Source organism: Leptopilina boulardi, unplaced genomic scaffold (genome assembly GCF_019393585.1).
Source record: "Leptopilina boulardi isolate dan_hultmark-lab unplaced genomic scaffold, ZJU_Lbou_2.1 LbouV2_219, whole genome shotgun sequence".
In the NCBI taxonomy this organism is placed as follows: domain Eukaryota; kingdom Metazoa; phylum Arthropoda; class Insecta; order Hymenoptera; family Figitidae; genus Leptopilina; species Leptopilina boulardi.
This window is the reverse complement of record NW_026137773.1, coordinates 151137-223225: the sequence shown is the minus strand read 5'-3', so window position 1 is coordinate 223225 and position 72089 is coordinate 151137. Positions and strand designations below refer to the sequence as shown.

Below are 72089 nucleotides of genomic sequence, written 5' to 3'. Positions count from 1 at the left end.
TAATAATTTTCACATTTACCAAAAAAAAACGGGCACTCATTCAGGTCCCTGTTCGGGCTCCATTTTATGTAATATAACGAATTTGAAAATAAATAAATAAATTAGGCAAATTAAAAATTGAAAGTAGAATTATTTACCATAACGAACGAGATGATATAAGATAATAAAATAGAGATTATTCGAATCAACAATATCAATTACAAACAAAAAAAATCACAATAAGAAATATAATTTTAACAAATCAATTATAGACATCTTATTAAAATATTGATGAGAATTTAAAATGATGCATCATTTATATAACATTAGTGATTATTCAGATTACTTTATACATATATATAAATTCATTCACGTCAACCACATTCACACACATACAAATATCATCAAAGAATTCATACATACATAGATTAGTAAACTGGTATTTAAAAGGAAATATAACAATGTTCAATAAATAATAAAAAAAATAAGAATACTCATTCCTCGTTCTATTAAAGATGAATTCGTAAGACGTGGCGCTGATCGGGTATGGAGAGATGAACTTAAATTCCGGAATATCTAGAATTTCCTTATTAGTTCCAAAATCCTTAAGACCATTCGATATTTTAGTCGTAGTTTTATGGGTGTTATAAGTAGCAACAGCTCTGAATCATCCCCTTGTACTCTGCCAACGCTTAGAATCCACAATCCCGCCCATTATCAATTAAACGCCACACTTTAATTTCAATACAAAAAAAAATACTTTTAATAAAATTTAATCAATACATATATAATTTAACAACCATTGATAAAACAAAAATAGATAAAATTACACAAAAGAACTACCTTTGAGTCATCGACGTCGGACATCAAAATACACGTAATTTTGGTCACCGAAATTGATCCACCGAAAGTGATACAAACGCGCCGCAATAGAAAATTACGGTATTAGTTTTAATTTCTCATATTTGTGTAAATAATCGATTTTTATAAAGTTAAATTTTTTTAAATATATAAATAACATAAGCTTTTAGTTTAATCAGTCTTAAATTTAGTTTATACAATAGAAATGTCGAATTTTCTATTTCGAAGGTGTTTAGACTCGAATCGCGCCGCAATTAGTGCATTTACCCTAGTTTATTTAAAAATATATTTTTTTATAATTTGTTAATTAATAAACTCTACAAAAAATATTTTTCAAGCAAAATTTTTTTAAAATTTCCATTCTAAAAAATTATTTCTTGAAAAATCGTTTATCATAAACGTTGCGTACTTCAACATCGTCATTATATACAAATTATATACAATACAGAATACAAATATATAAATTTATATAGAATATACACTAAGACAAAATTATTTTTTTACATTACTTTGTGTAAATATCACTTCAATCACACGGAGATATACGCTTTAGAAAATCGAAACTAACTTTGTCGAAGTCGACAAAAGATTGGTGGGAAAACGGTTTTTGGCTTGATGATACTATAGTATCACCAATATAGTATATAGTACATAGTATAGTTTTTACTATAGTAAATTTTGTGTAAAAAATTTGGAAATTCCAAAACTATATTTTGTGTATATACACAAATAGGTATATACACAAATATATATATATATATATATATATATGTCGTAGGCAATTAGAAGAATTCGCCATTTAGCTAAAAGCCTAGGCGTTTAGCTAAATCGCACAAGTTAGACATATGGACTTGGAAAATGATTAAATTCGTCTATTTGCCTGAATAGATTTGACATTTAGCTAAGTGACTAGTCATTTGGCTATTTGCCTGAAGCTGTGTCGGCAAATAGAAGAAAATGGTTAACACATAGAAATTATAAACAGGAGCTGGAAACAAAATAAATTTAATTTCTGAAACAAACGTCAGATATGTACAACCAAACGATGCATTTGTTTCAAATCGGGTACTCTATGTAATTCTCGTTGCCATCAGAGCCAACGAGGTGCCGTAAAATTCTCTAATTCCTATCTGGCAAAACGTAATTTTATCAGAAAACAGCTTGACAAAATCATCAGTTTGTAATATTTTCTTTTTAAAAAAGTATCAGTTGAAGGAATTTTTACTTTCTTAAATTTCTAATAATTAAAAAATTAGAAATCTACATTTCTTAGTGGACAGAATTTTTACTTCTTCAGATTTATATTGATCCGAATGTTTATTTTTCACAACTTACAGTGCACCGAATGTTTATTGTAGTTAACCTACAACTATTAAAAGTTTATTTATATGCAATGACTTTTGAAAAGAATTGATATTAATTTTAAATGGCAAAATGACAGAAAAATTATTGCTCTGAACTCGTATTTGACATATTTTTTATTTTCCTAATTCATGTTTGATCATAATATTATAATTAATTAATTTATAAAGGTTCGACTATTATTTTAAATATTATTACTAAATGACAGAATATTTTTTACATAAAAATAACATTTGCCAGAATTTTTACTGAAACTTTTAAGGAATTGAAAGAAAATATTTTTCGCTCTTAATTGACGTTTGCCATAAAATGTTTTCTACAGGAATAAAAATGTACCCTAAAATTCATTTGTCAAAAATTACACTTGCCAGAATATTTATTGCCCTTAAATTGCAAATGACAGAATTGTTCTCTAACAAAATCAAAACTTGACCTACACATTTTTAATTGTTGTTGTTTCCTAACTCTGGTCTACGTCATCAACCTGGTTTGATTGTTTTTACAAAGATGGCGCGCAGAGTATTAGTTTTTAATAGAATTGAATAGAAATAAAAAAATTGATAAATCATCAGCAGTATTAAAGTTAATTTTTATTTACTAATAAATAAATATAATATTATTATTATATTGAAAATATAATTCAATAATAAATTGAATTATTTAGTGTTAAAGGTAGATAAATAAATTATAAATAAATAAACAATTTTATAAATTAATTGGTAAATGATATTTGTATTTATAATGAGTTGCATTATACTTACTGGAAAACGTCCAGAGCGGTGATCATTATAAAATTTATCCAAAATGACCTTGATTAGATTATTTGTTATATTATATTTTTAATATTGAAAATTGTTTAAATTTAAATATTATTTTTAAAAATTTCAATTAAAAATTTTTAAAAATCATTAGAGTAATAACCAAAATTCATTAAAAATTTATTATAATTGTATTTTTATTATAAAATTTTCATTTTTTTTAAAAGTAACAATCGCAAACATGTTAACACTTTAGTAAAAATAAAAGTTTGTTAATTTTAAACAATACAAATAACGTTGCAGATGCCTCTATATTCAATTTTCCTTTTATTGCTGATCGTAATTATAAATCTGCAAGTAAGTTTCGAATGGTCGTCTCAAGATTCTCACCGCTTGTTCAAGAAAGACAATTTTGTCCATATTTGGATTGTCCGTTATCATTTGCCAAAGCTCCTCAAAAAGTTCGTCCTTAATTTCATCTCGAAATTTCCGTCCTCTTCGGATCACGTGTCCATTTTCCAAAGATTGTAGATCCAACAGCAGATTTTCTTGTACTCGAACAAGTTTTTCTAAAATTTTATAAATTTTTATACAATTATACCTAAATAAATGTATTGAATATAAATAAAGAAATATATAATAATATAATAAATATATAAAAATAAATAAAATAAGTAAAATAATAATACTATTTTTTGAAAGAGAAAGTAAATTAAATATTGATACCAAGTATAAAATCTAAAAATTATAACATTTAGAAATTTTGCTTCTAATTTTTATTTTCTAATAAACAAAGTTTCATAAAAATCAAAAGACTGAACGCCGATTTTGAACGGTCTCATAAATAAAAATTAACTATAATAATCTTGGTATTCATTCATTCATTCATTCATTCCGTCCGGACCCCTGCTGGGTTTTCGGTGACAGAGAAAAGAACAAGTTATGGAGAGAAAAAGGTATATCTTTATTTTGCAAATGAGGGTTAGCTTGACCTGCAATCTGTTAAGAAGGATTAATTAATAACTCTGAGGACCCAGGTAATTATTTCTTTCTCCCTTTATCACGTGAAAAAGCTATAAAGAAAGTGTAAAACTGAATAGGTAATGCATACCTTTCTTTCTTACACCAAGAAATATAACATAAGTACTTCTTTGTTTAACATTGCGTTTCTCTATCTAGACGATTGAAAATGGCATAAGAACATCATCGTCTAAAATCTTAATCTTCTTCCATTTTTGTTTTAAAAATAAAAAAAAAATTCATTTATATGTATATATGTATGTAGGGGAGAGTGACAAACAGTGGAACACTTTTTTTCAAAGAGATATTAATATGTCAATTTTATATATTTTTGGACACTTTTTGGTACTACCATAAAATTTCAAGTTTTTGGAACTTGATACATTTTTCTTGTTTTTAAGGTTTGTGTTAAACAGTGGGACACCTATTATTAATAATTAAATAATGAATAATTGTTTCAATAATAATATTCTGCTTCATACTTTGTAAATACATATATATGTTTTGCATTAAATAACGTTAACAAATGTTTCAAAACACTCATAATTTAATAATAGTTTAAATTTTTATAATTTTTTATTACATTTCATTATGTACTCCGAGTTAATCTTCATTAACAAAGGTTCTATTGGCCAAGGGTTGGTACATCTTTATTTTTGTATATAATAAATGTGAAAAAAGAAATTATTACCTGGGTCCTCAGAGTTAATCCTCATTAATAAAGGTTCTATTGTCCAATGGTTGGTTCTTTTGTGGTATTTGTTCCGGGGTTTTAATACAGGTATAAATACGTATATATGTCATTTATAATGAACTACTGATTACTCATATAAGAGTGTCCTTTTTGCACTTACAAGTAACACTACCCAAATCTTTGCGCATTTTTTAGAGGAGCTAAAAATATTTGATACGTACATTTTTATATCGGCAATGAAGATGTTTTAAGGGTGGAAAACAGGGGTTGAAAAGTCATATTTTGAGTGGCAAAATATACATATCATGATCATTAAAGAAAGTTTAATTAAAATCATTATTTCATTATTTAAAAAATGTTTGACACTTCTTTCTTGATTTCCTAAAAGATACTGCTCGGTAGAAATTACCGTTATAAACCTTTTTGAATGGGGTGAGTGAAACCTTTAACCCTTTAAGAACCAAATATACAAAATTTTTGCATAATTTCACAACCAATTTTTCAAAGTGATTTGAATCGCTTGAAACTTGTTACTCGGGGGTTTTCGGGGTCGCTGATTACGAATTCGATGTCAGTTTTTCAAAATTCAAAATGGCGGATCCAATATGGCGGAAGACATTTTGAAAATCAACTGCAATTTGATTGAAACTTGTTACTCGGGGGTTTTCGGGGTCGCTGATTACGAATTCGATTAAAAATTGGAAAATTGAAAATGTCGGATTTAATATGGTGGGCGAAAAATTGGGAAAGGGGTGATTAAAATTTCGTAACGAAACTCATGTAGAATAGATAAAAAATAAATTATCTGTGAATTTTAAAGTTCCTAATTAGGATTCTAAAACCAATTTTCAAAAAAAACTGACATCGAATTCGTAATCAGCAACCCCGAAAACCCCCGAGTAACAAGTTTCAATCAAATTGCAGTTGATTTTCAAAATGTCTTCCGCCATATTAGATCCGCCATTTTGAATTTTGAGAAACTGACATCGAATTCGTAATCAGCGACCCCGAAAACCCCCGAGTAACAAGTTTCAAGCGATTCAAATCACTTTGAAAAATTGGTTGTGAAATCATGCAAAAATTTTGTATATTTGGTTATTAAAGGGTTAAAGGTTTTACTCACCCCATTCAAAAAGGTTTATAACGGTAATTTCTACCGAGCAGTATCTTTTAGGAAATCAAGAAAGAAGTGTCAAACATTTTTTAAATAATGAAATAATGATTTTAATTAAACTTTCTTTAATGATCATGATATGTATATTTTGCCACTCAAAATATGACTTTTCAACCCCTGTTTTCAACCCTTACAACATCTTCATTGCCGATATAAAAATGTACGTATCAAATATTTTTAGCTCCTCTAAAAAATGCGCAAAGACTCAAGTCAATCGGCGATTGGCACTTGGGTAGTGTTACTTGTTAGTGGCTGATCAGTAGTTACTGATTCATAGTTACTCATAGTTCTCTCATTCTTTTGGATATTTGGTAGTTTTATTGGATAAAAGGCAAAATTAATTATATTGGATTAAAGTAAAAATTGGTTATATTGAATTAAAGGAAAAATTAGTTATATTTAGTAAAAGGTAAAATTAGTTGTATTGAATTAAAGAAAAAATTGGTTATATTTAATAAAAGGCAAAATTGGTTATATTAGAGAAAGTGAGCAAAACGGTTAAAGATATTTAGATTTTCATGCATCAAAAATAAAATTAAACGAAGTATAATATGGCCAACATAAAAGAGTATGTTATTTTAAGTGATAAAGATTTAAAAATTATTGAAAATAGAAATAAATTGTTAAATTACATGCATATGTACAAATTTGAAGATTTATTAAGAAAAGATTCCAATTCTTTTTTTAATATGCAAAGTGCTTTGTATGTACAAATTCTTGATTTTATTGTCCTAATTAGAGACGGTGATAAACATATTTAAATACTTTTTAGCGGTAATAACAATTATGGTCACTGAATTTATGTCTATTACTATAGAGTAAGGCTTTATATTTTTGATAGCCTTAATAAGGGGTGTTTAAATGTGCAGCAAATAAAATATTTAATTAGATTGTTCCCTTTTAAACCAACAGTAGTTTTTGAAGCTGTTGATCAACAACCTTTTGGTAGTGTTGAGTGTGGAGTACATGCAATAGCATTTGCAACATCTATATTATTTAACGTAAGGCCAAACCGTGTAAATTATGAAACTGATAATAACAAAATGAGAAACCATTTTAAGTCAATGTTTGAAAATAATTGCTTAAATTATTTTCCGATAGTAAGAACGTCTCACAATAGGAATTCGATAATAGAGAATAATTAGAACCGTCTTTTCATAAATTGAACTCAGGAACATAAAAATTATATTTTAAACTATTGTTCTGTTTTTAATACTTTTCCCAGTAATAATATTAACAGAGTTCTATTAACACAAGAGTTAAAAATTAAACATTCTTTAAATGACACTAGTGAAAAGAAAATAATTCGTACAACTTATAATACTGTGAACAAAATTTTACCACATGAATATTTAACAATGAAAACTTTTCTGAGTAAAGAAAATGATAAAAAGATAAATCGCGCAATTAAAGAGAAGGGAAGAAAAAGGAAGGCAAGGCGCGAAGTTACATATGAGCAGTAAATAATAAGACAGGAGAATGAGAGATTGAGAAAACGTAATCGTAATAAAACAGAAATAAAAAAGAAAGAGCGCAAAAAAAATTTGACATGCAAAAAAAGAAATTATCTATAAAAACTGAAGATGGAAAGAAAATACGCAAGGATAAAAATTTGGCATGTAGGAAAAGAAAAATATCAATGGAAACTCAAGATGAAAAGAAAGTGCGTCAAGAAAATAATTTGTCATGTAAGAAGAAAAAATTTTCTACGGCAACGGAAGATGAAAAGAATGTGTGAAGAAAAGAATTTGACATGTAAAAACGATAATCGGAATAAAAAAAGTGCAGGAGTTGCAATAATGTCTTTTGAAGATTTAGATGAAAGTAAAGTACCACAGAATTATTTAGGTTTAATAAATGTAGAATGTAAGTTTTGTAACGCGTTACATTTTTTGTGTGAAAGACCGTAACATAGATACATCACGGAGGAATGTCCCCGTGAAAAGGACATTATGATATGTTAATTATCTGAGCCAATAATGACAGCGCGATTCTGATAAAAGATATTAAAACACTTTAATGAAATGAAAAGAAACTTGTTTATTATTAGAAACATTAAAAATAGTACAAAAGCAAAAAAATACTCTCCGTGCGCACTCGTCACGAGACAAAACAGTTTTATAGATACAACAATCGTAGTACAGAAACTACTTAGCGACGACAGCGCCATTGGCTGTTCAGTAAACTGATTCAAACAAATGACAAAATACTAAATTGCATCTTTTTCAACATGATATCGCCTGAATGTCACAAGAATATTCCCGGTTGATATCAGCTTGACATTCAAGGAATATTCCGTGCTACTTGGGTGGTAGATCCAATATAAAGAAATTTTTTTTTACATTTCTAATATTAAATTTTTTTGAAAAAAAATGAATAAAAAATATGGTTAATGCATACTAGCAACGTAGTCGGCCGCTTGCGGACGACAAAGTTGCTAGTATAAATTTATATTTTTTAAATATTTTTCTTAAAACGTATAAACTGGGTCAGAATTTCTCAAATGGATCAAAAAACAATTTTAAAGACAAAAAACTTTTTGGTTAACCTTATTAACAATTTAATTTTTTAACAGTTTAAAATGAAAATTTTTTATTTATAAGTGTTTTTTAAAAATTAATTTTTGATTTAAAAATCTCTTATTATTAATTCTTTTCTAAATTATTTATTTATAGAATGTCAATAAACAATTTTGTTCTTTTTGTCTTATCAACAATTTAAAAATTGTTAAATATTTAACCTATATTATTATATATAATTATTATATTATATTAGTATATATAAATTATTATTTAAGTAAATTAACTATAAATATTTATTTATTTAATTCTTGAGTAATTAAAAATTAATATTATTTATTGAAAACGATACGCTCGATTAAAACGTTCAACTTTATAGTTTTTATACTTTATGTACGTAATTATCATTTATAACAAATAATATAGTTATTATTACTATTCAAATATTTTATAAATAAATAAGTATTGCTAATTGACCTATTTCCCATTGAAGGATACTTTTTCTTTTAAGTGTTTTATACTCAAAAATGTCTCTAGAATATTAAAAAAAAATTAATTTTTGATGAGACATGAACACATTTTTTTATTATTATTTTATAAATAAACAATTTTAACAAGATATTAAAAATAGGAAAATTTAAAAATAAATATATTTTTTGTAAATTCCATTCCAAGATTTTAGAAACTTATATTTCAATTACGATATAATAAAAAAAATTTATCGTTCTAATTATTATATTTTTATTTTAGTTGATATGCATTTGAAAAATTCTGTCAGAAGTTGTACTTTATTTAAAAATGATTTTTTTACCATTCAAATAATTAACTATAATAATCTTGGTATTCATTCATTCATTCATTCATTCATTCATTCCGTCCGGATCCCTGCTGGGTTTTCGGTAACAGAGAAAAGAACAAGTTATGGAGAGAGAAAGATATATCTTTATTTTGCAAATGAGGGTTCGCTTGACCTGCAATCTGTTAAAGAGGATTAATTAATAACTCTGAGGACCCAGGTAATTATTTCTTTCTCCCTTTATCACGTGAAAAAGCTATAAAGAAAGTCTAAAACTGAATAGGTAACGCATAACTTTCTTTCTTACACCAAGGAATATAACATAAGTACTTCTTTGTTTAACATTGCGTTTCTCTATCTAGACAATTCAAAATGGCATAAGATCACTTTTTTTCAATTTTATATATTTTTGTCCACTTTTTGGTATTACCATAATGTTTGAACTCTTTTCCACATAATGCATATATTCTATTTAAATTATATTGTGATTAAATAGAAAAATTTCAAGTTTTTAGAACTTGATACTTTTTTCTTGTTTTGAAGGTTTGTGTTAAACAGTGGAACACTTATTATTAAATAATGAATAATTGTTTCAATAATAATATTCTGCTTTATACTTTGTAAATATATATGTTTTGCATTAAATAACGTTAACAAATGTTGCAAAACACTCATAATTTAATAATATTTTACATTTTTATAATACGATGTAAAGTTTCTTATGAAAAATTGCTATTATTTTTTTTTACGTTTACAGTACTGCTGATCATACGTCATAATTTGGTCATAACCTAAAAACAATTTGGAAGAAAATTTGAATAGTCGTTCTCTTATCAAGTGTTATTTTTCAAATGTTGCCGAACAATAATTGTAATAATTATAAATTTTGAATTTTTTAATGTTTTTTAGCATAAAAAAATCACATTTTTAGTCGCTGTGTAAGTATAAATGCGCATGCGTATAGCTGACACAACTTATAATTAGTGTTGCCAAAATCCACGTTTCATAAACTTAAATTTTTGCCTGTCCCAGTGTTTAATGTCGCATTGTTTAAATTGAGCAATCGCAAGAAATTATTTAAATAAAAATTGTTTGTAAAATTTTAAAATATTTTAAATTATTGGATATTATACTTAAAAACATGAGTAAACGAAGTAACAATTTTACTTTTTTTTAAACTGTCCTATCTATATAAAAATCAGCATTGTATTTCATGAAAAAATTTACTCCGTATCGTCATAAACAGTTGTTTTCAATTTTCTTTGTAAATAATGAATCAATGTGGCTAAAATATTTGGAGATAGTGTGTTGTCATAAACATGGTTTACATTTAAATTTTGGTCGAGTTTCTTTAAGTAGGTTTTCAGAAAATTAAAGTGTCCTACTGTTTAAACTGTCCCACTGTTTATCACTCTCCCCTACCTGTATTAGAGCCCCAGAAAATTTTAATAAAAAAATTTAAAAATTATTATCTGGCCCTTCAGAATTAATCTTCATTAACAAAGGCTCTATTGTCCAAGGATTGGTATTGTTTGTGGTAATTGTTCTGAGGGTCTAATACTGGTATATACATATTTTTTTTATTTTGAAAACAGAAAAAAAGAAGAGTAAGATTTTTAGGCGAAGATATTCTTATGTTATTTTGAATCCTCTAGATAAAGAAATGCAATATTAAATGAAAAAGTTAATGTGTTATATTCCTTGATGTGAGAAAGATAAATATACATTACCTCTTCAGTTTTTGACTTTTATCTTTATATTTCCATGTGATAATATTAGGGATAAAGAAATTATTACCTGGGTCCTCAGAGTTAATCTTCATTAACAAAGGTTCTATTGGCCAAGGGTTGGTACATCTTTATTTTTCTATATAATAAATGGGATAAAATAAATTATTACCTGTGTCCTCAGAGTTAATCCTCATTAACAAAGGTTCTATTGTCCAAGGGTTGGTTTTTTTGTGGCATTTGTTCCGGGGTTTTAATACAGGTATAAATATGTACATATGTTATTTGTAATGAACTACTGATTACTCATAAAAGAGTGTCCTTTTGCACTTATTGGCTGAAAAGTAGTTACTGATTCATAGTTACTCATAGTTCTCTCATTCTATTGGATATTTGGTAGTTGTATTGGATAAAAGGCAAAATTGGTTATATTTGATTAAAAGAAAAATTGGTTATATTGGATAAAAGGTAAAATTGGTTATATTTAATAAAAGGTAAAATTGGTTGTATTGAATTAAAGGAAAAATTGGTTATATTTGAAAAAAAGGCAAAATTGTTTATTTTAGAGAGAGTAAGCGAAAGGGTTAAAGATATTTAGATTTTCATAAATCAAAAATAAAATTAAACGAAGTATACTATGGCCAACATAAAAGAGTATGTTATTTTAAGTGATAAAGATTTAAAAATTATTGACAATAGAAATAAATTGTTAAATTACATGCATATGTTCAAATTTGAAGATTTATTAAGAAAAGATTCCAATTCTTTTTTCAATATGCAAAGTACTTTGTATGTACAAATGCTTGATTTTATTGTTCCAATTAGAGAAGGTGATAAAAATTTTAAAATACTTTTTAGCGGTAATAACAATTATTGTCACTGAATTTGTGTCTATTACGATAGAGTAAGGCTTTATATTTTTGATAGCCTTAATAAGGGGTGTTTAAATGTGCATCAAATAAAATGTTTAATTAGATTGTTCCCTTTTAAACCAACAGTAGTTTTTGAAGCTGTTAATCAACAACCTTTTGTAGTGTTAAGTGTGAAGTATATGCAATAGCATTTGAAACATCTATATTATATCACGTAACGCCAAACCGTGTAAATTATGAAACTGATAATAACAAAATTTGAAACCATTTTAAGTCAATGTTTGAAAATAATCGCTTAAATCATTTTCCGGCAGTAAGAACGTCTCACAATAGGAATTCGATAATAGAGAATGATTAGAACCGTCTTTTCATAAATTGAACTTAGGAACATAAAAATTATATTTTAAACTCTTTTTCTGTTTTTAATACTTTGCACAGTAATAATATTAACAGAGTTCTATTAACACAAGATTTAAAAATTAAGCATTCTCTAAATGACACTAGTGAAAAGAAAATAATTCGTACAACTGATAATAATGTGAACAAAATTTAACCACATGAATATTTAAAAATGAAGAATTTTCTGAGTAAAGAAAATGATAAAAAGATAATTCGAGCAATTAAAGAGAAGGGAAATAAAAAGAAGGCAAGGGGCGAAGTTATATATGAGCAGAAAATAATAAGTCAGGAGAATGAGAGATTGAGAAAACGTAATCGTAATAAAACAGAAATAAAAAAGAAAGAGCGCAAAAAAAATTTGACATGCAAAAAAAAGAAATTATCTATAAAAACTAAAGATGGAAAGAAAATACGCAAGGATAAAAATTTGGCATGTAGGAAAAGAAAAATATCAGTGGAAACTTAAGATGAAAAGAAAGTGCGTCATGAAAATAATTTGTCATGTAAGAAGAAAAAATTTTCTACGGCAACGGAATATGAAAAGAATGTTTGAAGCGAGGGGCTGTTCACTGAAAATCCAATTGAACAATATTTGAGAATTCATTAAAGATTTTTAAGGATTGCTAGTCATTTTTGTAATTCCTATTTTGAAATTAAGGGAAATAGTGCTTTAATTTTATTTAAAGTAATTACTTGCAAGAGTAAGATTGCAAGAAAAATAGATTAATTGTATAATTCGCCGCCGAATTCACTCGTATGTCTCCGTAACCATTCGTGACTCGCAACAATTCTTACTGCATGATTTAGAATTTTACTGGAATCGACGAGATTCGTTTGGATTCGCATAGTATTCGACAAATTCGAACGTCCTTTTCAATAATCGTCGGTAATCTCCAATTAAAATACAATATATTCAGAATCAAGAGATTTACATTTTCTTATGTTAATTGATGAATATTCGGAAGATACCTAGTATATTCTCTACATTACAAATCGGGTATTCGAGAGTGAACAGCCCCTCGGTTTGAAGAAAAGAATTTGACATGTAAAAACGATAATCGGAATAAAAATAGTGCAGGAGTTGGAATAATGTCTTTTGAAGATTTCGATGAAAGTAAAGTTCCACAGAATTATTTAGGTTTAATAAATGTAGAATGTAAGTTTTGTAATGCGTTACATTTTTTGTGTGAAAGACCGTCACATAGATAAATCACCGAGGAATGTTCCCGTAATGTCACAAAAATATTCCCGGTTGATATCAGCTTGACATTCAAGCAATATTTCGTGTTACTTGGGTAGTAGATCCTATATAAAGAAATTTTTTTTTATATTTCTAATATTAAATTTTTTTGAGAAAAAAAATGAATAAAAAATATGGTTAATACACACTAGCAACGTAGTCGGCCGCTTGCGGACGACAAAGTTGCTAATTAACTATAATAATCTTGGTATTCATTCATTCATTCCGTCCGGACCCCTGCTGGGTTTTCGGTGACAGAGAAAAGAACAAGTTATGGAGAGAGAAAGATATATCTTTATTTTGCAAATGAGGGTTCGCTTGACCTGCAATCTTTTAAAGAGGATTAATTAATAACTCTGAGGACCCAGGTAATAATTTCTTTCTCCCTTTATCACGTGAAAAAACTATAAAGAAATTCTAAAACTGAATAGGTAACGCATACCTTTCTTTCTTACACCAAGGAATATAACATAAGTACTTCTTCGTTTAACATTGCGTTTCTCTATCTAGACGATTGAAAATGGCATAAGAACATCTTCGTCTAAAATCTTAATCTTCTTCCTTTTTGTTTTAAGAATAAAAATAAATATTCATATATCTGTATATATGTATATAGGGGAGAGTGACAAACAGTGGGACACTTTTTTTCAAAGACATATTAATATGTTAATTTTATATATTTTTGGACACTGTTTAAATTAAGCAATCGCAAGAAATTATTTAAATAAAAATTGATTGTAACTTTTTAAAATATTTTAAATTATTGGATATTATACTTAAAAACATCAGTAAACGAAGTAACAATTACACTTTTTTTAAAACTGTCCTATTTATATAAAAATCAGCATTGTATTTCAAGAAAAAATTTACTCCGTAACGTCAAAAACTGTTTTTTTTAATTTTCTTTGTAAATAATGAATCAATGTGGCTAAAATTTTTGGAGATAGTGTGTTGTCACAAACATGCTTTACATTTAAATTTTGGTCGAGTTTCTTTAAGTAGTTTTTCAGAAAATTAAAGTGTCCTACTGTTTAAACTGTGCCACTGTTTATCACTCTTCCCTACCTGTATTAGAGCCCCAGAAAATTTTAATAAAAAAATTTAAAAATTATTACCTGGCCCCTCAGAATTAATCTTCATTAACAAAGGCTCTATTGTCCAAGGATTGGTAATGTTTGTGGTAATTGTTCTGAGGGTCTAATACTGGTATATATACGGGACGTTCCACGTCAAACGGAACAGACCTCTAGCCAAAAATTGGCTTGATAAAAAAAATTGTTTAAGGGCTGAAAAAACTTGTACACTCTTGTACTTTCGAAAGCAGTTGGGCGATTTTAGAAATTCAATATGGCGGCGCCTGTAGATGTGATATAAGTCATCAATGTCACGATTCGACAAATACAAACATGAATGAAATTTCCAAAATTAATTAAATTGAATCAAAAAATACACTTTTAAGCATTTTTGGGGTCGCTGAACACGAATCTGAAGTCAGATTTTAAAAATTCAAAATGGCGGATCCAAAATGGTGGTCGATTTTTAAAAATTTAATATTTTTCCTCGAAACTTGCTACTTGGGGGTTTTCGGGGTCGTAGAATACGAATCTGAAGTCAGATTTTAAAAATTCAAAATGGCGGATCCAAAATGGTGGTCGATTTTTGTTAAAATTCAATTTTTTTTTCTCAAAACTTGCTACTTGGGGGTTTTTTGGGTCGTAGAATACGAATCTGAAGTCAGATTTAAAAAATTCAAAATGGCGGATCCCAAATGGTGGTCCATTTTTGTTAAAACTCCGTTTTTTTCAAAACTGGTTACTACCACCATTTTGGATCCTCCATTTTAAATTTTTTAAATCTGACTTCAGATTCGTATTCTACGACCCAAAAAACCCCCGAGTAACCAGTTTTGAGAAAAAAATTGAGTTTTAACAAAAATGGACCACCATTTGGGATCCGCCATTTTGAATTTTTAAAATCTGACTTCAGATTCGTATTCTACGACCCCGAAAACCCCCAAGTAGCAAATTTCGAGGAAAAATATTAAATTTTTAAAAATCGACCACCATTTTGGATCCGCCATTTTGAATTTTTAAAATCTGACTTCAGATTCGTATTCAGCGACCCCAAAAATGCTTGAAAGTGTATTTTTTGATTCAATTTAATTAATTTTGGAAATTTTATTCATGTTTGTATTTGTCTAATCGTGACATTGATGACTTATATCACATCTACAGGCGCCGCCATATTGAATTTCTGAAATCGCCCATCTGCTTTCGAAAGTATAAGAGTGTACAAGTTTTTTCAGCCCTTAAACGATTTTTTTTATCAAGCCAATTTTTGGCTAGAGCTCTGTTTCGTTTGACGTGGAACGTCCCATACATATTTTTTTTTATTTTGAAAACAGAAAAAAAGAAGAGTAAGATTTTTAGGCGAAGACATTCTTATGTTATTTTGAATCCTCTAGATAGTGAAATGCAATATTAAATGAAAATGTTTATATGTTATATTCCTTGATGTGAGAAAGAAAGATATACATTACCTCTTCAGTTTTTGCCTTTTATCTTTATATTTCCATGTGATAATACACGGAAAAAATTTCGAGACGTCAGACGTGCCGATGTCATTGTAAACCTACAGTACATTTCATTATGTACTCAGAGTTAATCTTCATTAACAAAGGTTCTATTGGCCAAGGGTTGGTACATCTTTATTTTTCTATATAATAAATGTGAAAAAAGACATTATTAGCTGGGTCCTCTAGAGTTAATCCTCATTAACAAAGGTTCTATTGTCCAATGGCTGGTTTTTTTATGGTATTTTTTCCGGGGTTTTAATACAGTTATGAATACGTATATATGTTATTTATAATGAACTACTGATTACTCATATAAGAGTGTCCTTTTTGCACTTATTGGCTGATCAGTAGTTACTGATTCATAGTTACACATAGTTCTCTCATTCATTTGGATATATGGTAGTTTTATTGGATAAAAGGCAAAATTGGTTATATTGGATTAAAGTAAAAATTGGTTATATAGAATTAAAGGAAAAATTGGTTATATTTAGTAAAAGGTAAAATTAGTTGTATTGAATTAAAGGAAAAATTGGTTATATTTAATAAAAGGTCAAATTGGTTGTATTGAATTAAAGACAAAATTGGTTATATTTAATAAAAGGCAAAATTGGTTATATTACAGGGAGTGAGCAAAAGGGTTAAAGATATTTAGATTTTCATGAATAAAAAATAAAATTAAACGAAGTATACTATGGCCAACATAAAAGAGTATATTATTTTAAGTGATAAAGATTTAAAAATTATTGAAAATAGAAATAAATTGTTAAATTACATGCATATGTACAAATTTGAAGATTTATTAAGAAAAGATTCTTTTGTATGTACAAATGCTTGATTTTATTGTCCCAATTAGAGACGGTGATAATCATATTCAAATACTTTATAGTTTTTGAAGCTGTTGATCAACAACCTTTTGGTAGTGCTGAGTGTGGAGTATATGCAATAGCATTTGCAACATCTATATTATTTAACGTAATGCCAAACCGTGTAAATTATGAAACTGATAATAACAAAATGAGAAACAATTTTAAGTCAATGTTTGAAAATAATCGCTTAAATCATTTTCCGACAGTAAGAACGTCTCACAATAGGAATTCGATAATAGAGAATGATTAGAACCATCTTTTCATAAATTGAACACAGGAACATAAAAATTATATTTTTAGTAATTATATTCCCAGTAATAATATTAACAGAGTTCTATTAACACAAGATTTAAAAATTAAACATTCTCTAAATGACACTGGTGAAAAGAAAATAATTCGTACAACTGATAATAAGGTGAACAAAATTTCACCACATGAATATTTAAAAATGAAAAATTTTCTGAGTAAAGAAAATGATAAAAAGATAAATCGAGCAATTAAAGAGAAGGGAAGAAAAAGGAAGGCAAGGCGCGAAGTTTCATATGAGCAGAAAATAATAAGACAGGAGAATGAGAGATTGAGAAAACGTAATCGTAATAAATCAGAAATAAAATAGAAAGAGCGCAAAAAAAATTTGACATGCAAAAAAAGTAATTATCTATAAAAATTGAAGATGGAAAGAAAATACACAAGGATAAAAATTTGGCATGTAGGAAAAGAAAAATATCAATGGAAACTCAAGATGAAAAGAAAGTGCATCAAGAAAATAATTTGTCATGTAAGAAGAAGAAAGATGAAAGGAATGTGTGAAGAAAAGAATTTGACATGTAAAAACGATAATTGGAATAAAAAAAGTGCAGGAGTTGCAATAATGTCTTTTGAAGATTTAGATGAAAGTAAAGTTCCACAGAATTATTTAGGTTTAATAAATGTAAAATGTAAGTTTTGTAACGCGTTACATTTTTTGTGTGAAAGACCGTCCCATAGATACATCACGGAGGAATGTCCCCGTGAAGAGGACATTATGATATCGCCTAAATGTCACAAAAATATTCCCGGTTGATATCAGCTTGACATTCAAGCAATATACCGTGCTACTTGGGTGGTAGATCCAATATAAAGAATTTTTTTTTACATTTCTAATATTAAATTTTTTTGAAAAAAAATGAATAAAAAATATGGTTAATGCACACTAGCAACGTAGTCGGCCGCTTGCGGACGACAAAGTTGCTAGTTATACTGTAAAATCGGAAAAGTCAATCCTAATAAGTTTATTGACTTTTATTTGTGACCAAAAAATTGAAAATTCATTACAATTTATGACCACAAAATCAAAAGTAAAAAACTGTTGTATGTTCGTTACTTCTTGCACTCTAGCATCAAGTTTTTATACTACCCATTTATTTATATCTTGTTATGTATACATAATTTTAATTTTGTGATCATAAATTATAATGAATTTTTAATTTCTTGCGGTTGCAAATGAAAGTCTAGGAATTGTTATTTAATGCTCACTTGACTTTAGATTGTACGATAATTGTTTAAATTAAGAAAAAATAAGTTACTTTTAAAAAATTACAACTGATGATCTCTTTTTTTAAAATCTTTTACGTTCAAATACCCTTAAAAATTTTATTTTAACCCCATTTTTTCAAAATTAAATTTATTTAGTTTTGTGCAATTTTTTAAAATTATTAATATATAAATGAGACATTCCACGCCAAATTGACATATAATGAAAATTGACATTTTCAAATTGGCTCAAATTTTTTTAACTTTTTATACTCCATGAAAAAGGGGTCCATGATTTTTTTCAAATTTTTTTATGCAGCCATTTAAGAGATATGAATTTTTCAAAATTTACAATTTTTAAGAAAAACATTTTTTTGATTGCTCATAACTTCTGCACAAATGGATCAATTTTAATGTTACCTATATGAAAAATTTCATTTTTTTGATGAACTTTTCAAAAATTTGACGCAAAAAATTATCGAAAAATTATTTACCACGTTTTTTGTAATTTATTTGTTAAAATCTTATTTTGAAAATTGTTTGTATCCTTCAATTTTCTTGAAATAATTTTTAAACAAAACTATTTCTTTTTACGCAAATTTTAAGCCTAATCCCGACGTGGGTAAATGATTTTTACTATTTTTTCAGGATTTTTTTAAATTATCAAAATTGAGTATTTTCTCATGCAAACCTCAGATTATTTTGTTATTACACATTCTTATATATTTTTATGCGCTAATTATAAAAATCATAGTCACAATGACCGAACACTTGATTTTTATAGTGAAAACCATGAAAAATACCATAATTTAATGGTTTTTTGTTTCCATCTCATAAAATATGCAAAATTTTAAAAAACGGTTCAGACAAAAGTTGTAGATCTCGTAAAAATACATTTTTCACGTATTACACTATTTTTGTTAAAACTTATTCTTTGTCTCAAAAAATGCCAAAAATGTTTAAACCACCATTAAAAAAACTGATTTCTACATTATTATTAGTTTTTGGCAAAAAACCATAATACATAAAAAAATGTATTTTTATGAGATCTACAACTTTTGTTTAAAGCATTTTTTAAAATTTTGTATATTTTATGAGATAAAAAAAATTATTTACCCTCGACGGGATTAGGCTTAAAATTTGCGTAAAAAGAAATAATTTTGTTTAAAAATTATTTCAAGAAAATCGAAGGATACAAACAATTTTGAAAATAAGATTTTAACAAATAAATTACAAAAAAGTGGTAGGGTCAACCGGGGTAAATCCGAACGCTTTTAGTAAGTTTCAACAATAACATAAGTTTTTTCTTTAAAAAAAAAAAATACTTCCGGTATTCTGGTGCATGAAGTTGTTACTTTACTTCCATAGAACAATTTTATGGGGTAGCAAAATTTTTTGATAAATTACAATCGCAGGAAACTTAGCGTTCGTATTTACCTCGATACTTTGCAACTTTCCTAAAATACCGGGGTAAATACGAACGCCACTGTATTTCAGAAAAATCTTAGGGAAAATAAATTTAAAGTATTGCAATTGTTAAACTTATATAAAAACTCAAAAAAAATACGATAATAAACCTATTATGAAATAATGCATCATATATAAATACAAAAATCAAACAGGTTAAAAATTAAAATGCATTACACAATTAAAACCTTCAATAACTTTATCAAATCATAACGGATTTTTGCAAAACTTGGTACAAAAAGTATTTTGGAGTGATTGAATGTAAATACAAAAATAAAAGTCAAATTTTTTAAATTCAAAATGGCGGACTTTCCTAAAACTTATTTTTAAAAATGATCAAATTTGCTAACCCTGAAACCCCCCGAGTAACAATTTTCGAGTGAATCCAATGAATTTTTTAATTCTCGTCCGCCATTTTGAATTTTGAAAAACTGACTTGAAATTGGTAATTAGCGACCCCAAAAACCGTAGAATACCAAATTTTATTAAGATCCTGAAAAACTTTTTTCAACAAACCATTTGGCAAAAAAATTGAAACACTCCTTCGAGAGAACAGAGATTAAGTTTTTGCTTATTAATTACTAACGAGGATACGTATAGAAAGAAAAACTTTTTTCTATGTACTTTTATAATGTTAAAATAATAGTGTAATGAAATAAAAACAATTTTGTGTGGCTCTGATGTAAAAAAAATGATTGAAAATACCGTTCGGATTTACCCCGGTTTTCCAATTTTCCTGGGTAAATACGAACGGTCTGATATTATTAATAAAATTTTACAGAAGGCAAAAATGAAAAATAGTTTCTGTTCTAGTATTCATAACAAACAATTATAAATAATAAAATAAATTTTTAGCTTCTTTTTCTTCAAATACGAGACAAAATACTGAAAGAGTGTCATCTTTGATTTTCAATCTTTTTTGCAATACTCGTTATCTTTGTTTATGCTGTTGCTAATTAACAAACGAAAAATGGGATAATACTTAGAATCTCTTGAAGAGGATCTGAGGTAAAATTTCTCATATCGAACTTATTTTAAAAAATTTTAATTAAGCTGAAATAATTAGCGTTCGGATTTACCCCCCGTTCGGATTTACCCCGGCTGACCCTAAATAATTTTTCGATAATTTTTTGCATCAAATTTTTAAAAAATTCATCAAAAAACTGAAAATTTCTATCTAAGTAACATTAAAATTGATCCATTTTTATAGAAGTTATGAGCCATCAAAAAAATGTTTCTCTAAAAAATTGTAAATTTTGAAAAAATATTTCTCTTAATGGGCTGGATAAAAAAATTTGAAAAAAATCATGGACCTCTTTTTCATGGAGTATAAAAAGGTAAAAAAATTTGAGCCAATTTAAAAATGTCAATTTTGATGATATATGAATTTGGCGTGGAATGTCTCAAATACAAAAAAAAATTAAAATTATATATAAATTACATAATTTTTGCCTCATATTCAACAGTTATTAATAATTTTTCAATATTTTAAAAGTATTACTAGTGAACATCCAAATGTTGGGGTGAGCACCAAATTTGTTGATCAATGTGTGATGGTATGCTTCTAAGCAGTTATTAGTTCTTCTGATTAAACCAAAAACACTGAAAACATTTGGAGTAACTATTCTAAACCATTCGCGTTCAAAATATTGCAAGAATCTGTTCATTGTTTGTTGAATCGCTTGAGGCATGTTAGCTTTAATTTGATCAAAGGCATCTCGGGTTTGATTAGCTGGTAACAAGGGTAAAGCCAAAAGTAATAAAAATACGTGCCTAGCTTCTGCATTGTTCTTCAAATAAACTTTTAAGCCTATATGACATGCATATTTAACATTTGTCTGAAAATAATTTATTCCAATTGTCACTAAATCTGAATTAGTGATAATTATACCACTGATACACCAATCAGTGTATATATGCACAGAAAACCCAGTGAAATTTCGCTAATTCATCAACGTATATACGCTGATTGGAATTAGTGGTATATTTATAGCTGAGAATCAGTAAGATTACACTGATTCAGATTTAAAGAGTTTACTAACAATAATTCATCTGAAGTTGTTGTGATAGTTTAGGTTAATTATACTATATTTATTTAAGTGCAAGTATAATAAAATTTTTGTTATTATATAATTTTATGCCTTTGTGTGGTTTATACAATTTAAATTTAATATTTTGTCCTCTTTAAGTACACAAAAAGTAAACACATGTTTAATTGAAAATTATTTTTATAAATTAAAAAATTCTAAAGGTGACATTTTTTTATGATAAATACCTTGCAGAAATGAAAATGGCATCCATGTATATCAGCACCAGGAAACTCCTCTCGAATAGCCTTTTTCAACGCTTTTTCGTAGTCGATCATACACTCATTGATTACCAATTCTGGTAATAATCTTTTAATCTCTCGAAATACCGCGGCATAAGCCCTCGTACTTTTGCGCTCCATAAGTGACCAAACAAAAGGCATAGTCTGATGAATAAAAATAAAATTAATGAAGTATGTTTCTTAAATACAGTGAGATAGTGTGTTATTATAGTGTCAATATAACGAAGCTCCAGAAAAAGTTATACAAGAGGAAAAATTAAGGTTAGTATGCCTTTTATGTAAATAATTTTAAAAATTATAATTAAATATGTTTTTAAAAATAATATTAAGCAGATGGTGTATTTATTTATTTACTGCATTAATAAAGAAGTATGCAACAGTAAATAACATTTCAATTAAAACGTTTTATAATTGCATTAATAAATTTTAAAAACATTTGAAATAACAATTTTTTAAAAATCTTGCAATTTAATTATGATGATAGAATTCAATCTATGGTCTTTTAAAATAAAGTACTGTATTTTTAAACAAAGTAAATTTCTCTCTTACTTGTCCGTATCTAACAGTCATTACAGTAAAAAATTGCCAAAGTCTCAAAGATCCTGGGACTATTTTAAATGTTGCATCCAGATAGAAAGTAGTATTATTTCCTATTATTTTCCGGGCATATTCAATATCCATATACACTGCTGATGATGTCAAGTCGGGATGCAGAACATAAGAGACGTTGACGTTGCCATCGGTTGATGCTTTCAAATTGTCAAGTTAGTTTTTTAGGATGGGTATTTTAACATAATAAAGTGTGAAATTACAAAAGTAAACAATAAATTCTTTGAACAAATTAATGACTTTATTAGAACGATCTAAAGCGAACAGCTCGATGCTGAGAACTGAGGATTTTTTCGGCGCATGACAAATGAGAGCGCATTTCTTTAATTACGCCACCTATATTATAAAATCTTAATTTAATTACCGCGTATTTTTAAAAACAATATTAATTCGTTAATGTGACATCCTCCCACCATTGAGATGGTTTGAATAAACAAAGTATTATTTATTACATCTCAATCAATATAACTATTTAAATCGAATACAATGCAATGAAAATTTTCTTCAATTATAAGTGAGTCTATCGGGTTTCCTTATTTTTCTTCCACTCCTCGTAGTTACAACCTTAGGAACGGAGTTCGTTGTTTTTTCAATTTCACAAATTGTTTCATCAATTTTGTCATTTTTCTGAGTTTGTATAATTTCTTTATATTTGTCGATTACAATTTCGTCGTTAGATATTTCCGAATCGTTAAATTTTAATTCTAAAGGATGAATCCTTTGAATTGGTCTTGTCAATTCACCGTTAGAAGTGGCCAAGCGAACAACTCGAATTTCGCCATCTTTACCCGTAATTACTTTCTTAACTTTAGCTAAAGGCCAATCTATTCGTTTTTTATCGTCTACTTCAATCAATACAATATCATTCTCAGTCACACTTCTTGTATTCTTTATTTTACAATTTTTAATCACAAGTGAGCCTAAATACTCATTTCGAAATCTGCTACGAAGTGCTTCTTTAACCTTTTGACGATACATGTACTTTCTGTCTAATTGACAATTTTCTATTTGATCTAAATCTACGACGCCAATTTCCTTGATTTCTTGTAGAAACATGGATGGAGAAAGCGGGACCACTTCATGATCATTTTCGGACAAAAATGTAATTGGACGCGAATTAATGACGGCTTCAGAGTCTAGTAAAACCGTCAACATTTCTTCATAGTTTAGACATGATCTTTTTAAAGTACGTCTCAATAATCTTTTTAATATCCCGTTCATGCGTTCCCAAAATCCGCCCCACCAAGCTGCAGCAGGGGGATTGAAAATCCACTGAATCTGTCTCATTGCTCTAGTCTGGGCCAGCTTTGTAAAATCTATGCGTTTCAACGAATTATTTAAGCCAACGAAATTCGTTCCATTGTCGCTATAGATAATGGAGGGTCTACCGCGTCTTGCGATATGTCGTCTCAAAGCTAACAGGAATGAGGCTGTAGACAATGAAGTAACTAATTCGAGGTGTACAGCTCTAAAAATCGCGCAAGTAAATAGACAAATCCATGCTTTTTGACCTCCTTTAAGATAAATAGGACCCGTAAGATCAACTCCTAATATTTCAAAAACGGCAGCGTCCCTAACACGATTTTGAGGCAAAGGTGCAGGAATTGTTTGCAAGGCTTTCGAGTCGTGTCTTTGGCAGTCTACGCAGCGGCGAATAATTATTCGAATAATTTTTCTTCCGCCTAGAATCCAAAATTTTTCTCTAAGACTGTTCATTAAGATTTCTACACCCGCGTGATTTAATTCCTTGTGTTTTTCTTCAATAATCATTTTAGTAATCTCGTGATTACCTGGTAAAACTACTGGACAGCGAAAGTTGAATAAATCTTTGCGCAAAACTATTTTAGTTTTTATTCTACTCAAACCTTGCTCATCCCTGAAAGGCACGAATTGCTTGACTCGCTCATCCTCGATGCCTGTGAAAGTTTCTTGTTGAATTAATTTTATTAACAAATTTTCCGCGTTTTGTATTTCGTGAAAGGTCAAATCTTGCGTTATTCGCGATTCTTTCGTACTCCTACAATTTTTCGCAAATCTGAAAATCCATGCTACCACGCGTTTGAGTTTAAAAAAGTCAGAGCATTCTTTTATTAAACCGGAAGTATCTGTTGTTTCAGAATTTTTCAAAGTATACATTAATACCGTATTTCTTTTTGTTTTGTCTGTACTACTCTTTTTTAACTCATTCGTTATTTCTGATTCATCGCAAATCGATTCAAATTTCGGCCAGTCCTGATTTTTCAAATACAACCAAGTCGGACCCTCCCACCAATTTGACGAAATCAGTTGATCGATATTGCATCCTCTAGACGGTAAATCTGCCGGATTGGAATTACCTGGCACGTGGTTCCATTGATCGGGATTTGAACGTTTCCGGATTTCTTGGACGCGATTCCAAACAAAGGTTCCCCAATTACAATCCCGACGAATCCAGGCAATGACAGTTGAGGAGTCTGACCAATAAAAAATTTTTATTTTATTCACGTCTATTGCATCGACGGAGCTTAAAATGGATTCCGTTAAACGTATACCGATTGTTGCCGCTAAGAGTTCGAGACGCGGAATACTTTGTCGCGTTTCTGAGTTATTTTTCTTTAGTGGAGCTACTCTCGTTTTAGCTTGAATAAAATTTACGCGGATCCCCGATTCATTTTCGATTCTAATGAATACTACAGCGGCATAAGCGATTTGACTAGCATCGCAAAACGTATGTATGCTAATATCGTCGTCTGGATTTATATCTCCAAAAATGACCCGGGGTATTTTTACTTCGCTTAAATTTTTTAAATTGTCTACCCATTTTAAAAATCGAAATTTCACGTTTTCATCTACTTCGTCGTCCCATGCTAAATTCTGAGCCCACGTCTCCTGAAGTAAAATTCTTGGGCATAACATAATAGGACAAACCATTCCCAATGGATCGAATATTCGATGAGCAGACGAAAGTATTTTTCTTTTAGTGATTTTTTCATCTCAACACTGGTCCAGGGCAGACAGATTCAGCGAAAAACAGTCATCCTCTTTATTCCAGATCAATCCCAGAACTACAGCTTGGCTTTGGTGCGAGTTATCGTGATTATACTCCCACCCTCGAAGATCGAACCCAGCTTCCTCCATCACAGCTCTAGAATCGATAATGAAATTCGTTAATTCTTCGCTTGAATTGACACTTGCTAAACAATTGTCAACATAAAAACTTTTTTTGAGTTTAGCAATATTTTCTTTACTGTACTTTGTTATTGATCCATCAAGTAAACCGTCTAAAGTTTTTTGTAAATGCTCATTTATTACGACATTTAAAATAAAGGAACTCGAATTGACACCAAAAACTACTCGACGATGACGTAAAATTACAGTTTCTCCATTGTCTGATAACCATAAAAATCTTAAGGAATCTCTGTCTCTAGGATCAATACTAATTTGCAAGAAAGCTTTTTTAATGTCTGAAACGATACCAATCTTACCTTGACGAAAGCGTAATAAATTAGATGTTACCATTTCGATGAGGTTGGGACCTCTCTCCAAACATTCGTTGAGCGACGGTGATGACTTATCCCTGGCTGAACCGTCGAATACTGGTCTCAGTTTGGTTGTACTATTTTCCTTCAATACGTGGCGATGTGGTAAATAACGACCCCATTGATCTTCTTCTTCCTTTGGAACGTACTCGATTATGCCTTCCTGCATCCAGTCATCTAATACTGCATCGTAGGCCTCGTACAGTTCCTCGGACTTCAATTTTTTCACCGTAGATTGGAGACGTCTCATAGCCATGTCCTTGTTGTCTTTTAGTTCAGGATGATTTGGTAACCACGGCAATTCAACTTCGTAACGGCCTTCTTCATTCATTTTTAGCGTTTTCAGGAGCTCTTGGGTAACCTCTTCTTCGAGTTGACCTTGTGTTTTTAATTCAATCGGGTCTTTTATCCCCAGAACTTCCAAAGACCATAAATCACTGATATTATCATTTTTCACGAATAGGGTGGTTGCAAGTAAAATAGGATTCTCTCGTTCAATATCATTTTGTGGAACTTCGCCCATCAATGTCCACCCAAGAACGGTTTCCACTGCAACTAAACCACAATCGAGAAGTTTTCGTTGACCGGTTAACAATCTGCCAGCAAAATCAGCTCCAATCAACAACGCAACAGAATTATCATTAGTTTCGAAATCACTGATTTTAATGTTCAATTTTTTAAGTTCTTGAATCCAAATACCGTTTTTTACCGAGGGTACGTGATTGCAAATCACGTTCTGATCAAGAGCGACGAAATTAAACGAATTTCTGTCATTTAAACTTTCCAAACGAACGTTGTATTTTTTATGCGTAACCGTACCGGAATTTTTACCACCGAATAAAGAATGTATCATTAGCTGTTCCGAAATAGGCTCATAACCTATCAGTTTACACATTTCTTTTGTGATATATGATTTCTGAGACCCGGTATCTATTACAACGCGCACAGAAATTCCTTTATTTTCGTTGCACAATTTTACTTTTAGAGTTTGCATGAAGACTTCAGGATCATTGCTCTGATTAGCCAAAATGCAATCATTTTTAACCGATGTAGAATCATCTGTAACATTCTTCGTTTCGAGGTTAGGACACATTATTAAAACATGTCAACGAGAGCACCACTCACATTTCAACTTAGTAGTACACTGTCTGGACCCGTGTCCAAATTTTAGACAATTAAAGCAAGCGTGTTTACATTTGACGATTTCGCGTCTTTGTACAATTGTCATTTTTTTAGCTTTTTCACAAGTAGCATTTTGATGATCGGTAGAGTCACAAAATAAACACGGTTGAATTTTGTCTTTTGTTGACAATAATCCCGTAGCCGAGGGAATGTTTTTATCATCACTGCGATTTTTTGATTTTTTATTTTTCGCGTTATCACTTTGCTCACTCGATTTTAAATCAAAACCCTTCACAGCCATTGAAATACGAACTTCGTTATGAACTTCGGCTTCGAGAAATTTGATAAGTTGCGTTAACCTATCTTCAGCATGTATTTCGGCATTTTCGGTATCTTGCGTAACACTAGCATGCATGGCGCTGCTCCGTTGCCAAGCGCGAAGTAGTTCCTCTGGTAAGGAAGATTCCACTAGGGGAAATAACATGGCGGCGCACTTGTCGGAGGTAACACCGAGGGACTCTAGGGCCCGCAAATGAGATTCAATTTTATCATATAACGTGGAGAGTTGAATATCTTTTGCCGGTGTAATAGAATTCTTCAGTACCAACTGCAAAAGTTCTCTCACGTAAACTTCTATTTGCAGACTATCATTACCGAATCTATTTTTTAATCCAGATATTACTTTGTCGTAATTATCTCCCGTGGGGGGATAACTTTTCACTAAACATGCGGCTCGTGAATTCGGAATCATCGCCTGTATTAAATATTGGAATTTGTCCTCCTTGGATAAATTCGAATCTTCATGGATTTTCTTGAATAAGCTCCAGAATTGAAGCCATTCCTTGATGTCGCCTCCAAATTTACACAACTCGATTTGTGGCAATCTGTAGGTTTTTCGACTTTCAGTTTGTGGCGTGGTTCCGTTGTGCGTCACAACAACGTCGGTCGGTGCATTTAAGCGTTGTTCCACGTTGAATCTTGCTGATAAGTATTTTCTCTTGTATTCATCAGCCTCTTCGACTTCTCTTTCGAGTGCTTCATCCGTTGTTTCTGGATCTTCTAATATGTAGTCGATGAATTTTTCAGTCGTGGCGGACAATTGTGTCATTTTTTCTTCCAACATGTGAAAGGAAATTTTTAGACTTTGTGCGTTTATGTCCGCTTCAAGTCCTTGATTCAAAACGTTGAGTTCTCTTGTGAAACTTGCACGTTGCAGTCTTTTTTTCTTTTTTAGGTCGTCCATTTTGTTTCGCGTCGGAATATAGAACACTTTTCAACATAAATTATTTTCACACACGAATAACCCGGGTCCTGTCACGGTCGCCAAAATGTCAAGTTAGTTTTTTAGGATGGGTATTTTAACATAATAAAGTGTGAAATTACAAAAGTAAACAATAAATTCTTTGAACAAATTAATGACTTTATTAGAACGATCTAAAGCGAACAGCTCGATGCTGAGAACTGAGGATTTTTTCGGCGCATGACAAATGAGAGCGCATTTCTTTAATTACGCCACCTATATTATAAAATCTTAATTTAATTACCGCGTATTTTTAAAAACAATATTAATTCGTTAATGTGACACAAATAATTCCATTCGTCTGAATTTAATATGTGTACATAATCATGTAACGACCTGGGCATTGGGGGTTGGCTTTGATGTCGCCACTTGTACATTAAACTTTCACAACTTACAAAAGGTCTTGTGATTGCTGCTACAGGATGACTGAAAAATCAAGCATAATTAATACTTTTAACTGGGAAATAAAAATTACAAAATTTTAGTAAGTTAGGAATTACACAAACTCTGTAACGAGACAAAATAAACTTGTGTATCTTATGGGTAAAATTTTTAAAAGAAATTATATTATTTATGAGATGTTCCATGCCAAACGTATTTATCGATAACTTTGACATTTCTCATTTGGCTTAAACTGTTTTAGCTTCTTGTACTCCAAGAAGAAAGGTCCATTTTTTGTAAATAATATATTTTAATATACTTGTGAGATATCAATTTTAAAGATTATTTCAATTGGAAGAACATATTTTTTTTAATTCTCATAACTTCAACAATAATAGATCAATTAAGGGGCCCCATGCAATAAATAAAAAAAAAATTTACACTGGGTAGCAGTTAGACTGTTTTCAAGTATTGTTATTTATACTTACTTTATCCGCACTTCATCATAAATTGCCCTTAAATCGGATGACCTTTGAGACTGAACAGCTATTTTCAAATATTCCAGAAATACATTTACTTTGAAATCCGTACTAAATGAACTATGACTATGCAATGAGGTTAAAGTAAATCCTTCATTTCGTAACGTTCCACGTCCGAAACATCTTCCATTGGAATATCGATTGCAAATTAAATACCTATAACGTTTAAAATAATATTCAATTAATCATTAAATTTATTTAATTCATTTATTAGATAAATTTATAAATTATTAAATTTGACGTTCTCATAAATAAATTATTTTATTGTAGAAAATTTTCAAAATATAAAAAAAAATATATATATATATAATATATAAAATAATAATATATATATAATAATAATAATATATATATATATACATATAATATAAAAAATATATCGATAATATTTTATCCCTGTGACGATATCTTTTTTTCTTAAAATTGTAGATCATATTGGTGGCCAAAAATAGGAATATTTGAGCCCCATTACTCAAATGTGAACTATAAAAATAAAATCCATGTTTGTTACCAAACAATAAAAGGCATGGTCTGAGTAGAAATAAAATTTACTTTACAACCATGTGATATATATAGGGGTTTCATCAAAATATCACGCTACTATGTAGACGAAATTGAAAAAGTACGAGAAAAATATTACAAAAGGGAGGAGGGGGAGTGACAACAAAGAAATTTTAAATTCTTTTTTTTCACAAATCCTTTTGTCTTAGCGGTCTTCTGAAAGAGTGTTTCTTCAGGACGAACACTTAGACGTTTTATTATTAAATTGCTTTTGATATGCGGGGTTTTAATGTAATTAAAATTAATTTTAGTATTAATTTTTAGTAACAAATTTAAATTTGTTATTATTATTGTAAAGTTATACGAATAATATAGGTAAATATAATTACATTATCTTAATTTTTAAGAGGAAACATGTATTAATAAATTTATTAAACAGCTTGTGGTATAATTGGACCATGGTTATGTACTAGATGTAGAGTAAATATTTCATTTTTAATGATTCCACATGCCATACAACTTCTGTTGAAACGCTGAGCACAAGATATATACCTAAAATATCAAAAATAATAATCAATTGGGTTGGGGAGAGAGGGGGTATATGATTTTTTTACGCTACTGTTATAATAGGTGTAAAGAAGTTTTAATGACAAAAAAATAAAAATTTTTTTTATAAAAAACGATATTTTTTTAAATTATATATCTAGATTTTGACCCAATTAACTTTATTTTAAACTTCAAAATGAATCGGTCAAAAATTATGGACTCTGACCCAAAGTAACTATAAACGAATAGTTAATTTTTCGATGTAAAAAACGTTTTAAACTCTTTAAAAATTGTTACACAAAAATTATTTTTTTAACTAGCAAAAAAGAATAAACGAAATTGGCCGAGATATTTTCAACATATCCAATTTTTACCTAAAAATGACAATATTTAGAAAAAAAGATTTCTGAATTTTTTTCTTCATCGTCAATTTTCTACTCTGATTGTCTAATACGAATCTTGAAACAGGCAAAAGTTTTTATATAAAGTCTGATTTTTTATTTTTAAAAAATATTATTGGTAATTTACTTACCTTATGTCGCGCACTTGGCGTCTTAAAATATATTGATAACCATCAAAACGAAACATTTTATTTGTAATTAAAGTATACCATAATATCGAAATCGAAATAGGTAACTGGGGTCACTTATATTTCACTTTTTGTTTATTAAATGTTTTTGTTGATGAAGGTATACACAACACATCATGACGTCATCATCCATTTGAAGGCCTAAAACTATAGGGCACAATGAAATCCACTTTCACTAAAATCGTGAAAGTTAAAGGTTTGATCATAGTTCTCTGGCTGCTGTTTGACTGCCAGTTGTCATGGTAACGCAAAGATTAAGAGTGACCGAACCCTGCCTAGGAATGTTTTATTTAGGGAAATTGTTAGTATAATTGGCACGTGGTAGGCATGATTCGTGCATGCTCACTCATCAGATAACCTCTAAACTAATAATTAACAAAGAGTTCTGACAAAAAAGATTTCATGAATATCAGAAAGTGTTAAAAAAGAATATACTTATTTATGGAAATTTAAAAAAAACAATTAATATTGAAAATAAAAACACTAATAATAAGAAGAAAATCCAGAGACGCCAAATTGCACAGGCAATATTTTTCATTTTTCGACTTCAGAAGAACAATAGCTTACGGTTTAGCTAAATCATGTTAATGAAAGTGTCATTATAAATTATAAGGTAAAATTAATTTATATTACAATTAATTATTTTAACATCTGTTGATACAACACTTAATCTGAAAATTAAGTATTGTCAAGATAACCTTACTTTTGGTTGTTAAGAATGCCGTACGTGTAAATAGCCATATTTTTGTATTCGATTTTCGTAATTAGATTTCAGAGTTTTTAATCCTTTTATCAATTACATATAATCACGGCTCGAAGCACCTTGCAAAAATAATAATTTAAGTATAAAATTTTAACAAAAATTATGTTTATTTTCTATGAAATACAAAGAATTTGATAAAAAATTTTTATAAACATTTAAAATTAGATTAAAAATTTTAATTTCTACTGCTTTTTATTATCTTTGCAGTAATTAGTTATTTTTTTAATTCTCCTCAAGGAAATTGTTTTTCGTTAAACTTCAGATGCAAGTACATACAATAAATGTCCCAATAATGAGAATTATTTAAATAATATGTAATCTATTTTAGATTAGGGAATATCAAATAATACACGCAATAACCCAATGTTTATAAAGTTATATAATATGACTTATAAAAAATGATTTTTTTTTTAAATTTTTTTCTATAATGTCTTTTTCAGTTGCATTTGAAAAAAATATATCAAAAAATTTCAGGCTTTTTTGTGTGCAAATAATAAATGAATAACGATTCTGACCACAGACATATTTTGTTTTATTGCCATGGTAAAATATAAACAAGTGAACAAGCTTTTGTTTTATTAGGTACATTCCATTCAGAATTTGCAAGTCGAAAGATAAACATGGAGAATAATAATTTACCTCGTCATTTAAAAGAACGCCATGTTTACAATGATTTTTCATATAACGTTTCTAGAACACACGGAAACCGAATGTAAATATTTATTGATTAAAGTTTGAAAGGATCTTAATTTGTTTGCAATAACGGTGTTTTTAATTTTATAGCCTTTGGACCAAAGGCCAGAAAATTAAAAACAATAAATATTTATTAATATTTAATAATAAATAATATTTATTTATTAACATTTATTAATATTTATTTATTTAGCTATTTATTAAAATATTCGATAATTAATCGCAGTGTATAATTTTAATTTTCCAGATATCTCAGTTGCAAAGAGAAGAACACCAAACTTTCTCAGGGAAGTGGGTATGTCGAGAGAGGAAGATTTCAATTGATCAATCAGCACACACATCGCGCAAATACTGCAAGACAAGATCGCCAACGGGTTAAACGAGAACTTTTCTACTCACGCCAGACTCAACCAGGCAGCAGCAGAACACTTTACGACAGAATGGAAACTTTGTAAGAAATTTTATTTTAATTCAAAATATTAAAAAAATTGAAGTTTATTTTCACCTTTTAAAAAATTTAAATTGAAAATTTAAACCGTGAGATTTATTTTCTAAAAATTTTTTTTACTTTATAATTTTTATTAAAAAAATTAGCCTTGAAAAAATTAATTTTACTATAAAATTTGGAAATAATTTGACAGTAAACATTAGTTTTAAAAAATTAATAAGTATGATTTATAACGAATTGGACTTTTAGATTAAAATTTCTCGATCTCATATAACAGATGAAAAAATTTATAATGTGTTTTTTTAGTTTAAAAATGATGTGTTTGTTCATTTTTAAAGTGGGAAAGGTTAAAGTGGGAAAATTTTACAAATTAACTTTAAAATTGGATCGAAAAAGAAAACTGTTTTTGTTTATTTTTGCAATAGTGATAAAATTCAAATAATAAGAAATAGACTCTAATTTAAAAAAATATAAAAAAATATTTTTGTCATTTTTAAAATGTCTTCAAAAATTTCTTTAACATTAAAATTATTATTTTAAGATAGGGTAACTGCACCAGTGGTGGATCAACTGCGAGAAAAATGGTCATTTGTGTTTACACGTTTGTAAGTAAATGAACCGCAAGTGTCGGTAATTGTTAAGAAAGTTATACAGATCAATATTACAATTTAAAAAAATTTTTAAATTCATCGCGAAGAAAGCAGGACAACAATTACTAAAGTGGTGACAGAAAACAAGAGTTTTCCTTAGCATGTAAGTTAAGAGTATATTTTGGAATAGAAAGCTTTGGAGCCATTTTAGGACAATTTTTAATTCTTTTCACAATAGGAGGCATTTCGTTTCATCCCCATAGAGCCCTGAGAACAATATTTACGTCTGTAAGTAGCGCGTGTCCATTGTTTTCGGGTGATCCACGACTGGAACCAAAAAAGTAACAAAATCTAGTGGTGGATCAGTCCTACTTTTTGCCTGTTGACGCATTGTTTTATTGAAAATTTTATGAGTTAAATTTTAGTTAACACTAATTCAAATGTTTATTAATTGTTAACACCTGATTTCAAATTGTTAAATTTTTGTTGAATTAAAATACCCAGAATTAATAAATGTTATTTATCATTGAAACTGAAGCTTTAAGAGTTTCTATTTATTTATTACCAAAAATTCTAATAAAAAGATGATTAATTAACATTTAGTCACATTATACCTATAGAAATGAAAGAGGAGGGAATATGGATAGGAAAGTGAATTTGAAAATCTGTCCGTAAAGCCTTATAAAAGTTGCAAAACTTCTCAGTCTCGTAATTTTGAAATGCAATGTTTTTTAGTATGATTTTTTAAGTGATCCACCACTGGAGCAATCTATAACCATGACTGGTGCAAACAGTGATCCAGAATAGGATCATTGACAAATTATCTTTGATGGAGCATTAAAGTAAACGTAGGTGTCAATATCAAGTCCAACCTTGAAGGAAATGTCTATTGGAACTATCTGGTCCATAATACTATAAAGAATAACCTCGAATTTGTCTAAAAGCAACCTATACAGAACTTCAAAGTCAAAATAAGAAAGTTAAGGGGCTTAACTGATCCACCACTGGTGCAGTCACCCTATGTTTAAAAAATTTTCAAATAGGTAAAAATAAAATTTTTAAAAAACATTTCTGAATGCATAATTGAAATTACGAATTTAACTAATAAAATTCAGAGTTTAAATTTTATTTTATTCTAGATTCAAAAAAAATTAAAGTTTATTTTCAAAAAATGTTTTTAATTGTACCTATAATTTTTGTTAAAAAGTGCGCCTTGAAAAATTTACTAATAAATTTTAAAAAATTATTAGTAATTTTAGTAACATGATGTAAACAATGTTTTTAAGAAATATTTTTTTAACTTATTTTATAGAATTTTATATATTTCTTAGGTATCCAGAAGCAACTGCCGGAATGGACTATAGTAACGTGAGATCACAAATGAACATTTGGAAGGAAAATGCTGTCCCTTCTGAGAAACCTGAAAATTTGGCACAATTGAACGAAATTTTGGAACGAGAAGATCGGAAATATATTCTTCTTCACGAGAACGGACAACTTGAAGCGAAACTAATCACTGCGACAGACTCGACGAAGGCTATGATTATATTCGACAAACAATTTTTTGAAACTAGCCTGAAACACTGAATAACTTGTATTCATTTCATGTCACGATGGATGTAATTCCGAAGTCTTTCAACGTTCATCAGATGCTAACAATTATGTCTCCACAAAACCACTTGGTTAGTATATAATCATAAAATAATTTATATAAAAATTTAATTTCTTCATATAGACAAATTTTTTAATTATTTAATTTAGAATAAAGTTTTTAAATGATTGTATTTTTATTCTCACTCAGGGTTGCCACTAAAATTTGATTTTCTTTTTCCCTGACTTTTCCCTGATTTCCAGTTGAAAATTTGTTTTTTTCCTGACTCAAAAAAATTTGAACAGGTTTTTATTAATAAAAAAATTTTGCAGACATTTTTTCAAGTCAGAATTTCAATTAAAATTTTTAAAAAGCAGAATTTTCGTAGAACTACTTAAATTTTTCAATTTTCCAGGACTGTTGACAAAATTTGATGACATTCCCTGACTTTTCCCTGATTTCCCTGACCCGTGGCAACCCTGTCACTGCTTAAAATAGTTATGATACTTAAATTTAATTCTTTAGATGTTTCCTGAAATATTTGTCGCAATGGAAAGCGGAACTGCTGCCATGTACCAAGCAATCTTTCAATATTTGAAGAGTGAACCACTCAACTTGCGAATCGAAAATGCAGTGTATTGCTCCGATGAGTCATTAAGACGTATGATTCGGCAAGAGTTTCCTGATGCAGAATTAAATTATAGTTTTTTCCATCAAACAAAGGTAATTAATTGAAAATAAGTTATTATTGTATTAAAAAATGTAATGTAATTATTAAAAAAATATATATATAAATAAAATAATTTCAGGTTCTCTATCAAAAGCTCGTGGAATTGGATTTGCATGATAACGTAAATGCACAAGATGAAAGTGGAAAATTTTTAAGATCTGTTATGGCTTTGACTCTTCTTCAACCACAAGAAATACGCGAAGTGTATTTTACGTTAAAAGGAGCTTTAAGCGATCCAGTATTGGCATTAGTACAACCGTTCTGCAACCATTATGAAGAAAAATGGCTGGAAGTGAATATTGAAGAATTATCGTGCTTCGAAAAAATAGAATGCATAGGAGATTACCACGAATTCTACAACAACCAATTGAAATTCAACATTGGAAGTGACCTCGACATTTGGCATTTTTTGAGTAAGTTTTAATCATTTAAATACTAAAATAAATTTAAATAAAATTGATTAATTCCAGGGATCATACATTGTCACCAATTCATCTTTTCTCATATTTTTAAGATATAAAATTTTCATATTACTATTTTAAAATATGTTATCGATGTTTTAATTCATTTTTTTCGTGAAATATTAATTTTTTTTGCTAAAGTGCTGGGTTATTAGAGTTATTGTTATTTATTTATTGTATTTTTTTAAAATAAATAATAATATTTGAAATTTACAGAATGTGTAGCCTCTACCACCAACAAACACAAAAAGGATTACGACAAGTATGTCCGCAAAGTGTATAAGTTGAGATTCACGCCAAGGATTATGGAAAAATCTAAATGCGGGCGGGTTAAATCAATCTGGAAGAAAATGTCGACTGTTTCCAATCAATCCACGACGACAGAAATTCTCTCACAACTTGCAAACATTTGTGTCGTTGAACGACTTGATGAGTTGACTTTTACGCCACGCAATGATCCTGATCATCAAAATAACGAGGTATAAACAAAATAATAAATAAATAAAATTTAAAATAATTAAAATTTAATTACTTTTAATTTTCATGGATTTAAATACTTTTTATCCAATAAAAAATTAAATTATTTCACATTTCAATAAATTTGAATTCATTTTTAAAAATAATCGAATTTGAGGAAAATTGAACTTTTAATTTTTGTTAATTTGAATTAATAAATTTTTTTTACATTTCGGAAAATAATTGAAATTTAAAAACTTTTATAGACTTTAAAAATAATATAATTTTAGAGAAATTTTATTTTTTGATTATTTAAAAATTCTCGAAAAAAATCCCAAGTAAAATAGATTATTAAATTACATTAAAAAAATTACTGTCTTTTAGATGGTTCAAGATGATGACGATTCAGCTGACAATGACGACAGTGATGGAAGAGAAGTCATGGAAGTTGAAGAGAACCTTGAAGTTGGGGAGAAAATTCGAGAAAGAGGAGCAGAGTTCAATGATGACCTGGATGAAGAAATTGAAGAGATAGAAACCAGAATAAGACGAGAAGGAATTCAAGAGAGAGAAGACAGGGTTAGACGCGAACGAGAGGAAATGGAAGAGAGAGAAGATAGGATTAGACGCGAACAAGAGGAAATTGAAGAGAGAGAAGACAGGGTGAGACGCGAACAAGAGGAAATGGAAGAGAGAGAAGCTAACGCCAGACAAGCAGAGGAAGAAATGGAAGAGAGGGAAGAATTGCTCAGAGAAATGCAAGAAGAAATTGCAGAAAGAAGACGATTAAGGATGATTGTTCAAATCGATGAAAGGAGACAGATGAACGAATTGCGAGTTCCTGAACCTGCTATCGATCAAATATGTTGCATTTGCCGGAACCAGGTGGCCACCAAGTCATTCATTCCATGTGGCCACAAATGCATATGCATAAGCTGCAGTGAAGAAATTGTGAAAAGAGAAAGTCGATGTCCCATTTGCAGAAATGAATTTTTCCTCATATGCTCCATTTATTAATTTTTATAATTCGATAATATGATAATATTATCCGCAGCGTTACTTTCCTTGCGTTTCAAATTAACAATCTTTTGTTTCTAATAAATTTTTCGTGTTCACGTTTGTTACTTTTTGAAAGAAGGAAAATTATAAATTGATAATATGATCCGCGCAGCGTTCCTTTGCTAGCATTTAAAATTAACAAAATTTTCTTTTTATTAAACTGCTCGTTGTTCGCGTTTGTTACTTTTTGAAGAAAAAGAATATTTTTATAATAAAAATGCAATTATAATAAGTGTTTAATACATTTTTGTTGTTACTCTCAAATGATTTTTCAAAATCTTCAAAGGCCAAATAATATTCCTTGCGATTATTAAGATTCTTGATTATTAAAATCATCAAAAGTTTCATATAATAAACTAATTTTTTTCTTATTTCTGAATACCCAGTGAACACCCAAAAATAGTTCAGTAACTTTATTATATAACTAATGTATGTTACGGAACTGTTTTTAAGTATTCATTGGGAACAAATTGAATTTTTGATAATTTTTTCTTATTTTCAATATAATGAAAATTTTAAAATAATTAAATGAGAAATTTTTAAAAATAATTTTTAAATTTAAATTTAAACAATTTTCAATATTAAAAATATAATATAACAAATAATCTAATCAAGGTCATTTTGGATAAATTTTATAATGATCACCGCTCTGGACGTTTTCCAGTAAGTATAATGCAACTCATTATAAATACAAATATCATTTACCAATTAATTTATAAAATTGTTTATTTATTTATAATTTATTTATCTACCTTTAACACTAAATAATTCAATTTATTATTGAATTATATTTTCAATATAATAATAATATTATATTTATTTATTAGTAAATAAAAATTAACTTTAATACTGCTGATGATTTATCAATTTTTTTATTTCTATTCAATTCTATTAAAAACTAATACTCTGCGCGCCATCTTTGTAAAAACAATCAAACCAGGTTGATGACGTAGACCAGAGTTAGGAAACAACAACAATTAAAAATGTGTAGGTCAAGTTTTGATTTTGTTAGAGAACAATTCTGTCATTTGCAATTTAAGGGCAATAAATATTCTGGCAAGTGTAATTTTTGACAAATGAATTTTAGGGTACATTTTTATTCCTGTAGAAAACATTTTATGGCAAACGTCAATTAAGAGCGAAAAATATTTTCTTTTAATTCCTTAAAAGTTTCAGTAAAAATTCTGGCAAATGTTATTTTTATGTAAAAAATATTCTGTCATTTAGTAATAATATTTAAAATAATAGTCGAACCTTTATAAATTAATTAATTATAATATTATGATCAAACATGAATTAGGAAAATAAAAAATATGTCAAATACCAGTTCAGAGCAATAATTTTTCTGTCATTTTGCCATTTAAAATTAATATCAATTCTTTTCAAAAGTCATTGCATATAAATAAATTTTTAATAGTTGTAGGTTAACTACAATAAACATTCGGTGCACTGTAAGTTGTGAAAAATAAACATTCGGATCAATATAAATCTGGAGAAGTAAAAATTCTGTCCACTAAGAAATGTAGATTTCTAATTTTTTAATTATTAGAAATTTAAGAAAGTAAAAATTCCTTCAACTGATACTTTTTTAAAAAGAAAATATTACAAACTGATGATTTTGTCAAGCTGTTTTCTGATAAAATTACGTTTTGCCAGATAGGAATTAGAGAATTTTACAGCACCTCAGAGCCAACCATGTTCCAATAAATAAGTAAAATTTAATTTAACTTAACGAATAAATAATAATTAACATTTAAAAATTTTTCTTTCAGTAAACCCGAAAAAATGTTTCTCCGTATTCTATGTAAACTATAATATATAATTCAATTTCTATGTGTTAACCATTTTCTTCTATTTGCCGACACAGCTTCAGGCAAATAGCCAAATGACTAGTCACTTAGCTAAATGTCAAATCTATTCAGGCAAATAGACGAATTTAATCATTTTCCAAGTCCATTCGTCTAACTTGTGCGATTTAGCTAAACGCCTAGGCTTTTAGCTAAATGGCGAATTCTTCTAATTGCCTACGACATATATATACAGTGCCGCATTTTAATCGTTGATAAGCCATTTGAAAGCTAATTTTATCACCTTTAAAATGATTCCTTGTAAACTTTAATACGATAATTTGTAACAAAGATATGGACAATTGTTTAAAAAAACTGCACTTTTTTTCAACCAGTCATAACTCAAGAACGATTGATTTTTCAAAAAAATTGTTCAGAAGAAAAATGTGCCTTTTTATGTATAGAATTAGAAAAAAAATATTTCGAATTAAAAAAAAATTTTTTTTTTTACATATTTTGAGTTTTTTTGAAAAATAAAATTTTTTAAATTATTAATAAGTCGAGAACGGTTAGCTTTTGAAAAAAATTCTTAATATAAAAAATGTGTATTTTTATGTTTAGAATTGAGAAAAGAATATTACGAATAAAAAATTTGTAATCTTGAAAAAAGCTAACCGTTCTCGACTTATTACTAATTACAAAAAGTGCTGATTTTCAAAAAAATCAAAATATGTCAAAAAAAAAATTTTTTTTTTATGTCTAAATATTTTTTTTATAATTCTATACATAAAAAGGCACATTTTTCTTCTCAACAATTTTTTTGAAAAATCAATCGTTCTTTATTAGCAACCGAAATATAAAACTTTTCGCCAAGCGTAAAATTCTCAAAGGTGGGCAAAATCTGCTGAGCGGCACTGTATACCCGTTTCTTCAACCGATAAGCATCTGCGATATTTTGTACTTTTCGGTCCCATTCTTATGATTGCTTTAGTTTTTATGTATTTTTTCCGGACACCAAAAAGTGACCCTTTTTGAACAATGGAACTGAAATGAGAAATTTATATTTTTTTGTATTTAAGAACATACTATTTCTAATTTTGTACCTAAATGTAATCAGAGCCCTCCTGTGGAAATGGTTGGTTGAGTTTTACATTTTATAGCACCTACACATGGTTTAATGTCTGTCGAGCTATATTGCACCTCATTTCAGTAAATTTCAGTTCAAGTTTCTTTTAGGTCTAAACAGATATGAGTAAGGCCAAATGTAGTGCCAAGTAGGATGAAAAATGGGTCAGAAAAGTTTGTTTACCTGTCAGTAAAAATCCAAGTAGTCTCATAAGGTCTAATGAGGTTCATTTTAGGTTTAAAATGTTACAATCGAAGGATGGTTAAGGGTTAAAGTAGGGCTAAAAGGCGAGCTAAAAGGACGAAAAAAGTACCAAAAGGTTTAAGTTAGGATTGAAGTATGATTAAAACGTAGAAAACAGGTCGAAAATTTTATCTCGGGAAGTCGTTAACTTTTTTAGGAGTTAATATTTTTGAAATGGGACGAATTGAACTCATTTTTCATATTTCTGGAAAGATCCCTATTTGCAGTGAATAATTATATATATATATGGGACGTTTCACGTCAACCGGCCCAAAGCTATGTCCAAAATTCTATGCAATAAAAATAAACATGTAATAGATGAAAATACTCGCAAAGTCATCCCCTTTCAATTGCAAAGTGGCAAAATTAAAAATTCAAAATGGCGTCCTTACTATGTCAAGTGGAAGCGGATAACTTCAGAAATAAGTAATTATGTTTATTAATTTCTTTTAAAAAATTATGCAAAAATTTTAGGTCACCACATATTTTAATGTTTTTGGGGTCGCTGATTACGAATCTGAAGTCAGTTTTTCAAAATTCAAAATGGCGGATCCAATATGGCGGATTATTTTTTAAAAATTAATTGAATTTGCTTGAAACTTGATACTCGGGGATTTTCGAGGTCGCTCATTACAAATCTGAAGTCAGTTTTTCAAAATTAAAAATGGCGGATCCAATATGGCGGACGAATTTTTTAAAAAATCATTGAATTTGCTTGAAACTTGTTACTTGGGGGTTTTCGAGGTCGCTGATTACGAATCTGAAGTCAGTTTTTCAAAATTCAGAATGGCGGATTTAATATGGCGGACGAATTTTTAAAAATTGATTGAATTTGCTTGAAACTTTTTACTTGGGAGTTTTGGAGGTCGCTGATTATGAATCTGAAGTCCTAGCGTTCTGAGATGCCTGAGGTCTTCCTCAAACACAACTTTTCCTTAATTTTTCTTTACTCCCTGCTATGATTTAGAAGGATATTAGGTACAATATTTGTAGATAAAATTATTCACCTTGTTGCGAGTCAAAGAAACTGTATAAATCGAAAGGAAGAAAACGAATAATCAAATAATGTGGCTGATTCAGTACATTTCATTATTAACTGATTAACTGAGTTTTAGTAACTTTTTAAATGCGGCTGTAATAATAATTTATTTTCATGAATGTTCGTGTAAGTAGTAACAACATTTGAGCATCGTAAAAACATGGACGATATCTAAATTATAAAAGAGCTTATTCAGACTTCGTAAGATATGTTTTAGCGATTGTCATTTTTTTCACGATGTTCAAATGTTTTTATTAAACCCTCAGTGTGTCAACTGTAAAGGATCATGTGATGGCATAGGAGCTATTTTAAAGAGAGAAGCCACTCGTGCTAACTTGCAATCCTCACCAGACAAAGCCATTTTAAATCCAGAGACTCTTTATCAATGGGCTAAGCAAAATATCAAGACTTCGCAGATTTTCTTTTACAACAAGCAACAACACGAGAGAGTGAAACGAAAACTTGCTAGTAGATTTTCTAGAGCACCTAGTGTTACAAAAATTCAATCTGCTCATTCTTTTATTGCAACATCAGAAAAACAATTAAAAATATTCAAATATTCAAATGCACCTCATCCTATTGCAGTTATGCAATATTAAAATATAATTACATTGGTTTGGATGTATTTTGTAAATTTAATTCAAACGGCCTTTTTTAAGGCCACCAAAAAATTATGGTTTAAAAATTACAACAATCAGCCTTTTTCAAGGCTACCACATTCTTACAGTTCATAATTATGACAATCGTCCTTTTTAAAGGCCACAAAGTAATTATATTGGATTTGCCATTTTTAATTTTGAAAAACTGACTTCAGATTCGTAATCAGCGACCCCGGAAACCCCCGAGTAACAAGTTTCAATCAAATTCTATGCATTTTTAAAAAATAATCCGCCATATTGGATCCGCCATTTTGAATATTCAAAAACTAACATCATATTCGTAATCAGCGACCCCGAAAACCCCCGAGTAACAAGTTTTAAGCAAATTGTGTGGATTTTTAAAATTTTTATCCGCCATATTGGATCCGCCATTTTGAATTTTGAAAAACTGACTTCAGATTCGTAATCAGCCACCTCGAAAACCCCCGAGTAACAAGTTTCAAGCAAATTCAATTATTTTAAAAAAATAAGCCGCCATATTGGATCCGCCATTTTGAATTTTGAAAAACTGACTTCAGATTCGTAATCAGCGACCTCGAAAACATTAAAATATGTGGTGACCTAAAATTTTTGCATAATTTTCTAAAAGAAATTAATAAATATATTTACTTATTTCTGAAGTTAGCCGCTTCCACTTGACATAGTAAGGACGCCATTTTGAATTTTCAATTCTGCCACTTTGCAATTGAAAGGGGATGAGTTTACGAGTATTTTCATGTATTACATGTTTATTTTTATTGCATAGAATTTTAGACATAACTTTGGGCCGGTTGACGTGAAACGTCCCATATACATATAAAAAATATATTTACAATACTTTTTGTAAGATTTGTTTGTCTACATGTAGTTACTAGTTCCAAACAGAGTGTTTTTAAAATATTCGCAAAATTCAATAAACGAAAGTACCGATATCCCGAAAAAAGGAGCAGCTAGGATTTTGATCTCAACGGATTTTTACTTCTGTTATGATGTAGAATGATCCCCAAAAACCCGATTTTGGATCCATTTTAGTCAACTTTTTTTTTGGTTCAGGCACGGTATGAGGACATCTGACTTCCAAGTTCAACTCCAAATGCAGCATTTGACGGTTTGTATATTACTCCAATTCTTGCGTTATCATTATCGATTTGAATTTTCAGAAAAAGAAATTCATCAGTTGGATATGGTCCCTCAGTGCTTACAGTCACTATTGATGCTTGAAGACTTTTATGTATGTAAAAACAAACACCGCCCCCTCTACGCACCATCCTGTTTTTACGAAAAATATAGTAATTGTTAAGATTAACCAGGTTTCCGATACTGTAATTTTATGATAAAACTTTCTTTCAAAAAATTCTTTAAATTCAATGAAATGTTCTCTCAGAGATTGTACATTCACATGACATACATATAAATAAAATTCCATTATTATTTATGTGACTAGTTCAGAGATCATTTTAAACTGTGCAATAATTAATAAATAGATATAAATAATTAGTAAATATCTTTAAAAAAACATACATATTTTAGCTTTTAGATCACAATTGAAAAAATCGTATAATTATTGTTAAAACAATGCCAACAATTAAAAGAATATAGTAAATGCATCATAAATTTCACAATGTTACGAACGAGAAAAATTAATTATTTAATTTTTGTAAATTTAAACAATTATTTAAAAATTTTTATTCGCCGGAGGAACCAAGTTGTCATTAAAGAGTCAAAATGAACATTTAACTAAATAATGTTTATTGTTATACAATATTTTTAAAAGCACAAATAAAATGTCTATTTAATTAGAACAAATGGAATTTTAGTTTTAAAAATTTATTTAACCCTTCGTCTATAAACGTGGGTCATTTGTGTCTCAGCCAAAACTGTTTAGTTAAATATCTTTTAAAGAAGCGATTAGAACCTGCTGCTGTCTTCACCTAAAAAAAGTAACGTAGGAAAGAGTACTAACGCCCAAAGGTGACGATCCTAGTCCTTTATTGGCAGCTACAAAAAAATTAAATATTTTCGCTGGGACAGATTTGACCCACGTTTACAGACGGCGTGCACTCGAATCACAGCTAAGCAAAAATTTTTTTTGTTAGATCGTATTTTCTGCATAACTAAATTTTTTACAGTCAGTTTTATAAACATGTATAAACGGCTAAAGCGTTAAGATAATATAAGAAGATAAAATAATAATAATTTGATAACTTTTTAAAAGTAAATTGTAGTTTCACCCACGCATAATACATGATTTATGGACTGTTTGACCTATCCAAACATAAGCATTTATTATTAAATAAATAAATTCAAATATTTTTTTTAAAGCTACATAATTAACCTTTAATTTTCCGTTTAGAACGGTTAGATATCTTATTTTTTGAAAAAGTTATAATTTTTTTAATGAATCGCTGTTTTTTTTACTGATTTTCTCCATTTAATTATAAAAAATAAATGTAACAATAAATTTTTTTTAGCATTTTCATGATTAATATATGAAGTTGAGGGTTGTAAAAAGTATCATAAATTTAAAAAATTTTTTTTAAATACATTAACAAATTAAAAACACAGTGGGACGTTAATGACCCACGTTTACAGACGGAAGGTGCCAAAATAACGTTTACAGACGAAGGGTTAAAAATCTAAGTAAAAATTATAAAAATTACACATTATACGCTTTCTTTTGTAAAGAGTAGTGTTTTTGGAACGGACTGGCCGGTTTTACGAACAAAAAATTATTTAATACATTACCGTTGGAAATTGTGCGAACTCTGCTTTTTCAACAACTACAAAACAGTTCATATCTTCAAACTGGTAGTCCTGAAAAGGACTCATTGTAATGTAAATTAAAGATTTTAGAATTTTACAAACTGGTAGTCCTGAGAAGAACTGATTATAGTGTAAATTATTTGTAATGCACAAGATTAGTGCAAGTTGTTGCACTTGAGTATTGTAAAACTTTTAATGTTTTATTTGTTCAACTACAAACCCATGGCTGCTTTGAATGTTTTAAATAGCAGGAGCATCTGTGAATCGTTTGTTCAGGTGTCTTTGTTTCTTTTTATGTGTTGCAGCACTGTAATAAAATATATGTATCCCCTGAAAATTTGATTTAGCCCACTTAAAAAGGGATTCTGATGTTAAAAGAGCTTTTGCTAGCTTTACCTGTAGACTACTGCCGTCCTTATTTAAAAAGACACTATTTACATTTGTCGCTTAGGTCGCTATTCAGTAGTATCAACACACAAAAGTGAGCCAAAGCGACAAATGTTAATATTAACATTTGTCTACATTTGTCGCTTCGGCTCACTTTCGTGTGTTGATACTACTGAATAACGACCTAAGCGACAAATGTAAATAGTGTATTTTTAAATCAGGACGGTAGACTAGCACGTGTTGGTTCGCGTTTAAATGTCGCACCTACTCCATCACATGCTCCTTTACCATAAGCAGTTGTACATATTATGAACAACTTAGAGAATATTTAAAAACAAATCAATTGACCTATAACACTGGGTTACAAAAAAATGGTAACACCTAAACTTTCAATAAACACAAAAAATTTTAAATAAACACGACTTGACCATTTTTTTGTAACCCAGTGTTATTGAACCTTTTATTGTGAAATATTACGAAGTTATTGATGTTAAAAAACTATCTTTGCAAATACCCTAAAATACAGCTTAACACCTTCTTAAAAATATGATAATACTAGCTGTCTACGCGTGCTAAAGCGCGCGTAAATTTAATAACAGCACATGCTTTACAATAATTGTTAAAGTAAAATTGTGTGAATATAGAAATGAATAAATAAATAGTAGTATAGTAAATAATTGCACTGAAACATTCATATTTTCAAAGTTTGAATTCATTTCATGTCACATATTTGTAATTTGTACAAAAACTGTAAAGAATTTTTTTGTTTTTATTTGAAAAAATTTAGAATAAATTTATAATTTAAAAAACAATTGTTAAACAACACTGAATTTTAAAAAAGTATGTAAACATTACTTAAAATTGTTAGGTATACAATAAAAAGAGAACAAAATTTCGAGGACATTTTCAACTTTCGTATTCTGAATTAATTATATAAAACGAAAATAATTACACAACATTTGTTACAGAAAAATTCCAGAACAAAATTTCAGAACTTTTCTGTAACTTAATTGTAACGTTCTAGAACTGTGTTACTCCTTTGTTTTAGAATAGTTGCATAACTTTATTGGTACAAATATTCTAGAACTACGTTCTTTTCATATTATAGAATAATTGTGGAATGTGTTCATTCTGCAGTTATCTTTTTCTTTAAAAATACAAAAATACATAATTTTACTAAATAATTATAATTTGAATACTTTTGGAATTTTTTGGACATATATAACGTTTCATGAGAGGTTCGCCATCTTCGCTAACAAATACAACAGTTACTTCATTACAATGCGGAATATTTAAAGTTTTATTATGTAATAATTTATCACGTTTAATACACATTTCAATATCTCTTACAGGCTTCTCCATTAAAGCCGCTCGGTTTTCTTCTTCAATCTCAAAAGATCGCATCATTCTAAATGCTTCAGCATATGGATTAGTTTTTCGAAGTAAAATATCTAATTCCGAAAATAATTTTGTCAAACATTTATTATTATATTTATTATTTAACCATTCCTGAACAGCTTCACTTGTATCAATTATATAAAACTGACCGAATCTACGTCTATCATCTTGATTTGGATGAAGAGAATATGTGTTATGATAGATCTGACCGTGTATACGAAAAACATAAGGCCCCTTCCCTTTTGGAATTTCTAATTGAGCTCCCATACTCGCAAAAGCTAACGCGTAATTATACGAACGTATATTCTCTTTAAAGTTTTTGCTTTCACACGTGGACTCATATAACAATTTAAATAATTAATCAGGATAAGAAGTTAAATCATCTAACTTTACTTTACGCTTATGACAACAACTATTAAATTCTTTATCTGACGGCTTTTCACACAAGAAGTTTAACGAATTACAATGCTTACATTTAACATTCATCTAACCTAAATAATTTTGTGAAATTATATTTTCATTAAATTCATTAAAAGCAATAATAGCTATTCCTAATGTTTTAAACTTCTTATTACTCTTTTTATTAGTTTTACTCGTTGAATCTTTCAATTGGCGTTCTTTCTTTTTTAACTGACTGTCTAATAAAAATTTCGCCTTTTTACATAAAATATTTTGGTCTATTCTTTCTTCATTTTCGATTTTTATTTTACGAAAACTCCGTTTCCTAAGTTTATCTATCTCTTGTCTGCATTCATTTTTTCTATCGTTTCCTAAAGCCTCAGTTTTCTCTTTCTTTCAGTACTTTTTATACGCTGGTTAATTTTTTTCTCATTATCTTCACCTAAAGAACGCACAAGCATTTTTAGGGAGTTTGAATTATTATTTTTACTCTCATCTATACCATCATTGGTAATATTAGAAAAATTAGAAGAATTTGTTTTTCCATAACGGAGTTCATTTACTCGATTTTTATAAAGACAATTCCAATCATATTCAACAAATAAATGCCTATTATCTAATGTCTTTATAGAAGGAAAGGGCCTTAAACGATTACTTCTAAACATAAAAACTAAATGATTTCTCATTTGACTGTGAACGAAATCAAGATTATTTGGGTCTAAATTGAAGAATATACATGTTGCAATTGCTATTGCAAATAAACCACAATCAATACCATTCGGTTGTTGATGCACTGTTGCAAAAACTACTGAAGGTTGATAAGGATATAATTTATTTAAATATTTCATTTGAACCTCATTTAAACATCCTAAATTAAGACTATCTTAAATATAAAGTCTTGCTCCACTGTAATAAGTACATATCCAATGACCAGCAACACAAGAACCACTAAAAACTATTTGAATATGCTTTCGATTTTTTTTAATAGAAAAAATTTGATTAAGCATATTTAAATACAAGGTACTTTGAATGTTGAAAATAGAATTAGATTCTCTTCTCAACAATTTTTCAAATTCATAAATATGATTATCATTAAGCATTTCTCCTTCTTCATCAATAACTTTAAAATCTGCGTCACTTAAATTAACATACCTTTCTTTTTGTAACATGATTTTCTTAATGCAATTTACAGATGTAACTTTGACAACTTACCCCACAAAAATCTTCTTCTGTATAATTCACCCTAAAACAGTATTACAAATTTTAAAATATTTTAATTTAATGGTAATATAATGTAACATTTATAATATTGTAAGATGTATTGAAGTTGCCCATTTATGGTCCTATTGGATCGCGGGTATTAATGTTCAATAAATAACTAAATAAATAACAAATAACTAACTAAATAGCCTTATGTTATGTAATCTGATTCTTATTCGTCATTATCTTGACATAATTCTTATGTGTTTTGAAAGACATTTAATGTAAGAATTTTTTATTACCCCCTAACAGCAACGGACTTTTAAAAATATCCTATGGACGTCCTACTCGCATCCGGAAATTTGTATATCTCTAGGATGTCCTTAAGATATCTACGGATATACCTGAGACATCCTAGGGATGTTAAACTTTCCGGTCATCCCTAGGACATTCCTAAGAAATCTTGAATATCCAAATGGTAATGGGGGATCACACGTTAAGTGATCAAGGTTCAAAAATTTTTTTCTTCAAACATGCCTACACTCCATGCAGTTGTAGATCTCATAAATGTTAATTTTTGGTAAAAATATTTTTTCATTTAGATTATAGATCCGTATTTTCCGAGGGGGAGGAGGTCAAAGTTTTGGGATTTTACAGTACACCGCAAGTTTTAATAATTTTTAGGGTTTCGTAGCCCAGGGCCGAAAGCCTTATAGTTTCGTTTTGGCGTTCGTCCGTCCGTCGTACATGGTAACCGCTTCCATGGCACCAGTTACTATGGCAACAGTTACTTACTATCGCAAAAGTTACTTACTATGGCAACAGTTACTATGGCAATAGTTACTATGGCAATAGTTGCTATGGCAATAGTTACTATGGCAATAGTTGCTATGGCAATAGTTGCTATGGCAATAGTTGCTATGGCAATAGTTGCTATGGCAATAGTTGCTATGGCAATAGTTGCTATGGCAATAGTTGCTATGGCAATAGTTGCTATGGCAATAGTTGCTATGGCAATAGTTGCTATGGCAATAGTTGCTATGGCAATAGTTGCTATGGCAATAGTTGATTTCTAAAGCAACCGTTGCTATAACAGTGGTCAATATTACCATGCGGAGGACATTTTTTTAATATTTAAATTATAAAAATAGATGGACTCATTCGATTCCAAAGAAAAAAATTTCTTAAGCAATATATTTATTATATTCCAAAGTTTTTAGTCTTATTATGTTTCTTTTTCCTTAATTAGTTTAATACAAAAAAGATTACTTACTTTTACAGATGAAAATAAGTTTTTCTTCTTACAATCACTTGAACTCTACCGAACATTAAGTAAATGCACACTTTTTTTATTAATAATTATTAAACTGAATAAAATTATTTCTAACTAATTATCAAGTAAAAATATTAAAAATGAATTAGACATGCGCTATCTATGTAAACCAATAAGAAAATCATTTTCCTTTTTGTTTGTATATTGAAGTAGAGAGAAGGGAGAATTTAAAAATTTTATTGGTTTACACTTCTCTTTCTCTTCCTTTTGTCTCTTTTGTTGACACCATAAAGGAGGGCTAAATATCCCACTCTTCAAATTTTAAACTTTTAAATTCTTTTTAAAATTAAACTATTTTTCGAACTTTTTGTATTACTATACATGCGGACAGACAAAAGACAACTTCAAATTCGTAATCAGAGGCCAGGAAAACTTACTAGAATAGAGTTTCAATCAATTTCGAGCGATTTAAAAATTTTTTTTCCGACATTTTGGATCCGCCATTATGGAATTTTTTTTATTTTCACTTTTTTCTAAAAGACAACTTCAAATTCGTAATTCAAATTCGTAACTTCAAATTTAAACTGTGCTCGATAAATAATAAAATAATTTAATAAAATATGCAATTTCTATTAAATATAAATTATTTTTTCACACATTTTACACTAATTTCTTGAAAATATTATGAAAACTGACAACGAGTTAAAATCTACAGTTAGCACTTGCACATATCAAGTGATTATTAATTATTTATCACGTAAATAATTAAAATTCTTACAAAAATTAACTCTATAAATGTTCATTTAACCTCACAATACTAATTTTTATAAATTTTCATCAATTTAAAGCTTTTTTTTGATAATTACCTAAATTCGACTTAGATTCGGCTTAGATTCGCCCCAGCTGGGTCGAATTTAGGTAAATCAAATCCACCAGGGATTGCTTTTTTCGCAAAATGTGCAATTATCGACTATAAAATCTGACTATAAAAAAAACTCTGCCCCTTCCATTAACCTTAAACACTTCTAGGGGTACTACTACAACTATTTAAACAATAAAAATTATAAAATTAAATTTTGACTTTTAGACAACTTTTTAGATTTTTGGACCATTGTGCGGTGGTTTGCATCATTTGGTTTGCAACATGTGGTGTTCTATTGTAGGTGTAAGCTGCTGTACTGACGCGAGATCTAACATGTTTTCGGGTAACTTACGTGTTACTTTTCGGGTCATATGCGTGTGATCGAGTTTTGTTTATAACAGTTTGATAATAACATTCAGCTACGCCATTATGAACAGGGGTATCAGTGCACGCGAGCTGAAGTTCAGCTCCCAATTTGTCTAATACATCTTTTGTATAACCACCTATGTATTCTTTGTCCCATTATATTATTATATAACTATCACTTACAGAATATAGAAAATCTGGTCCATCCTTTTTCTCAAAAACACGACTACATAAGTTATCTTTTTCAATAAGTTCAGTCTTAGAAGAGGTTGTAATTCCAGTTTTAGCATTTACATTTTGTTTGACTTCAGATTCTAAGTTGATTTTTCTTGAATATTTAAAGTATCATTTTGAAGATCGGATGAATTAGATTTTTGAGGAATTGTTTCTGGATGATTTAATTTATTAGAACTTCTTGTGAAATATTTATGAGGATTGGGATTAGTATTTTCTGTAGTGGTAAGGAAGGTTCTCCTAATGGAACTTACACTTTTATTTTCACACATATTTTTATCAGCAAATTTCAACTCGATTTTCCAGAATGGTTTGTCGAAAATTCCCGTTAAAAATGTTTCGCATGTTACTGAATCAATTATATTTATAACTTTATTATTTAAATATATTTCAAGTCCTTTCTCACCAACAAATAGTGATTTACAGTGTGGATTCTTACCTGAATAATTTAATACACCACGATCAAACTTTCCTTGTTTATTAGAGGTTGACAGTATATATATTTATATATTTCGAATTAATTTATGATATGATTTTTACTACATTAAAGTATCTAAATTAAATTAAATGTTATTCTGATAGCATAGTCATATACTATAAATTGATTGAAGTACTGATTTCTACTGCATTGAATTGTATAAAATTTAAGAAGTTTTAGCATGAATTGTACGACACGATTATAGAATTATGTAATCTTATAAAATTAAATAATGTAACATTATTTAAATGCTGATATCCAAATTTTTAGGCATTTGCATTTAAGATTAAATGTAACAAACAATAAACATTTTTTGAATTTTCCCGGAATTATGATGTCAATCTTTGTGTCGAACATTTGCAAGTTGTTTGATACAAAGTTTGACATCATAATTCCGGGAAAATTCAAAAACAAAAACTAATAAGAGTAGCCGAATAAGGTGAAAGAGGGACTGTGAGATTGTATTGGCATGGACCCTCCGTAGCTCAGTGGTAGAGTATTCAACAGACAATTGAAAGGTCCTGGGTTCGTCCCCAGCGGAGTCAAAGTGTCCAATATTCTGTCACAGTTTCTCACTTACTTTCAAAAAATAAACTTTTTTAATTAAATTTTTAAATCATTTAATTTTCTTCCTTAAAATGTAAAATTTTGTTTTTGTATTTTTTTCAGTCCACTTGATTTTGTGAAATAATATATACCAATACACATAAATTGTCTAATTTTAAATATTCAATTATTAATGCAAATTAATTTAACAATTATTTATAATTTTATTTTTTATTTATTTTAATTCTGAAATCAATGGTTATTTCGAAAATGAATTGAGATTATTGAACTTCATATTGCGAAATAACACGAACAATCAACTTTGCTGATTGTGGAACTTATAATGTATAAATGTTGCCACATTAGTTTAGAAAATTAGGAAATATAAAGAAATCATAAAAATAAATCAGGTGGTTGAACCGATCACGCCACTAATAAAATGTAAGTTTGCTAAAACTTGCATGGAAACAACGAGTTGTTGATTGTAATATCAATCCTTTAACTTAAAATTACATACAAACAGGGTGTGATCATTGCCACCAAATTATTGTACGAAGAGTCTTAATTTGAATGAAATGTCTTTCATTATTCTAGTGAGTTACTTTGAATATCTATTTTCTATTTGAAAAATACAGAATCTTCTAAAACATATATTCACATCACAAACATTTCTCACACATCTTATTTATTATTTGTTGTCTCATTTTATGATAGACAAATTATATATTTTTATTGAATAATTCGTTTATTTGATCGCTTTGTTTTGATTGAAATAAAAACATTCTTTGTGAGACTTGATTTTAGTCAAGTAGCTTAACGTAAATGTTGATTTAATGGTAAACATTTTTATTTATGATCAATTTTGGGGTACTGAATGTACCTTGTTTTGGAGGTTGAATGAATAAATGTATTCTTCGTTTTGTGCTAATTCAGTTTCAATTTATTTAGTCACTGTTACGAACCGAAAATTATTAATTATAAAAATTATTATTTCTCATGTCCTGGAGGCACCAAGCTGCCGAAATTAAAAATTCCGTTTATTTTTATGGGATCGTGTATCCTTTTTTAGAAGAAAACTGCCAAGTTACGTTATTCGAAAATTGAATTTTAAGGGATAAAACACAATAAAACAATTAAGACCCTTTAAAACATTTATTTTATAAAAAGAAATCTTGAATTTAAAATATAGAAATGATACAGTAAGATAAGAAGAAGGAACGATACATGTTTTAAAAACTTACTATACTGCTTATTCTACCGTCGCTAGCTAACGAGGGCGAGGCGTCGAGCTGCTATCCGACGGGCGGAAAAATATGCACACTTATCAAAGCGCGAAAATGTCTATTGGTAGCGCACGAAAATGCACTCACGGGTCCACCGAATCTAAACAGCGCAGGCACCACACGTGCGGACTGGCCGGTCAAAAAGACAAAAATTCAATAATTTGATTTTATTCAAATTACTGGATTTTTATTAAAGACGACTTCCGTTGGACTTCGTCGGCGTGAAGTATTTACTTTAATTTTTCGTCCGTCCAATTTTAATCACTATCTATGTAGTGGATTGCAAAAATTGAAAAACCGACTCACGGACGGGCTTAGTCCCAGCGTCTCAAAATCGTTTTTATGCCATTCTCGCTTATTATATGGCCGAGATATGCTACTTCTGTTTTTAGAAATTCGCACTTATCGGGTTGTAATTTTAGATTAGCTTCTCGAAGTTTGGAAAAGAGTCTGCGTGCTCTCCTATCATGTTCTTCGAGTGTGTCCGAGTAAATTATAATGTCGTCTAAGTACACAAATGCTTCCGTGTCGAGCATTGTACTTAGGACATTATTGAGTAGTCGTTGGAAAGTGGGGGGTGCATTTTTAATTCCCATAGGCATTCTCCGATATTCGAAATGTCCATTGCGTGAGGAAAATGCAGTTTTGTGTCTGTCATCCGGGTGTGTTTCAACCTGGTGAAAGCCGCTCGCAAGATCGAACACGGTGAAGTACCTAGCTTTTCCGAGACGGTCAAAGATGGCGCTGATGTTGGGGAGGGGGAAAGCATCACCTATGACCTTTTCATTTAGGGCCCTATAATCGATAACAACCCTCCACTTTTTCTCGCCAGAGGCGTCAAGTTTTTTTGGTACTATCAAAAGTGGAGAATTGTAATCGGAATTAGAATTCCCGATTATACCGCTATTAAATTGTTTAAGAAGCTGAGTGTCTATTTGCTCTAGGGCTTCATTAGGGGAGCGATATTGTTTTCTTCGAATAACCTGTTCATCGATTGTCGGGATTCTATGTTGGATCAAATGGGTGCACGAAAGCATTTCTCCATTTAAATGAAAGATATCCGCGAAGTCCTCTGCCCATCGATTCACAAAGTCTTTTTCTTCCGGGGTCAAATGGGACACATGTAGGGCATTTTGCAATTTCATTACGCGATCGGAGTACTCGGTTTCGGAATTGATTAAGAGACCTTTCGTATCGGAATCTGAAAATTCTTCTCCTGAAAATTTACAAAAATCAAAAGGAATTATTTCTTGCGGGGTAATATGTACATAACGTCTTCCTCGGTAGTGTTGATTGCCATTGCATGGCAAACATTGTCTTTGTTAGATACCAAGGCTTCGCCTAGATAAATTCCCTTTGGAGTTTGTATTCGCGGGAGATATCCTTCACATAGTCCGGGGTGAGTAGTGTCTATTGCCACGGGTCTTCTTGTCCTCGCTTTTAAACTAAGGACTCTGGCAAAAGGTTTTATTGTGGTTTTAGAATCTCTTTCGCTTCCAGTGATTCTCTATCTATAAAAGGGATAGGGGTCACTGGTTTAGAGATAGTGACAAGAGCATTATGCCTAAATGAAATTTGGGCCTGCTCTAGTCGAAGGTAGGGCCTTCCTAGAATTCCATGTTTAGAAATAGGGAAATTATTTCTAACTATATGAAATTCTACAGGAATGTCGAAGAGTGTTAGTTCGACAGTGCCCAATGTTTTCACGGTGTGATTCGTGATTCCGGTGATCTCAGCACATTTACTTCGTGTAAATGTGAGGTCAGGACTTATTACACACACTTTGATCAAATTTGTGTCGGATCCAGGATCCACTAGAAAGTTGACCTTGGGTATCCTGAATTCAGGTGCAGCTAATTGCACTACTGGGGAGTCTTCGGCTTGGGATCCTGCTCTAAAGACCCTATTTGGTTGTCCGCAAAGTGGACGCTCCGTTGACGCTGGGGAGTGGGACTCGCTGCCGCGTCTAAGCGTCGAGTCGGCTGAGAGTTTAAATTTCCTTGTGGGGAATTTGAACTTTCACGCGGACCAGGGGATACCGAACGGGGTGGGGTGACACTTGGTTTAAATCCTGAGTGCTGCCGGTTGTAGTTAGGTTAGTATCCCATTGCCTGTCCAGGGGTAGGTTGGTAGACCATGGGCTGCATAGGAGAGGGTTGGTACGCCATCGGTTGAAGAGGGGGTTGGTAATTCATAGGTGGAATGAATTGAGGCATCATCGTTCTGTAAAAGGCCGCTAGCTGCTCAGGACTAAACTGAGGCGTCTCGTTATTTGATCTTCGTGATGATCTCAGAATCGAGGTCTCCTTTTAGCCGTCGGATTTCCGTTTGTCCGAAGATGGTTTCTCGGCTTGTCTGGAATAAGGGCTGGGGGATCTTGGTCGTTCCTCAGACCTAGTAATGTGATACGAGGATGCCCTTGTTTTATCAGAATATTTTTGGCGCTCTTCTGCGCGAAGGGCATGTTCGCAGGCCTCTTCTAAGTCCACGGGGTTTCTAGTGTCAACAAAAATTGACATTTCTTCCGGTAGTCCGCGAATGAAGGATTCGAGGGCACAATCTATAATTGGTTGTATTAGGAGTTCACTTTCGGGAAACACACGAGTACGCGCGTTGGGGACATCGGCTTCGCGAAATCGTCTATTGTACTTTGCTTCAAGGGCAAGTTTTGCACCACTTAGAAGTCCGCGCAACCTATCGTTATAGTCCCGCACAGTTTCGGATTGTTTCATCCTTATTGTCATAATATTTTCAAAATACCATTGGTATTTTTTTGTAGATGCAAATCGTTTTTGCAAATGAGCGACAAGCTCGTCCACTCTATTAAAATGTTTATCTCTAACACTTTCCCTAGCTGCGCCCTTTAATTTGCTATGGACTGCTTTAAGAAAACCCGGTTCTGTGGCATCGGTGGTGAATACGACACCATTTGCTACATCTTGTAGAAATTCTCTTAAGGGTGGGTTCTTTCCGTCAAAGAAAGGGATGTGGTATGTACTCTGTTGTAGGGTCATACATTCGAGGACAGATGCCATGGCGGCCGTAGTGTCCTGGTTAATTTGTCGAAGTGTTATGTTGGCATGTTCTGTCTCTAATAAAGAGTGATTATTCCCGCCCCTTGCGCCGGGGTTATCTTCGGGATGGTCCGGCATTTTTGCCAAAAGGGTCTTAATTGACAAAAAGGAATAAAAAAAATTGATTTGTTACAAGGGGTGATGATATGCGTGTTTAAATATACATGCATATATTATATATATATACATACATATATATATGCCCACGAACACATACACATATACTTATGTGCCCCCTTTTTGTTTTTTTATACGCAAACTTGGCAGTCTCTTCTTTTCGAGAGGGGAACAAACTATCTCTCTTATTTTCTTTTTTTTTTTTCTTACGCCACCGCGGAATATTCCTGCAAACTTGCTTCAAGGAAATTGAGCATGCGGAAAATTATAATCTGTCGCGTTGGCTGATTTTGTTTGTGTCGCTAATGATGGTACTTGATTTGAAATTTTTGTTCAATTGAGCATAGTCGACGTAGAATCGGTTATTCGCTCTCTTAAAAACCAGTACTAAGGGGATGTTACAAGGCAACGTCGGCATAGGTGTTAAATCTTTGAGTGTTTTGTCAGTCAGAATAGGTGAAACCATTTTAGAAAAATTATTAATTATTTTCAATCCAAAATTATTACGTCACTGTCATATGCCGTAGTCTCGTCAGAGTCGTTTGAATTATCGTCTAAATGTTGTTGTAAAAGTTCTATTCTGCGACGAGCCAATTCCTCCTCTCTTTCAAGGTCAATTACTCGAGCTTGTGGAGGGGGAACCTGGGGGTTACTTGGACCTGCTATGGAGAGGACAACCGGGGACAAAGGTTTTACTTTATTAATGGGTCTGTTTTTTAATGTCGGTTCGGTAAGGTTATAATAAATTTCCGAACTCGGAACTCTTGTCACTGATTGCTTTTCTGTAATTGTGGGTGCACTCCTCTTTCCCGCAATTTTTCCCCACCTTTTTCCTGCTCTTTTTCCTCTAGGGTTTTTTATTGAGCAAAAATCCGTTTATACTGGACATTTTAAAGTATTCATTATCGAAAATTTTCCTTTCTTTTCACTGATTTTCATTAATTCCACGTCAGGAATTCGTTACATTTATATCAACTCAGCAAGAAGCTTTCCTCACGGGGAGATCGTAATGAAACCAGCGCTTTTGAATATTACGAGATGCGAAAGAGAATTTGATTTTCTTCCTATCTCGCTTTTCTTTTCGGAAAATTATTCAAATGCAGCATAGGAATTTCCGATCTCGCGGTGTCGTACCGGCAACAGCGATGTAGAGTAACTAGTTTTATAATTAATTTAATGATTACAAAACTTCGTTTTGCTACAACTCTTTTAAAGGGAAAACCTTAAATAAAAAAATTTTTTTTTTTTTTTTTTTTTTTTTAAAAGAAAATTTCAAACAGTATTTATAAATTTTGGAATGATAGTAATCCCAATTCGATGGCGCTTTGTCTGCCAATTATTCCCGTTGTAATGTGACAATCTTGCGAGAAGAAAGAGTCCACTACACAAAACAGATCTCGATTCCATTTACTGGTAGAAAAACAATGCCTAAGATTTCTGCATATTCGTCATTTATGCAGTCTCCCGACGGGAAGCTAAGAATCGCGCAGTCTGTCTTAAGTTGTGTCTCACAAATATAGTTAAGTTTAGTATCGTTATTGACAGGGATTTCTAAACTATTACAGAGGTGTTCTGAATGTACTGTCACAGTTTGTGCACTGTTATATTGTACTCGAATAGTCATAGTAATTTAGACATTACACAAAAAAAATATTTGTTTATGAAAAAAATTATTCTTCCGTTTAGTCTTTTAAACTAGAAACTGACCGTTTCTATTCTTCGAACTCTAAGGTCTTGTTCAGTCGTATGAGTAAGCACGTCAGCTGATCCAACAAGTGTGAGTGAGAGTCTCTGTAATTCTCGTCGGTTAACAATGCCTCCGTGGTGAAGTGGATGCTTTGGGTTATATGTCACAAAATAATCTAATTTAATTTGTGATTCTGGTTTTGGTCGTCTATTTAAGGGATGAAATTTATATTCTGATTTTACCGAAACTTGACTTTCCTTAATAATTTCGCTTTTAACGAGGGTAGTCTCTATTTTCTTATCTGAATTTTCCGATTTGTTTTGAATATTTTTATTGCGTGAATTAATTCGTTTTTTTGAGCGACCGCCACGGGGCCTAATCTTATGTGGCATAATTTGAATGATTCATAGCAAAAAAAAAAGAAATGAAAAATCAATAGTTTTCAATTACTTCTTTAACAGAGTAAAGTGGCCCTTAAACAGAAAAGTTGAAATAAGATTCCTAATAATTCCGTAATTAGGGAGAGCGAAAAGGTGACGATAAGTAACACGAAAGTAAATAAAAGAAAAATTTCTATTAAAGACATGTTAAGTATAGAAGAAAAAATAGGTTTCTTTCTTTTGCAATGAGAATTTTTTTTCTTATTTCAAAATGAAACAAATTTTTAGGATTCGCTGTTATGAATTTTGATTAGTCATCATCAACGACATAGTCGGAGAGCCAGAATCAAAAATTGGGAATGAGTCATCATCAATGACCAAGGTCAGAGAGCCAAATTCACAATTTTTCGCAATTCAAACAAGTTGTCACTTAAATCTTTGTATACATTAGGAAATTGAAAATTTTCCTTTTGAAAATTTTTCTCTTCTGAATTCTCAAAGTAAAGTATAAAGAATGGAGGAAAATATTAGATAGTTGAAGAAAATATTACTTCTTTTGGTTTTCTCGATGAGAATTTTGTCTTTATTTCAAAAGATACAAATTTCCAGAGTTACTGTTATGAATTTCGATTAGTCATCATCAACGACATAGTCGGAGAGCCAAAATCAAAATTGTGAATGAGTCATCATCAACGACCAAGGTCGGAGAGCCAAAATCACAATTTTTCGCAATTTAAACAGGTCGTCATGTACTTTTTGAATGCATTAGAAATTGAAAGGTTTTTCCTCGGAAAAATCCTCCCTTACACAATTCTCAAAAAGAAGTTTGAAATTAGTTGATTAAAGTTTTTAACTATTCTTTTCTTTTAATTGAAAGAATTTTCGGAACCAATGTCTCAGATAATGTCATCATCAACGACCAAGGTCGGAGAGCCAAAATCATAAATTAGGATTGCGTCATCATCAACAACATAAGTTGGAGAGCCATAATCCAGAATTTATTTTTAAGACAGTCATTATGTACTTTTCTTTCAATACAAGGAAAAGAAAATCAATCACTCAATAAATTAGAATGATTGATTTTTAGTTTTGAAATGTTAGTAAGGTATAAGTATAAGAATTTTAAATTAAAAGTAGACGTGAAATTTTTTGTCAAAATTAAATTTTTTGAAAAACTATAAGGTGACAATTGATGAAAATCAATTGTTCCGATAACGTAGCTGACAGCAACGTAAGGAAAAATCCCACCGCTGCCATCATCAGTTTGTTACGAACCAAAGAAATTATTAGTTTATAGAAATCAATTACTTTAAAAATAATTAATTAAAAGAAACTATAGGCTTTTGAGATGGCCCAAATTTCTAGAGTTCTCGGAGGTCCAAACTGCCTTAAATCCAAATTAGGATTTAAGTTTTTATTTATGGGTTCGTTTTCGCTAAAATGCTGATATTTTCTAGATTGAATTAGAAAATATACCGCGACTTCCTTTATTAAATTGTCATGGATAGAATAGAGGGAAAGAAATAAATAGCAAAGAATTAGGAAAAGAATCACAAATTTTATTTATCAAAAAGAAATTATCAAGACATAGAAAGAAATAATTAAATTTAACAAATGAAATTGAGTTTTAGTTCGGAACGATACGTTCAGTACTTACCGTTCCGTGTTCCTTATTCTACCGTCGGTTAGTTGAGGGTTGAACACCTTCTCGCCCCTTACAATCACTTGCCGACGGGCAAAACATTCAATAAAATAAAAAAAAAACTATTATAATTTTGTGTCCTCTCACACTCACTCAGGTGGCGCATTAGCGGTTTGCCGTATGTCGTTTTCGCGTTAACTAGACAGGGACAGACAAATCCACTCTCTCTTACTCTAATTCGCTAAGCCGTCAATTGCAAAAGCAGACGCGGGCACTCCGCACCCGGCTGGTCTTTCGACAAAAATTTAGAAAAAGATAATTAATTAGATTTAAAAACTCTTCACTTGAATTGACTCTTAACCGGCCTCCGTGGACTTCGGAGTAAGTTGGCGTTTTACTTTACGTCCGACCGAAATTATTCGTGTAAGCACACGAATCAAAACGGGTCCTTGGTACCGGACGGGAGCGCTTAGGCTTTTTAATCCGGGCAGTTCCAAACAGAGTTGGAACTTCGATGCTCGCGGAAACCGTACTGAACATAGAGAAATGGGCCAGAGATGCCTCGTAGGTACGCTTAGGGATCTAAAGTGGGAATTAATGCTGAATCGTAATTTTGGAAAACAGGTGGAAATGGTAACAAGGGTATTGGACATTGTTACTAAGCTAGTTTTTGCAAACTAAGGAAAATTTGTAAAGATAGAGGTGGAACTCAGGGGCCTGTTGCCATGCGATTTTTAGCTGACTTCACATTTGAACGGAAGTTGCTAAATAATTTCGAGAATTGGAGTTAAAATTAATTCCAATTAAAAATAATTAATAAAATTGATATATTATCCTAAAAGGATAATTAATTGGAAAATAGGAATTTTCCTTATAGGAAAATCCTTAGTACATTCACTGTACATGTATCTTTAAAAATGTTTAATTTTTAAAATACATCTTTTTAATTTTGTTTGAATTCCAGTATTGGGTGAAATATTTTAATTTCAACTTCATACCCAATTTTGATCTGGAATTGAGCAGTAGCATAACTCAAAATAAATAAATACACGTGCTTTTAATCTGACAGCACTGTATCGCATAGCTTGTAGGCTTGGACGGAAGAAGGGAGGTAAGGAGAAAGAATAGGTGAGGAGAATAAGAGTGTGATGGTACTGTGGAATATAGCGTACCATGTAAGCGCCTATAACCCGAACTCATATGTATAGGTGCTTGTAGCGTATAGTCCAAACGAGTATGTGAGAGCCAGCGACCGCCATGCATTCAACGGTCTGTGGAGTAAGAGAGAAAACCATGTGACAGAAGGAGAACGCAATACTCCGCGAGAACAATGTATGTGAGAGAGAACGCTTCGCCATTACATACAATTTCTTTTCTCTCTCGCACAATGCCGAGGGATGCGCGGGGAGCCTTCACTCAACGCGTGGAGTGAAGCCTCTTGCCTGTATTATATATGAATTATTTTATTTTAATTCTTATATCATTTTAATTTCGATAATTCCAAATTTTCTTTAACAATTTTGAATTTAACTAGTTTCATTAAGTAGGCAGAATAATTCGATGTTTATAAAATATATCATAACTATAGGTCCATTAGTATGGATATATAAATATATATATGAGGCATGCACGCATATCGTATCTGAGAGAGAAAGATTTGCTGGTACATTGTATCTTCTTTCTCTCTCGCGCTTTGCCGAGGGATGCGAGGGGAGCTTCCACTGAACGCGTTCAGTGATGACTCCCACTAACAGCGCGGAAATATTATTTTAATTTCGGCATCGATAATTACAATTTCCAAATTTTGATTTGATAAACTTCAAAATTTGTGACTATTTTACAATAATATAACCATTCATATATCTTAAACAATAATGATGATAATAGTAACATTTTAGGTATAAACATGCGAGTTCATGCGTTTCTATTTATCCCATAACATTCTCATAGGTACGCGCATGGATAACCAATGGTCCGCGATGCTTTACAGGTTATCCGGATTAACATCGGTGTTTATCGTTCGGGAACGTTGCGGCAAGGTTTATTAGATTTAGAAAATTAAATAGAATAATAATTTCAAAACCGCAACTTTCCCAAAAATTCCGTTCGCTAGTTGCGTTGTTTACAATCTGGGAACTTTGAGAAAAGGTTACCTGAGCTCGGAAAGACCTCGCAAGCTTCGTTTTCTACTCGCAACCTTCCCAATTGGTAACTTCGTTGTTTATGGATTGGGAAGTTTGCACCAAGGTTTTTAAAGCCTGCGGCGTCGTTCCGAGTCCGAATATCATATTTTTATAATTTTACTTTGAGTAGTTCCTGAGTTATTCACGAAAAACGCCAGGAGGCTTGCCGCAAGGTTCCGATGGTACTACAATACACGGGGAGCTCGTATCTATGCTCCTTCTCAATATTATAGACCATTAATTATCCCATACGTATAAAAATAATTAATTATAATTTAGGGAAAGGTTAATAACCCGTGTCGGCTTCAAGAGCTAAAATAGAAGAATTTTAATTTCGAAATATAATTTTAATTTCGAGCGTTTAGCAATTGTCTCATGCGAAGCTATAGGTGAATATACCGGGGATGCTGACGCATGGAATTCCTGGTAATTGCGCGAACCTTGGACTTGCTTAGGAAAAATTAAAGCGAGTCCAAAAGAAATTGCAATTAAATTATTGAGAAAATATTTCATAATTAAATAAAAATAATGTAAAAGTTTTTGACGTTACAGTCACTTTTTGATGTCTTTATCTCATCTCTCTTTTTAATACTTTTTTATGAAATACCGTCTATCCGGGTATATTGAATCAATTATATGCTGAGAGGTACTTCACTACCTTATTCTAAACTTTGTTTAGCGAAGAACAATTTACGCTTTACCTATGAGCGGAATTGTTAATAGTAGAAATTGAGTATTTTTCTAAATATTACTATTTTCGCTTTAAATTATTTATTTTTGTTAATTAACTTCCGTCTTTAACAAATTCGACTTTGGGAAATATTATCAATATCATAATATCATATGATATGGTGTGGAGTAGGCGCGGAAACGGAAAAAGTTATAATAGCTTAAATGGATACGGTTGTATAATAGGTTTTTTAAGCGGGAAAATACTAGATTTCGGGACGAGAAACCGTAAATGCAAGCTTTGCCCAATAGAGTGAAAGAAAGAAGATCACGATTGCCGTCAAAATTTTGATGGGAGTGCCAAGGCAATGGAATTTGACTTGGGGGCTGAATTAGTAAATAATAGTTCAGTTATGAAAGAAAGTAGTGAAAAAGGCAGGGTTGTAATTGGTGACGAGGACAGCTCAACAATTGCGAATATCCGTAAAGAGAATGAGGAAAAAATTTACAAACTTGCGGATCAAAATCACTTACGCAAAATTGTTGGTAAAGAGTTATATGCTTTACAAACAAATTATAAGGAGTTAAGAAAAAAAGGTGTCATCCAACATATTAAAAAGTGCTTTTGTTACGCAGTTGCAAAAAACGAAGGGGATCCTGAGGGAGTATCAACAACCTTACTCGGAATACCACAGCATTTGTTTGGGAATCACGTAAAATGTGGAGATTGGTGTATCAAAAAGTCAAATAATGCAACAAAATCGCAGACAGTTTTATTAACTGATAAAAACCTCGAAAAGGAGTTAAAGCAACTTTTTATAAGATATGCGGCTAGTGCACAAAAATTTTCCATTGCTGCTTCAAGTCAAGCGAATGAGAGTGTCAATATAATTACGGCCCATAAAGCTCTCAAAAATCGATGCTACAGTATAACTAAATCTGCGGATTACCGTTTTGCGAGTACTGTGTGCTCCAAAAATATTGGAGAAACGCATTTATTGAATGTCCAAGAAACATTAAATCTTTCACCTGGTAAGCATACGAGAGCGTTTTTGCAGAAAAAAAGATAAAGTTCAATTAACAAGGAGGATAAAACAAAAATTACCCGAAACAAAAACAGAACGAAATATATTAATCAGGGAAAAATAAAATCTACGAAAGCAAAAAGAAAGAAACGAAGGAATCCAATATAAATCTAATTGTGGCTTTGACAATCCAGCGGTTGGTGATAGAAAGACAATTTGTACAGTCTTCAAAGGATTTAATCGGAATTGTTTCTAAAACAATTATTCAGAAAATGGCAAATGCTGGTCTGGATTTTGAAAAACTCTTAACAACATAAAAAATGAAGGAAGTGCAGGTTTGGTACAATTGTTAAATGCAACGAATGCAAAAAAAGCATTGGTCACTAAACACAACAAAATTCTTGAAAAAATTACATGTTTTTTCAAAAATAATTGCAAATGAAAATCAAATTTTAATTTTTTACTTAAATCGTTCATCGGAATAAAAAACAGTTAACTAGACTTGATTACAAATATAATTTATACTTGTTTTAGATGTTCAAATGTTACGAACGAAAAAGTATTATTATGTTTAAATTGATATTAAAATATTTTAAAAAGCTTAACAAGACTTAAAAACAAAAGTATATAATTTATTTTTGTTGTAAATGTTTAAATTATATGAACAAAAAAATATATTTATATGTTTAACTGAATTAAAGATGTGCAAATGCGCAAGGATAATATATAATATGTTAACGTGTGCTTTAAAAGTGTTTATAACCATTTAATATATAAAGTCTACATTATTAATTCAGGAACAAGTAAAAATAAATTATATTTTGAAATATTTGTAATATTTATCATTTAATTATCCTTATATTTATATTTAAATCTTCCTTTAGATAATAATTTTTAAGCTACATCTTAAAAATTATTTTTATTTGTTTAATGATAAGTTTATGGAATTTTTATATTGTAAATAATTCTAAGTTTAAGCCATACAACCAAAGATTAGAAAAAAAACTTTGAAAAAATTTTCGATTTGAATTTTCATCAATCTTATCAAGAAAGTAAAAAATCTCTAAACAATTTTATAACATTTTATAACATTTTAAAAAAAAAATTTACAATACTATTAAAAAATTAAACATAAACGTAAGAATGTATAATATTAGAGAATATATAATAATTATATAATATACAATATAATTAAAAAATATAAACGTAAAAATTCCATCGAAACGTTGAGAAAAATAATGCAAAAATTTTGTTTTTTATATGGCGTAAACAGCAAAATATTTATAATATATTTATATATTTTTTTATATTATTATAATCAATACTAAGTTTTGACTTTTAAAGAGTGTTACATTAAACCATCATTGAATTCAAATTTCGCGCCTAAATTAACAGATCAGCTGTATTATTCAATGTTGCCACGTATACGCATTCGTCTTTCACTGACAGCAAATGTTTTATTAATTTTTCATCTATCACATTAAATATTTATCAAACGAAACGGTGAAAAATTGTCATTTTTTATATAAGTTAATTTTTGTCTAATAAATATTGTGTTAGTTTCTTTTAAAAATCTGCCGAGTAGTATTGATGCAAAAAATTAAAATGTATAATCAATACATGGTTTTCGTATCCCGTACATGTAAAAAGTATAAACTTTAAATTCAATTTTTTGGACTTAGAAACGGTCAATTTTAATTAGATTAGTCTTGTTTTGTAGATAAATACCTATGAAATAATTAAGCAATGTTTAAAAAAAATGGTCGAAATGAAATCTACGCGAATAATATATTAAGGTTCTGTACAGTTACATGTAACATATCTTTTGACAGTAACTCCGACTTTAAGTAATCTTAAAAATATTGAAATTTATTTTGAAGAGTTAATTTGTATTTCCTTGTCTGTGTTAACATGCTCTAACTTTACAACTTGTTTTTTAAATGAATTTAAATTTACTGTTTTTTGTGAGGTTTCATGAGATTGACTTTCGGAATCTGACGCCTTCTTTATTTCATTTCTAATTATTGCTTGTAAACACACGCATTCGATGAGGATGTGTCAGTGTTTAATTGTGGGACACCCTCAATGTGTGTATAGATTGCAACGCCCTCAACTCTAACGGCATGGGCCTTTCCCTGTCTAATATTATTAACGTACCTTTACGATAACGAAGTCGCGTTCACCCGGTGGATTTCCGAATAAATCATCTAGGTGTGAATGTACACGCTAAAAAATTTATGAACAGTGACATAGCAAAAGTACAATATTTCTAAAATAAGGAAATCTATTTAATAGATTACTTATAACGTTCAACAAGTTTAAATACATGTTTAATCTAAAATAGGCATATTACTATTTTCATTTTTTTCAGGAAATTGAATATCTCCTATGATAGTTAAAATAAATACTGTTTCAGAGATATTAGGGTTCCGTACTCGGTTCGGAACCCTATTAATATCGGTTTTCTTGAAATCGTGTACCCCCCCCCCTAGCGGCCACACGAATTTATCTGGAAAGCTGAAATTTGGTACACATATGTATTTTCGCGTGTAGATTACAGGAAAAATATAGCGAACCTGATAGGAATTGATTATCATAGCGTTGTCAAGGAAAAACCATGAATATTTACGAAAAATACCTAAAAATGACTATATACCCCCCCCCTAGCAGCCACATCTTTTGACATAAAGAGCTCAAATTTGGTACACTTACGTATTTTTACGTGAAAATTACAGGAAAAATATAGCAAACTTGATTCGGATCAATTTACGTAACGTTGTCAAGGAAAAATCAAAAATTTCGAAAAAATGATTTATTCTCCCTAGCGCACACAATAAATAATATAAAATAAATAATTAAATAATATATGTGATACAAAAAGAAACAATTTTTAAAAAAAAATTTGAGAAAATTGTTCCTCCTTTGGTATAAAAACAAAAAAAATTTTTAAATATCTGTTGTATTTCAAATAATATAAGTGATACGAAGAGGAACAATTTTCTTAAATTTTACAAAATTGTTCCTTTTTGTATCCTTTATATTATTTGAAATACAACACATATTTAAAATTTTTTTTGTTTTTATACCAAAGGAGGAACGTGTCTTTCGCAAACTCTCGCAGAAGCTCCTACAGAGAGTTCGCGGGACGAGGAACAAGGAAAACAGAAAGGCTTGGTGTTTAAAAAGAAGCTTAACATATTTACAGATATGTTGCTATCAGACATTCTAAACTATTTTTATATTTAACAGCAAATCCTTTTATAGAAACTCTATTGGCCCTTCCACCTCTTACGATAGATGGGATTCATTTCTCTTATAGTGAAACAGTAAAGGATCTTGGTTTGGTGTTGGATCGTGGTCTATCATGGAAAGAGCAGGTTAATAATATTTTGCGAAAAACATTTACGGTCTTGCAATAATTAAATAGGAATAAAGACTCTATACCTTCTTCTACCCGCTTATTACTAGTAAAATCACTTATTCTTCCTTTCTATGATTATTATTGTCATGTATGTGACGATATCACCATTGAATTGAATAATAAACTTGACAGAGTTTTAAACGCTTGTATCAAGTTTATGTATAATTCACCTAAGACTGAGCATATTACCAATTATAGAATTAAATCAGAACTATTCAATGTTGACACAAGAAGACAACTTTTTATTGTCATTCGACTTTATTCTATTATTAATAGGAAAACTCCTTTGTATCTTTTAAATTTTTAAAAATTATTAGTTAATTAATTTAATTATTAATTCTAATAATAATTATTAATAATTAATTAATAATTAATTAATCAAACGAGTTATTCCAGACTTCGAGAAAGAAAAAATATTTTAATAATTCTTTTTTTTTGAACTTGTAAAATGCATAGGTCCTTTATTGTGAGAAGTGCTGGGCTGAAGAACAAACTCTCTAACGATATAAGAAATGCGCCTAACCAGTTTATTTTTAAGAAACAATTTTTCTACTTTTTATTTCAAAATAATTTTTGTGTTTATCAAGACTCTTTATTCTATCTTTTTTGTGTCTACGTTTTTAGTTTTTCATGTTATTTTTGTTATTATCTATAACCTCCTTTTCTAAAAAGTTACGCTGTTTTTAAGGGGTTAAACCTCTCTAAAATGTCGAAAAAAGCCTTAATTATTAGTAATTTTTTGAAGAAAAGTTTAAAAGTATTGAAAAATATGTTTATATATCTTTATTGGAGACACTTTAAGGAGAAAAAATACTTTCTATTTTTATTTAAATATCAGGATTACAAGTACATGATAAAACCCCTTTCTGAGGAGAATCACTGAATGGCCGAAAAGGTTTTAGCTAAAATTTTCATCCAGATTTGTGAAATTTATGTCCCTGGCCAGCTCAAGAAAAGTAGTTTTGAGAAAAACGCGTTTAAACTTTTACTTATGATTTAATGGGTAAACCTATAATCTGCAATGCCTGCGCCATATAATTATAGAACATGTTTTGTTGGTCGGATCCAACATGGCGACCAAAAAGCTTAAAAATTATCTAGAATCGCTTAAAACTCAATAGTTGGGGGTCTTTGGCGTCGCTGAATCTGAATCTGATGTCAGTTTTTGAAAATTCAAAAAGGCGGAACCAATATCGCGCCCAAAAAGTTTTAAAATGGTCTAGATTTGCTTAGAATTCATTACTCGAGGTCACACTTAAAAATATATCTTACGAAATTGGATTTTGTCACTTAAGCAGAATTATAACGTAAATGTTCCGCTAAATTTTCACTTGTTTTAAATAACTAAATTTATACTTATGTTAAAATTATAAATTAATAAAATAGTTATTTTAAAATTGTAATATTTTTGAAGTATACATAAAAATAATTTATAGTTCTTTTAAACAAGTGACAATCTAGCGGAGTATTCACGTAATAACCCTGCTTAAATTACAAAATCCAATTACATAAGATTTTTTTTTAAAGTGTGGCCTCGAGTAATGAATTTGAAGCAAATCCAGATCATTTTAAAACATTTTGGTCGCGATAATGGATCCGCCATTTTGAATTTTCAGAAACTGACATCGAATTCAGATTAACCTACCTCGAAAACCTCCGAGTATTGAGTTTCATGCAAATCTATTCAACTTTTAAACTATTTGATTACCATATTGAAGCCGCCATTTTGAATTTCTTATATCTGACATTGAATTCAGATTTTGCTATGCAAACTATTATGGAAAACTCATAAAAATAAAAATTAAATTTCATTTAGTGCGCAGTAGATAGGCTGTGGGCATTCTGGATAGTAGGAATCTGTTACCGGCATTACCGGCATTTTTGTCGAATATTATGATTGCGCAATATTGCGCAACTGTAAAAAATGTTTGGTATTTCCTGTCTTGACGTGTTAAATATTATTTTGACATTATCGCGATTAGATTTAATATAAACAATATGTTGACCAGTTTATAACTTCCTGGTTTTTTGTTTTATTCGTAGAATTTTTGTTAAAAAATAGTCCTTTCAAGTCTAAAGTAGATTACATAACGTAATTTGTTTAATCAACCATTGGTTTTTTCTTTTTATTTTTTAAAATATCACCTTTTTTTTAAAGTTTCTAACATTACACAATTTTTAACATCATTTAAACGAATATAAATATAATTAGAACAAGTTGTAAATTCAGATGTTCATTACATGAACATTTTGCTTCCTCTTTACGATGAGCAAAAAAATTTGCTTCCTCGTGGAGAAAGCAAAATTTTATTGACAAAATGTGAATTTTTGATTTTTTAACTTTCATTAATTCTTTAAATTTACCTCAAATATATACTTTATATATATCGATCGATTCGTCTTGACGTAAGAAATACAATTATTTCATATATAAACCTAAATTTAAAAAATCCCAAAATTTTATTGCCAAAATGTGAATTTTTGATTTTTTAACTTTCATTAATTCTTTAAATTTACCTCAAATATATACTTTATATATATCGATCGATTCGTCTTGACGTAAGGAATACAATTATTTCATACATAAACTTCAATTTAAAAAATCACAAAGTTTTATATCCAAAATGTGAATTTTTGATTTTTTAACTTTCATTAATTCTTTAAATTTACCTCAAATGTATACTTTATATATATCAATCGATTCGTCTTGACGTAAGGAATACGATTTTATTATATATAACCTTAAATTTTTCTATTTAAAAATTTTTTCGAATAAAAAAAATTTTTTGGAAAAAAGACGATAAAAATTTTTTTTGGGGTATTTTTCAAAATCCTTTGGTCAGATTTAAGATAATAATATGATAAATGAGCCTACCAAATTTTATCTAAATCCATTGAAACCTGTTAAAGTTATCTTCTAAACAAAAAAGGGATCCACACACACATACATACATCCGGACAATTGATCAGGATCTCATATAACATGTTTCTATAAAGAAAAAAATTTGTTTCCGGCACTTTGAAAAGTTTTATAAACGAAAGGACTACAAAGCTTCCTCCACGAGGAAGCAAAAACAGCATAATTAAATAAAGGCTCTCTTTTATTTGTTGTGATCGCGAGCTAATAAAAAAAATGCAAATGCAACATCATTTTAGTTTAATATTTTAATATTGTTTTTATTTTTTAAACGGAAATTAAAGTCAGTAAAAAATTGATGATGATATAGGAAATGTTTTTGTTAATAATAATTATTATCTCATCATGTTGGAATTTAATGAGTAATTTTTCGGTATATAAGCAGTGTTCTCCATGGGTTTTTTAATCAGTCTTGAATTAAATTTTGAAAACGATTCAAATGCCAAACAGTGTAAAAAGAGAAGAGTTGCATTTTCGAATAAACAGTCTTTTGAAGGAAATTCAAGGAATAAAACACAGCATTGAAAGTGTACAAATTTCTCGTCGTTTAGTAAGAGATTTTGAAAAATTAAATATAAGTAAAAATGAGCTTCGCTAAATTAAACAGTGCTGGTAAAGCAAAAAGCTTTCTTCCAACAAAAAAATTAAGTGAATTGGGAGAGAATCAATTGTACAGCGTTTCGAATGTGAAAACAGTGCAAACCAGATTTGGACTCAGGGTTGTTGTCGAATTTGAAAAGCAGTTTCAAGCGTTTTTTATTATTGACATTCGTGAGCGCCCAAAAATACATTAGAAACCATTCTGATACCAAGATAAAAGAAAAAAGTTTTATTTTGTAGGCCTCTGTGATTTATTACGTTTACTGAAGCCGTATATACAAATTTGCATTACACTTATGACCATTG

At 29.9% G+C, this 72089-nt stretch overlaps 4 protein-coding genes across 4 annotated transcripts; all 4 read right to left on the bottom strand.

The window, feature by feature from the left end:
* Positions 1-21290: 21290 nt before the first annotated feature.
* Positions 21291-22720, bottom strand: LOC127279599 (uncharacterized). The gene is made up of 3 exons (XM_051302039.1): positions 22700-22720; positions 22097-22294; positions 21291-21659 (listed from the first exon to the last, which is right to left on the bottom strand). Exons 1-3 carry the CDS (start codon positions 22718-22720, stop codon positions 21291-21293), a joined length of 588 nt encoding a protein of 195 aa, XP_051157996.1.
* A 543-nt stretch (positions 22721-23263) lies between these two features.
* On the bottom strand, positions 23264-25669 carry LOC127279598 (uncharacterized). The gene has a single exon (XM_051302038.1). It carries the CDS (start codon positions 25667-25669, stop codon positions 23264-23266), a length of 2406 nt encoding a protein of 801 aa, XP_051157995.1.
* Positions 25670-25732: 63 nt separating this feature from the next.
* Positions 25733-27370, bottom strand: LOC127279597 (uncharacterized). Its single transcript, XM_051302037.1, has one exon. It carries the CDS (start codon positions 27368-27370, stop codon positions 25733-25735), a length of 1638 nt encoding a protein of 545 aa, XP_051157994.1.
* Positions 27371-27382: 12 nt separating this feature from the next.
* Positions 27383-28642, bottom strand: LOC127279596 (uncharacterized). Its single transcript, XM_051302036.1, has one exon. It carries the CDS (start codon positions 28640-28642, stop codon positions 27383-27385), a length of 1260 nt encoding a protein of 419 aa, XP_051157993.1.
* Between the last annotated feature and the right edge of the window lie 43447 nt (positions 28643-72089).

What these genes read in the sequence shown, in the direction of transcription:
- LOC127279597 (XM_051302037.1), bottom strand. Translation starts at nt 27,370, where the DNA reads ATGTGTCCTAACCTCGAAACGAAGAATGTTACAGATGATTCTACATCG.
- LOC127279599 (XM_051302039.1), bottom strand. Translation starts at nt 22,720, where the DNA reads ATGACTGTTAGATACGGACAA. An exon ending in TGACTGTTAGATACGGACAA is followed by an intron (nt 22,295 to 22,699) that starts GTAAGAGAGAAA and finishes TTTATTCATCAG; the next exon opens with ACTATGCCTTTTGTTTGGTC. An exon ending in GCCATTTTCATTTCTGCAAG is followed by an intron (nt 21,660 to 22,096) that starts GTATTTATCATA and finishes AATTATTTTCAG; the next exon opens with ACAAATGTTAAATATGCATG.
- LOC127279596 (XM_051302036.1), bottom strand. Translation starts at nt 28,642, where the DNA reads ATGGACGACCTAAAAAAGAAAAAAAGACTGCAACGTGCAAGTTTCACA.
- LOC127279598 (XM_051302038.1), bottom strand. Translation starts at nt 25,669, where the DNA reads ATGGTTTGTCCTATTATGTTATGCCCAAGAATTTTACTTCAGGAGACG.